Raw genomic sequence first — 72,089 nt, 5'->3', positions numbered from 1 at the left:
AACGGTGTTAGACCAGAGGACACCAAAAGGCGTACAGCATGATGTAGCTGGTCGGGGTGAGCAGCTATATCATGGGACCTCCTTTGCCAGTAACAAAATATGAGAATAGGTTTTCCCCTTTTCTGGCAACAAAACAGGCTTGTGACTCTCTAAATGAAATAACGAAGCACCGTGTTCTGCCGTTTGTCCCTGCGGCGCATCTCACATTGCTCCAGCTCGTTTGCGCGGCACTCTTTCCATGCTCTACTGGCTTCCCGTGACTTATTTTGGAGTATTATTATGAATATTTTATCATTAACTTATTCATTTTCCATTAAATCTGTGCTTTAAAAGAGGGTTTCTGTATTCTCAGGTGTGATTTTATTACATCTTGGGGCCGATTTTTTGCGTCCGTAGGAATGCACCGCCAATTATATTATGGAAGTCAATTAGGAACATTGGATTCAATTGGCAGAATTTTGCTTTATGGATAAGTTTAGTAGGTCGTGGGTTCTATTCCGACCCTGACGCCTGTATATTTGGAGTTTGCATTGCCCTCTTTCCGTGGTTGGAAGAAGAAGTCACCACCCCCTGTGAGTGGCTGGCTGAGGTGCCATCTGTTGAGGAAGTACTAAAGGCGATCCAGAGTTTGAGACCAGGAAAAGCACCGAGCAGAGATGATCTCCCAAGCGAAATGCTGAGGGAGGGTGGCGTTTGTGCATAGACTGCCCTACATGACATCATAACAACAGTCTGGACCATTGGACGGATTTTGCAGGATGCCCTGGTAGTCCCCCTCTTTAAGAAGGGGGACCGCACAGACTGTAACTACTACTGGGGCATCTCACTTCTCAGTGTGCTGGGAAAGGTACTGGCAATGATTATTCAACATCGTCTTGCCAGGCACGCTGAGGAGAGGCTTGCGGTGCCCCAATGCGGTTTCAGGAAAGGGCGGTCCTGCACAGATGCCTTTTGGCGTCCTCTGGTCTAACACGGTTTGAGACGAGGCTCAAAAGAAAGCCGTCTCTGGTGTGGACCAATCAGTTTAAAGGACAATGCATATATTATCAGAGTATGTTTTTTGTTTGCTTTCTGACCACAAGTATTGTGGTTAATGCAGACATGATTCCTTGTAAAAGGTTTCAGTTTTGTTGCCAGAAAAAAGGAGAAAACCCAATTATTATATTTTGGTACTGGCAAAGGAGGTCCCATGATATAGTTAATTATGATCACAATTTGATGCGGGTATCGTGAACATAATAATTTATTTGAATTAACGGATTGATGCAACGAGTTTTTTTTATGTAAGCACAGTAACCATTCGGTGAGTGAAAAAGAATTACAAACAGGTATGTAAAAATATTGTTTTACAACGAGCTCTCTTTACTTCGACCTTGGCTTTGAAACAGCACGTATTTTCAAGTATACAAATGCAATCACACACACCGAGTCCCACCTGCGGCCCATTCATCAATCCATCAGCTGTAATTATTGTAATCATCTTCAATTTCAATGCCAGCAAGGCCATCATCAATCCATCATCTTGACCATTGTTATTCAAAATCTGCAGCATACCTTTAAAACGGTATGAGTGTATGGCTTGTGCGGGCTTACAGCATTACTCAAATGCCCGCTTTTCTTGTCCCATTACCCTTGCAGTCTATTCCAGAAATCCAATGATATGTTCCATTTAATTGAACGTCTCTCTGGGTGGTTGGGTGGCTCAGGGGTCAGAGCACAAAGCCGCCACCGCTGGGAATCCGAGCTCGAATCCGGGCAGTCGCCACGGATCAGATCAGAGCTGATGATCTCTGCTCAGTCGCCAATGACTGCAAAGACAAAGGTGTCCCGTATAGCCTCAACACTGTTGGGGGCAAGTGCTGTTAGCGAGCACATATGAAGGCCGGGACGGCACACGAGGGGGTGGGTGGCCAACACCACGCCCGGCCGCCTTTGTCTCCCGAGTGGCGATGTTTACACACTGCACCAGGTACTCATTTGTGGCTGAATCGACTCCAGACACTTCAAATGACCGGTTTAATTTATTTTGGAAAACAAATGCAGCTCTGAGAATAAAAAAAATCAGTTTGGCGACCATGTGGTGAACATTTATATAGCAGGGTGTGTGGGAAAGTGCAACACCCAAAGTGTGGATAAGGATCACTTGTATGTATGTATGTTAAACTTATTTTCGCATCGTACATAGCCAACCCTACTAATCGAAGGTGCGGGGAAAAGCATCTCAGAAGTAGTTCTACAATATTAACTTCCACGGGCCGTTCTCTCACGTGAGATGATGCACTGCTCCGCGAGAGTTCCAAATTAACACTCGCGTCCAATGGACACGGCTCCAACAAACAACAATGAGATGAAACACCCTCGCATTTAAATATCTTTATTTCACCTTCGTGCAACTAAAACAATCATCCCCCATATAACGAGGATCAATCCAATCTCACCGGCAAAATGGTACCTGGATAATGAAGCTTGTAACTCTACTGTTGATACAACCCACTCTAAGCATTGCGCCCAGCTGGTTACATTGTTAGTTGAGAAATTATTTTCCTTAAATCAAGTTGCAACAAACCAGTCACTATTAACCAGTCACAGCAATGATCCTGCTGCCACAAAGTGGTTATTATGAGGATTATGCTGTGACTGCTGCGACTCCTCATGAAGCTGATGATGAGTAGCACTGATGATTTGTAGTAGCAGCAGAAGCAACTAATGTTGAAAATCCAGATTGATGTGCCTACATCATCACACAAGAGTGTTCTCGGGCACACCATCTCTGACACACAATAAATGACGTCTCTAAGGTCCATTTGACAGCAGATAGTGATCTTTGGTAAACTGTGCATTCATTCGTCCTTCTTAAGGATCCTTGCAGTCAGGTGTATTTGCGTGTGGAATGATTGACAAACCACCATAGATTTGGAGGCACAATTATCCCAAAGCCGAATAGAATTGCCTCATGAGGACTAAGACAGTAACTGCTTAGGTGAGCTTCACCTCTCTCATCCAATCTCACTGCAAAAAAAAAACACCCACTCAGGCGCGCACACACTGCACTGGCACAAGTGCACATTAAATCATCATTCACTGCACGCTGATTACGCTCGCCTGTCCGTTCTGGTGTGATGATAAATTAGGGGCGTTCTGGAAGCTAATTCCCATATTCTCCAGGTCATTTCGGAAGAGAATTAAGCAACCTGCGTCAGAGTTTCTCTTTACCGCTCTCTATTCTCATTCTAGTCTGGCCCTCTCTTCGCTTTATCTCTTTGGATCCATTATAATTACACGGCCGTAGCAGCTTTGTCTTCCTTGTTTGACAAAATGTGCCTACGCTCTTTATGTCCGAGATAAGACCGTAAGGGGGGGGGGGGGGAAGCTAAAGAACTGCTTGCTCAGCAGACAAGTTGCTCACGATTGATTGTCTGCGATGTAAAATTTGCCGACGGTAATGGCCAGTTTGTGGCCTGGCTTGTTTGGATGGTCCTTTGCCAAAACTAAGCGTCGCAGAATAAAAGTAATTGTTTTGATTTAAAGCTTTCGTGACTGCAGTAATTCATATTCTTAGCTCTTTCGGTAAAGTCACGTTGAAGGGAAACAATAAAATAATAAAATATATATAACAATAAAAATTCTCACGACGTTTCGACCATAACACAAACGGTCGTCATCAGGTGTGAAAAGCAACGGCAAGAAACATTTTAAAGAAGTGGCGGTTTGCATTAATTTATTTATTTTTAAACGGTCTATTTATTTATTAAAAAACGTCAGCGCCACGCGCAGCGATTTGTCAGTTTATTTAGAAGGACTAGTCCATCTATGTTCTGAAAAGAGGAGGGGAGAGACGAAAAATTAATGTATGCTGTCGGACCAACACCTCGGCCATGGCAGATCATTGTTATAATTCAGTAGGCTCACATGACATTGACTTTTCCAAGACAGAGGTTCTTTGTAAGCCATCTGGCTACCATGAGAGATTCGTTCATGAGGCTATCCACATATACAAGCACAGAGACAATTTCAACCGAGAAGATGGATTCTGGCTTAGCAATCATTAGAAGGATTTGATAAACCATTTCAGGTCTTAATTGATTGTTCACGCTTACGGTGGCTTTCAGACAGCATACATTAATTTTTCGTCTCCCCCCTCCTCTTTTCAGAACATAGATGGACTCGTCCGTCTAAAAAAAACTGCCAAATCGCTGCGCGTGGCGCTGACGTTTTTTTATAAATAAATACACCGCTTAAAAATAAATAAATTAATGCAAACCAACACACCTGATGACGACCGTTTGTGTTATGGTCGAAACGTCGTGAGAATTTTTATTGTTTTATATATTTTTTTTATTATTTTATTGTTTCCCTTCAACGTGACTTTACCGAAAGAGCTAAGAATAAAAGTAATTGTTATTTGCGCCAATGCTTACACAGGCAGGTGCCGGGCCCACACGTCCCGTATGAGGACTCGTGGACAGTGCTTGGACGGGCTACCACCATCCATCGTGCAGCTGTGGGGGCTACGCAGTGGGCAGCAGACGAGAGGTGAGCAGCGAAATCCATTGTTGTGCTGCACTCCTACGCTTCCGCGTCTATGCTCCCCGCATCGTCACCATCATCCCACACTCACAAGCGATAAGCTTGGCCGAATAAACCCCATTTACCCCCCTCACCAGACCGTGACCGGGAAACATTCACTGTGGTTCAAAAGGAAGGGCAATTGCACGAAACGTCGCCTCTTTCCCTTTTGAGGCCATGGAGTTATTGACGAGTTTGTTGTATATGGTTGTGCACCGCTGCCAATATAGCAGCATCGCCAGGTGATTTGATCCCGACCCTGACGCCTGTATATTTGGAGTTTGCATGTCTCTCCCCAGGGTCGCGTGCCTTCTTCTCCGGATCCTCTGGTTTTTGCCCTGCACATTTACAAACATCCGTCTAGAGACAGTGGCTGATATACATGTCTACATGATAAGCCACTTCGCTGAAATATCAACTGTGGCCAGGTCGCTTCTGAAAAAGAACTAAATAGCGATGCGCGCCTTAACCTGGTAAAACATTTTTACTTCAATTGCTTGTTGAGTTTTTGAACCACATCGATACCAAGCCAATACGTGGCTCTGTACCTAAACAGGCACTGCCTATCCCTGTGCAGATGGATGTATGGAAGAATGATTACGTTCTAGCCATCTTATTGGAATGCAATTCCAGGAAAACGCGCGCTTGTGTTCAAATAACAACATCAAATTGTAACGTCCTACACAGTACTCGCTCACCACTTGAAGAGCGAAAGAATGACCCGTGGTGCAAGGAGGAACCACGGACAAGCGGGGAAGGCAGCAGCCAGGTGGTAATCCGGTGCTACCAGCAATTTCCCAAGCTCACGCAGTCGTCTACAAATTAAGGTGTTTTCAGTCAACTGGTTAAGTGTTTACATGGAGGAAACCGCAGCATCCAAAGTAAAGCCATGCATGCGACGGGACCACACTGTCTCATACTGAAGGGACAGATGATATTCGTCCACATTTGTCCGTACTCCCTTCTCCTGGCACCTCCGATTAGCGGACGGTTGGTTTTGTACAGTGCGAAAGAAGTTCAACATACATACTGGAAAGCCAGGGTTATGGCACCGCGACACCCACTGGAAGCAGGTTTCACAACATTCATGCGATCCACCAACCATCACCTCCACAGTACTGGAATACAGGTGTGCGTAGCCACCGACGCCCGGCGATTTATGGCCTTCCATTTCGGTGGTAATTGGCATATAAACCCATCAAAGGCCCTTGCCTGAAGTCTCAATACTCCATGTCAGGATGGTGGCCACCCTTAACGTTAGGCCCATTCCCAGATTAGTTTTGCATATGGGGAGGAACAAATTAAAATTCCATGTTTTTAAAAGCCACTGAATGCTAAAGTGAATCCAAAAGGTTTTCGCTGGGTGTTTGCGTTTGGACATAAATATAAAGAATCATATGCCCTTTGTATTTTATTGAGCTGCGTGTCACCGTTTAACAGCTATGCCATGGATCACAGCCAATGTGGCGGGCATTTCCTTGGCATTGCGCAGTCGGGAAATATTATCGTAAATGTGGCATTAAATATGCATTAACTATCACTCGGAAATTCTGTGATGAATATAATTTTATTATGCCAAAAATGGTACTCAGTGTAGCAGAGTCAGGAACACATTTCAGCATTTTGATCCAGTTGAGTATCATATAGTCACCAGTGCCGGAATAAGCTAGTGTGGGGCGGGACCTGTAGCATATGTTATAAAGGGGGCCCTAAATAAAATAAACAAATATTAAAACATTAAATTTGAACTTGCATCGTAAAGTATTTTTTTCATTTGCTATACAGCCAGATAATACGACATATCGCTTACCTTAAACACCCACTCGTTCATAAAAGTTGACGGCAGTACAGTACTATAGTAATAGAGCAAGTGCAGAATCACTGAACCGGAATTGATAGCTTGAAAGCATTTAGCGTGGGGCAATTGAAAGAGCGGGGCCCATAGCATATGATACTTTTTCTACTAGGTTAATCTGGCACTGATAGCTAGTCATCCTTTTATATATGAAAGTTATAGCATAAATGCGTGAATAAATTATGATAACTTACAGCCCCTTCTTTATTCACTCCCGGATGAAGGCCTTCCCACGCCACTGTCAGGCGTGAGGGTTGTTTGACCATACTTCACCATACCAGTGAGTACGGAGCGGGGAAGTGTAGTTTGCAGGAAGGGCCGTTCATCGTTTAAGATTTCACTCGCCACTGTTGCTGGAAATCGAACTGTCTCCTGGTTTACAGCACAGTGAATAAATTGTTTGTTGTAACTTACTGACCCGCTCCTACTTGACATCTTTGAAAAAGAGCTTCAGTCCTCCAGTCTAAATGCATAGTCTGTCTCTGATGTGTGTGTGAAAATACATGAATGCAAAGAATTTTAATAGGCCATTCCTGTAAATGCCGAAGATAAATGCTCAGAAAATGTAATCTTTGTTGGTATTCCTCAAGTGATGTTGATTAGCAAAAAAATACATAATTGTATCAATATTTCATGTAAATATTTCACAGGGGAAATGTAGCTTTGAATGGCATGGGAGCATGGTGCATGGGTTATCAAGTGAATTAATAGCATAAAAAAACACTTTTCCAGTATATTTTTCTTCTCTCTCCATTACTTTGTTGTTTTAGCTTCAGATTTTGTTACATTGTGCAAGATTTAATTATCTCTACAATAATGTGAATCACTTTCTAAATATATGAGAGCTTTGTGCGGTTTATGGGGATTAAAATGGCTGGTTCATTATATTGTTGCAATCAAGACATTCGCTCAGTTCAAATTGTGTTTATGTCGAATGAGCTGGCACATTTAAGAGCCCGAGTATTAATCTGGGTTTTAGCCACTCCAAGATTAAAATAAAAATACATTCTTGATATTTTTGTCTCTTCATACACAACCCATTAACCGCATGCAAAGACTGGATCAGCTTCAACGTCCTCTCTCTGCGAACTCAACGTGTGTGTGTGTGTGCGCGTGCAGTAAGTTGGCAGAGGAGGGGGCACAGCTGGTGCATCTGCCAGTAATCTCAGTCAGCCAACCCATGGCACCTGGGTCTGTCCCGTGACCTCCTGTCAGGGAGCCTTCGACACTTCACGTGGCCTCAGTACACCTGGCCTGGCAGTGGACTGTCAACAGGGCTGCAACAATATATTTTGGTTGCAGGCATTATATTGGATGATTTACATACATCTAACATTCGTTGTGACTGAAAGAAGACAATTTGGGTATAAGCAATAAATGAAAAAGACAGGGAAAACGTTCGCAGTTGCATATAAACCAGAGACTGCACATATCCTTACACAGTTGTCATTTCATGCAAACATTGCCTTAAAACCGAATTATATTCGTCAAATGATTCCCTCGCTCAAATGAGCAGATGCGGTACTGCTCATCTCGTGTCCACAGTCCTGAGCCACTGGTGGAAATTCCACATCCCCGTGGCAGGGAGTAGGGGGATCTTTCCAGAGGACACTGCAAGTTCACTTCCACACAAAGGGGTACCGATTTTATTGACCCGCAAGAGAGATGTTGGACCGAGTCAACAACCCCCAACTAGGATTTGACTTCACAGCCTACCACTGAGCCAACCTGACATACAGAGTGCTTCAAATAAATGTTAACACTTACATAAGACTATCGTTTTTTTTTAAAGAGAACGGATAATGCACTGTAACATGATAACAAATGTATGTTAATAATTTCAAAAACTTAGTCTCCACTTGTTCGCCATCATTGTCAACACATGCCTAGAATCTTCTCCACGTGGTCTCCAGAGCCTGGAGGCACATTTATTGTGGTATTGTTGCAAATTCTCAGAAGTGTAATTTTTTTTAAGCATCCTGTACATAAATTGCACGGTATTTAATCCGTATATAGTATCTATATAACATGCGTGATCATGTATGTGTTACTCGAAATGAATGTCGTAGGCAGGTGCTCAAAATCGAAGGCAAACACATTTATTGTAGTTATAATCGTGATCATGTATGTGTTATCTTCATCTAAGTCGCCATTGACCACGTGACTGGAGTACAGGTCAAGTTACTCAATAACCCTGCCAGCCCCCTACAGGCCCGACTCAGTATCCCATTCTGGTGTACACACGTGCATTGATGTACTGCACAGCACATAAGAACCTTCACAAAACCACACTTTACTCCCTTGCTGCACGAGGAAATAATTAAAAGAGTGGTCCATTCCTAATGTGCCCCATATGGAAATAGCCATTCTTCATAGCAGAGGAGGAACACTGAAGATTGTAGCTTACGGTTTGGGAAATCGCAAATGTTTATACGCGATGAACCAAGCGGCCGGTTAATGTGACGCTACCGGCGACGTTGTGACCACCTGCGCATAAAGTCGAAAACAAAAACAACGGACTCGCCACGGGGCGCACGCACCGATATTAATCTAAAAAAAAACGTCCCCGGTTTTTAAATGAGAATCCTCCCCACCCTTCTTCCGGTTACGATGTTTTTTGTTGCTTGCCCCATCCGTTGTAAGGACGTGGAAACAACCACCGCACACGCTGGGATGCTCACCGGTCATGCGATTCGCTCTGTGCGCGTGTCAAAAAAAAGGATGAAAATCCCAATGTCATTGCGGCGGAGAGGTTCCGTGCAGACTTCATTAACGTTAACCTTTACAACTCATGCGCGCGGCGTTTAAAGTTAATGAATTTCGCCACGCAAGTGAAGTTAGTCGATAACTCATGTTTAGGTATAAATTTGCTCATTGTTTGTCTGTTCCGCTCTCTCTCACTCTCGCCATTGACGCACACATCGGTGATCCGTAGATGTACAAATGGCTTGACGGTGAAGGTGCAAGCCCTTTAATTGCTTGCAAGACTGCCAATTAAAGGGGCCTCCACTAGAGTACCCACACTATACCCCACCACTCGCGCATTGCCGGTCGAAGCTTGCCCCCCTCTCCCCCCCAGATCAAATTAAACCGGCTGAATCTGGATGTAAGGTGCAGAGCGTAATATATCCCCCACGATCGACCACAGCCATGGAGAGGGCCCACATCCAGCAGTGGATTAATTAATTAATCTTTCAAGCCACCCAGGTGGCTCCGCGTAGAGGGACGCGGCCATTGATCAGAAAGTTGCGAGCTCAAATCGCGATTGAGGGTTGACTCGACCCATCAACCCTGCGGGGCCTATACAATTAGTACCACTTTGTGGGGAAGTTAATAGTTGTTGTTCTGTGCATAGACTCACCCTCATCATAGGAACGTTTTCCACTTGCTCAGGGCTGTAAGCGCGAGATGAGTAGCAGGTCACATACTTATTTGAGCCGGAAATTACTTACACGTTTTCTTGTTCCGCAAACTCCTTGTTTATAAGTTATACAAGTTGCGAACGATTATTTTGCTGTCGTCCGGGCTTCATCGTAGCTCTGTACCGACAGTGCACCATAACTGCCTCAAGTGTCTCGCGCACTTAACCTTACAGCAAAAGCCACAATAGCCCGCTGGGCTTTTCATTTTCGTCAACGCACGCAAAGGATGCGTCACGAAGACACGGGAGTGAGCTTGCACCACACTAAAGTCGCCAACCTCTTTTTGTTTCAAACGGCTGCTTTTAACAAAAACAAATAAGCCTTGTGCTTATGCACACTTTCCGATTATGCTTTTCTAAACAGATTCTAAAAAAAAACACAAAGTTTAGCCAGACGGCTTAAAAGCACGAGACAGTGTGAAGCCGATTAAAAATGTATGACTGGAGGTGGCCAGGTGGGGTTCAGAGGTCACAGCACTGGAGCCATTACCACCGAGACACTGGGTTCAAAACCAGGTTGTATGTTGAAAAAAAAAATTCGCACCGTACATAGCCAACCGTGCTAATCGGAGGCACGGGGGAGGGGGAGACAACAACCTAAACACAAAAGCAGCTCTGAAGAAAATCGTTTTCAATCTAGATTGAAACGTGCATAGCTCCAGTGGCTTCCTAATATCAAAAGAGCGTTCCAGATGGCCGCAGAAGCGCACCTGAAAGCACGCGATGCAGTGGGCCATCTTTGTTTTACCAGAGTTTGCGTGATGGTTTATGCTCCTTAGCGAGATCAGCAAGGCATTGTGGTTCATTTGTGGCAAGCGCTTTGTGTGTAATGAGCACGACCTTATATATTTGTTCAGCAAAAATGGTCTTTGAATTAAAAATATTGGCTTGCCCGTCATGCATCAGTCTCATAGCAGAACGCACAGGACAGCAGAAACCTCAATACATTGAGATTGTGCCTAGAAAATCTCCGAATGGGTGTCTTGCCTCGTGAAATTATGTTGATAGCACCACTGGAATACATTTTGGGGATTTTTTTTTCACGAAGTGGCAAAAATAATATTAATATCTCATTTGACCATGAAAAAAAACCCATTGAGTCTCAAACTTTTCTAGACCTAATTCAACATTGGGATGTTTGGCATATTTTTGTCAACCTTTGTTTGATGTGGGCACAGTACCCACAGCTACTCGCACTGCAAGAGGAGATAAAGCTCACCAAGCCACACCAGCAGATCAGGAACCCACTTGCTGTACTGCCATCTCCTGGCTACCTTATAACTAAACAGGTAAAACACTTTAATAGTATATGGGCACGGCCACTCATCAGGTGGTGTGCGGTGAAGCAAAGTGTGGGTACTCTTTCAAGACATCTGGCCAGTGTGGAAGAGGAGGCCAAATATATTCTAGAGGGGGCTCTCTCCAAAGCTGTGTGGAAGAGGAGGCCAAATATATTCTAGAGGGGGCTCTCTCCAAAGCTGTGTGGAAGAGGAGGCCAAATATATTCTAGAGGGGGCTCTCTCCAAAGCTGCCTCGAGTGGAGACCCTTCTGCGATCAAAATTTTTCAGGGCTCTACATTAACCTTGTTTGAAAGGCATACACTACCATAATTGGCATGGCGTAACAGTTAATACATGTGTATTATTACATCAGGGGCCAAATCGCTCTCTCTCGGTCTGGGAAAGCACGGGGCTTTTAATGAGCCGGTGTTTGTGCACGGAGGGTAAAACGAAAATCTGTTTTCCTGCCGCGGCAGATGTGTTTGTAAATGCGGTGGCCTCGAAGGTAGCTCGAACTGTGGCTCTTCCCTAAGACGAGCTACCAAATTGCCGTTGGTGCGCAGAAGTGATGCTCGCTAATTACTCATGGCAAGCCACGATTCATAACCAAATACCCGTGGTGAGTTGGGGCCCTCCCGCGCCACAAGTAGTACGAATTTTTTTCCTCCCTGTCCATTTCAGGATTCCTATCGCAGTCTGTGTGTGTGTGTAGCTGTGGAATGTCAGTTAGAGCGCTGTGCTACGAACCCAGCGACCCGGGTTAGATTTCCGCTAACGGGTGATACCAGTGACGATTATCTGAACCGGTCCTGGGCCACTAGGGAGACAAATGTGACCGGGCGTGGTGCTGGGCACCCACCTCCTCGTGTGCCGTGCCGGCCTTCATTAGGTGCTCGTTAACAGCACTTGCCCCTACAGCCTGTTAATGCTATACGGGGGATCTTTGCTTTTTTCCTGCCCGAGCGTGCTGCTGGGGAGCATTGTTTCTTCTTCACGCTCACGAGTGGTGGGGGGGGGGGGAGGTACTAGGAGAGTTCGTTCATAAGCACACGAGATGGCCTCAAAACCTGTTATGTGGCCGATTAAAACTAAACCAATATTTTTCTTTGTTTTATCAGGTAAGGCCATTGGCGCTTATGCTCTTGCCTGTTTCCACAAGCTCGCCTATTTTCGGGTCAGCCAGGTCACTCCCGTGTATATTTGTGGGTCGAGTCTAGCTAAAGCAATCGAGACCATGCTCCAGAGGCGATCCCATAGGGTCGGTCCGTCTCAATTTTTAGACAAGCGACCCTGCCAGTTTTCACGCAGTAGCTCATCTCTAGAACACGGTGCACTCACAATGTTGCAGGAGGACCCCTTTATCGGGACACCGACACCTAAGCCTGCGTGTTCCCGAACACTCACATACCCCCTTTATATAAAAAGGCACTCTTAGCCTTAGGACATGACGTTTATCACCCGCTTTGGGCCACATTCACAAACATCCCCGACTCCAGGTGAAGCGCAACCCCATGCATCGTGGACCACCACTGCCCGACACCATCGCCAGAGTAGGGGAAGTGATCCGTGCGCTTGCCGACTCCTTCCCATCATAGGGTAGCGTCAGAGGCAGCCTCCTTATGCTCTCCTCCACCCCGTCTCCTGAAGATCCTTTACCCCGCCCTGCTTCCCACCGGGCTTCCACTGAAGTTAACACGGGGACTGTTAAGACAGACCCTGGTGCATTATATATATAAAAAAATCATCTATTTTACTGGTAGGAAACGTCGTGGACTGGAAGCCCAACCGGGATAAATTCACAGGAGGCAGGGGATTGTGTATGTCTGTGGATGTCTGTGGATGTCTGTCCACGTGGGAGGGGTGGGGCTGGGTGGAGAGGGGAGGGTAGGGAGGGTGGGGCGTGGGAGGGGTTGGGCGGGGCTGGTCACCCCGTGGTGCCCTTATAAAACTCAACGTTTAACCTACTCACGCTGGCTTGTGCCCGCCCTCACAGTCGGGCATATTTGCGGAATACACCACACCGCCGTTGACCCTGGGCATTCACCGAGCAACCCAACGTTCCTACCAGCTCCCTCCGCAGGAATGTGTTAATTTCAGCTCTAACTGCACAGTCCTGCCGAGCTGCTACTGGCTGTTTCTTTGGACCGCTCCTGGCGCTCGAGCGCAGAGATGGTGTGTGGCTGAGGGCTTCCTCCACTCAACCTTCCCCTCTATTGTGTGGTGGTCCCTCCCCCCAACCCCCTTTCCCTATGCAGGTGGACCACACCCTCCACATTGTATTTTGCCTGGGGAGTTACGTGTACCATGTGACAAGGCCCACTGAGTGAGATAGCTATTTTCAGAAGCGACGTTGTCACAAATTATCGCTCAATTAAGTGACTTATCAAGTGGAACTTTACCAGGTAAGGCCTGTGGAGGGAAAACCCGGAGGAGGCGGAGACAAATCCATGCGACCACGGCGATAACATGCAAACTCCATTTATTCAGCAGGCGTCAGGGTCGGAATCGAACCCACGATCTCCTGTATGCCAGGCGAGGTAGTTAACATCTCGCCACCGTAGCCCTGCTTGGTCCACTGGGCAGATCCAGATGTCTTGCAAAGCCAGATTTGTGGCTCAGATCGGCGAACTGCAAGTGGAAAAATCACCTGTACTGACGGTGCAGTGAAGTTTAGTTTATCACTTGAAGTTCTTTCGGATGACACCTGCTGTTGTGGAAGTTGTATACTTGATCTGGTCTGTAAAGAGGAGGGGTATGTGTCCCTGATCAAAACGTTGCGTTGAATTGCTCCTATTATGGTAACAAATGCTGCAATGCATTCAGTAGCCACACATTTGGGATGTAATCTTTATCTATTTGTCAAGAAATACCTTCACTCTAGGAGGGATTTTGAATTCTGCACCCCAGCCTGGCAGTTTAATGAGGGGGCAAAACAACGAATTGAGATATTTTGGAGAGAGAAAAAAAACTGTCAAGGGTTTTGGGATGATGGAGAGACAACTTTTACAATGATGAAAGGAATAATCATCAAAGCGTTTATCCGTGGGACTCCGAGAGTAGGGTGATCAAAGCCCCTCCGCGGTGTTGAATGGAAGCAGTTTTCGCTTTGCATGTTCAAGTTTGGAGCTGGGATCTTTGTGATATTAAAATCAATGGACACCCCTTACTATGCCACGGGGTATACAGGACATTGCATTTTTTATTTTGTAACGTCTCCTTTTGCAAGGTATTTCATGAAAATAAAGCAACCCGTTGCGGCTTTATAGTCCGTGTGTGCGGTTTTTTTAAGCCCAATATGCGAAGAAAGATTTTTTCAAAATTATTTCGGATCCAGCAAGATTTCGACGCTGTTTACTGGATTTAAAGTTATTTTTGTATTTTCTCGCAAAAGCGCCATTTGATTCAGTTTATTTGAGTGAAAATGGTTTTGAAAGTCGATAGGATGGATAAATACAAATCATACTTCCACTCAAAACCACAACAGATATTTACACATGCTTCAATATATAATGGATATTTAGTGATCGGATAACACTGAAAATCTGCCCAGATCGGTCATAAATATACTTGCTGTACTTCCTTCTACTCCTGCAGATAGGTTTCTCATGTACCTGAATACATTTGCCTGATCACCAAACCCCTTATCTAAAGTGCTAATTGCACTTTAAGACTCTACAAAACAATCGGAGATGCATATCAATGGGAACAAGGAGGCATCTATATATATTACATATATTTATATAGAAATTAATGGAAATGTCTCAAGTTTGAACTTTCCAGCCAGAGGGAATTTCGAACCCTGGGGACAGCAGAGGAGAATGAGGCAGCTCGACTGGGAGTATCAACAAGCCTTAATTGTTGAAGCAGAATCAGATGATTACCTGTAGGTGAGGTACAAAGAGACAAAATATCAGAGGATCTTTAAGGTGGTCGTTGTGATCTTGAAGTTAATTGAGGGTTGAATTGAGAGCCAGTGGAGGGATTGGTGTATTGGGATCATGTGGAGTTTAGAGGCGATGGGTTTGATGAGGGAATTGCAGTCGTTGAGTCGGGGTGTTCATGAAGGCACAGTTGAGAATCTCAGCAGCAGCAGCAGAAATGAGGAAGTGACGGATGTGGCAAGAGATCGAATTTTCACGATGAATGGCAACACCAGGATGACACGCACAATCACTGCCAGAGTTTAGGGGATGCATCCTCAACACTGGAGTCTTTACCAAGTGGGTGTTATTTGTCTTTGCCAGTGGAGGACGACTGCTGTTTTGGCATTGTTTCGCTGGACTTGTGTCGTGGTCCACACACGATCCCTTTTTCGGCGGAGTTGTTTTGTTGCTTTTTTCACTTTTGCGAGAAAGAACTGCACAGCAGGGCAAGGTGGACTGACAAGATGCCCGATATCTGCAAGATAAGCCATCATGTGTTACCTGCAGATTGACACATACACAGTCATAGTTTTACCGCATCCGCCTAGGCTGCAAATTGTAAGTAACGGCCTACACATGCTATTTCATAACAAGAAAACACGGCTGGACCTCAGAGTGAGCTTTGACAATACACACTCGGGGACAGAAGATATAAAACGCTTGCGCTGCTGTATGCGATAATAGTTCTTGCGGGACTGCATATTAAGAACCATTGTGCTCATATATATAGTTGTGTGTATGTGGTTGTGGCCATAGATGTGCTTGCACGAATGCTTTACGCATTCTGTTCTAAACTACGTATCTGCCCACTTACGCCCCGATCACAAACGTTCAATGTCATGGATGAAGACCTCCCCTGTGACGTTACCATCCCACGTGACCTCGTAACCGTTCGGGCACGTTCCCTCCTTTGGCTTCCATGTATATCAGGAAGTGTGGTGTAGATGTAAATGCCTGCCATGTGCATACCTGACATGTGCATGCCTGCCATGTACACGCCTGCCATGTATGAAACATCCATCATTTTTCATGAAATTATAAAATTCATATCGTTATTAATCAGTGCTAGAATATGCCGAATAGAGTGATGTACCACGTTTAAAAAGTATATATATAACTGTGCAGTCATTGATGACCATGCTTGTAACGAGCAGCTTCATTAATTTCGGAACCCGATTTAATCACGGGCGACTGGAGCGAGGATGCGAACCTGCGGTTCAGCGCTCATGACCACGGCATGATCAGCACCACCTCTACCCCCGGTGCCACGCGGTGGTTCTCGCGCTTAAACTTTGCTCCCAGACGTTACCACCGGATGCTGCCTTTTCTATAGAACTCGTCCAGCATTGCCCGACTTAAAAAGGGGCACTTGGGGGAGGCACAACAACGTGCAATGCATTTGCCGTTGGGCGATCTCTCAAGAATATGGAGGCTGAAGAGAATTGCACCTTCTCATCGAAGCGTGAACTTTCATTTAAAGTGGGGGAGGGAGGGAGGGGGGAGATTTCCAGCTCCGTTCTTCACTTCTCGTCACGGCCCATGTCCCCCCCCCCGTCCCTCCTCCCATGTTGACCAGTATTCTACATTTAAATGCAAATCCGGAAAAGAAAAAAAATAGGCAGCAATCCGGGCGATTGTTGATTGTTAAACGCAGCGTAGCGAGCCCCCTGGGAAACGAGCAAAGGGACTGGCATTTTAAAACTTCAGCCAGGCGTTCTCTCAAGTTTGAGTTAGACTAAAGGACATGTTGCTGCACGTATATACATGCGTGAAGGATTTGCTCCTGACTTTTAAAGAGAGAGAGAGAGAGAGAAAAAAGCTTCATAAACAATTCCACTGGTATTGGCCAAACCTTCAAATCCTGAAATGTTGCCCTCCAAATGACTCAAATAGGATTACGTAGAGCGACATCACTCCTGCAAAAAGAGTCTTGAGACTCTCCATTGGAGGTGTTCCTGGATAAGCAAGCACTATAATAATAATATTCTAATAAATTATAAAATCAGGCTTAGATTCAACACTGTGGACGATCTGTAAAAAAGCATGTCTTGGAATATTCCTAAGAAAGGAATTGCCATTTACGCGTATTTTCTCCAAAAAAATGCTGTCACGTGGCATCAAGCATTGTCACGTGTGAGTTCAGAGACACATAAATCATCCAACAGTTTCCTTCAAAATCCGACAATATGGAAATTAAGATGTTTTTGTTGACATCCGACTCATCTCTATTACACGCTATTTTGTATTTTTTTTAATATGTATTCCTGTCTGTTTATCATTGGTAATAATCGACAGCCCTGTGTAAATTCAGTGCTGAATGAAAGCATCATTGTTGCCGTGTCGGCTGGAGAAGTGGTCGTTTGACCATACTTTACCATGGTGTTCAGTGCATATTGGTGAGCGGAGACCCTGGAGATATCATTGATGTTTAGCCGTGGCCGGGAATCAAAGACAGTTTCATTTGGTTTTATGGTGCATTCCGCGAACCACTGTATCACCACTCTACCCACTTTCTTGAAAATGGTGCTTAAACAATTCGCCGTCAAATGTGTGATTTAAAAAAAAATGTCCTTTTCGAGTAAAATTGTATCTTTTATATGGATGGGCATTTTTTTGGTTTTATGCACTGCATCGAATTTACTCGACTTTTGATAGAATAAATCACGGTTCTAATACACCTCCAAAAACGTTGTGAAATTTTGTTCAGCATTTTGCCAAAAAATAAACTGCAAAGGTGACTTTGTTTTGTCGAAATGAAATAAATAAATGACCATGTTAACATTTAATGAGTAAAAAAAAAGTTTCCAGTGACCGTTTGATCACTGTACGCTGTTTTTATCGTGACCTTTAAACCTTACAGCATGTTACGTATTCATCAGCTGGGGGAACATTTGGAAACTGGAGGGCCAAAATAATGAAGCTAAATGTTTTATTAAGCGTTATCTTCCACAGCCCCCATGCTTCTCCTCAAATATTGATGCACTCCTCTTTGTTGGAGACGGTTAGAAGTGAGAACACCGTGACATTATTTCGCTGCTTCAAATCTGGCAACATGTCCTGTTGCCATAAGGTACAAACATCTCAGCCTAAGATGGTTTTGCGATACAAGCTCCTGCTCTATAATTCCTGAAACATGCGTGCATGGACGTTTGTCCGGAGAGCTCTTTCATAGACCGCTCCAACTATCGAAAATTAAACGATGCACCATCTAACAGCTTATAATATGTAATTCACAATTTTATTTTGGATTGGATCACCGTGAAGGTATAATGTCAGCTTTTTTAAACAATAACCCTCTGCCACCCAACAGAGCCAATAGAATCAAGTAAACCGGAATGCATGCAATATTTAAAAAAAAAAATGGTTGCATTAACCCCAAGGAAACTAATAATTGATTATTATATTGGTCACGTACTTTGTGGAAGATTTTGAATTGATGGGAAGAAAAATAAAACTCGTGACATAATAATTCGACGATTGGCTTACCAAGCCCTGCCAGTGCTTATCTGGCGCATACAACATATAAGATATAACCTGGTGCTGTGGATGTCCACCTCCCTGTGCCATGTTTGGTCATTGGCGTGACCGTACTTTGTAACGCTGCTCAGTGTGAGTTGAGGAAATAGGTGGCCAAGGACCGGTTTCAGATATCACTCACCGCTGATGTCAGCCGTGCCAGGATTTCCACTCAGATTGCCTAGCTCCCCATGAAGCTCACGAGCCACTGCACCATTACTCCGATTGATTGTATGACTGCGTTTCTGCTTACAATTTTTAAATGAAAAAAAATGGTTTAAGTTCAAATTGTGTTTTTAACTGATGGAACGTTATGTTTAAAATAAAAAAAATTCGATGATGAACATTTAAAATTGTTCAAGTTATCAAACGTAGTGCATAAACTATGACAGTTAATTTGAACCAGCGGTGCGGTGAATTTGAACCAGCAATGCGGCGAATCAGAACCAGCGGTGCGGTGAATTTGAATCAGTTGTGCGGTGAATCTGAACCAGCGGTGCGGTGTTTGTATTCGCGAGACATCGCCGTGCTCTGCACCACCATGCCCGGGGGGGGGGGGGTGGGGGGGGTCTCTCCGCAGCGCGCAGAGGAGAACTTTTGCCGTCGCACCTCCGAAGCGCTCGCTCGCATCAGACCCGGCGAAGCTCGCTATCCGACTCGAGAGCGGGTGGCCTCCGGGCTCCGCTGCCATTCGGCGTGAAGGTGCAAATGTGCGGCAACTTCTTTCAATTAAACCAGCAGATTACAAAGATTTGCATTTTCTAGTTGGGACGTGAAATAACCATGGACGCGTAAAATAACGGGTACGGCCCCACAGGGCATTGCTCATTCACACAGCATGGATATTTTGTATTTGCTTCTGCTATCGTGCGGCAGCTCACCTGAGATTTAATTCGCTTTTGCAACGTTCATCATTTATTTTCTCTTAAATTCATGCAGATGGAATATTTATTTCCGTTCCCTTGCCTGTATTGCCCTGACGCTATGAGAATTGTTATCACACAAAAAAGTGCGTAAGATCGTCTTTTTTTTTATTTAGAAATAAATGAAATATATTACAAAGAAACCGTGCGGCTCTTTTTTTGTTTGTTGCGCCGTTGGATTCATGGGCTTCTCCCAACGCGTCGTCCATCGTGGCGTTGTTCTAACCATGCTAGTTTAAACATCACTGTGGTTGGGAATCGAACTCAGGTCACCAGATTAATGGGGCAGTGCACTCACCGCTGTGAACTGGTCTTGCAAACCATCGCATATAGAATCTGCAGACTCTAAACAATCGTTTTGAACATTAGAATATCATCTGCATTAGGAAAGCAGATTGTTTTAACAATGCTTTCACATCCACATTATAAATTATCCACATTGGGGGTCGGGTCCGGTTCACGTATTGAAGAATACTGTTTTATTTCTGGCTTTTAGTAAAAAGCATGCCGCAGGCCTTATCACAAAGCCAACAGGTAACTTTCGTTCCGTGGGTGGTCGCCCCTTCTCGGCGTCTGCTCCCACTGTCTGAACGTCGTCGTCCTCTTGGACTTCGCGCAGTTGAGACTCTACTGCCCTTGTTCAAGCCGAGCCTTAAAATACCCATTTGTTTTCATGTGTGTACGGCTAATTATTTTGTTTCCTGTCAACACGTCTGGAGCTGTGGTCGCATTTAGACGCTATATAAATGTAAATTGTATTGACGCCTTCTCGACCAACTCGGGGGTAAATCACTTCGTGATTTATTTCTTCAGCAGTTCCATCAAGGTTTGAATTAGGCCCGATACGTATGAATGTATGTATGTTGAACTTCTTTCGCAACGTGTGTAGTCAACCATGCTCATCGGAGGTGCGGGGGAAGGACAACAAACTAAAAACAAAAAGTAGTTAGTTCATGCCTTGACCATCATCATTATTAACCACGGCCAATCTACTGCTGAATTAAGACATCCCCTTGTAGCATCAGCCACTGCCATCTCCCGCGATCCAGCAATTTAACAGGCTCATTGATCGTCACTTGTACAGAACATTGCTTTGCACCAGTTTGCCAAAGGGGAAATTCGACTGAATGCTTGTTAATCTTAACAGGCCCTCAAGTAACGTATTGAAAGCTCGTCGCACCAACATATATATGGATACTCGAGACATTTTGGCTTTTGTGAAACCAACACACCTACACGAGCACACACCTGGATGAGGGTCTTCTCGTGCTGTGATGGTCGTGGGGGTTGCTTTGCCAAACTTCCCCACTCTGGTCAGTGCGAGTTGACGCATAGAAGTGCAGTACAACAATATATTTTTCTGCACAACCCTCTGCTCCCTGCCGTGTATAACCTCCAGCAGGCTATAGCACCTGTTATGCATGGCGGTTGCAAATCAAGTGCTATCTAGAGTCAAACCCTGCTTAGCTTTGGAGTTCTTGCAAGATCGGGCGTTTTCTTGTTGATTTAGTCATAGGCTGAAATGGGCCCACAAAGACCCATCACTGCAGGTATCGTTACATATTGGCCGCGTCAACTTTAAAGGCTGAAAGCGCGATTTGGGCTTCGGATGTTGCCTGTAGCATCTTGCCATGTGGGGGGAATTCACTCAAAACCTATAGCCCGGTTGGGATTTTGTTAACATTGCAGCAAAGACCATGAGCGGTAAATTCAATAATGGGGCTGTCGTGCAGAAATATTTTTTCTCCCTAATTGGATTTTTATGTGACTTGTTTAAAGTAATGGTGCAGAAAGGGACGATGGCAAGTTGTCTCGAGAGCACAGAGGAGTTAAGAAAGATGATCCCAAAGTTCGTATTTACCTTAAACTGCAAAATATCACGTTTAAACTTGCGCTCACTTAAACCCACTGTATGTCTACGGCAAAAAAGTAAAAAGCGGCGTTTTGGTTACAGGCGAGGTTAACAAACGTCAAATAAATCTTGACTTAAAGCTTTCGTGACTGCAGGAACTTGTGTCTGTGTTAATTCTTCAGGTCTTGCGGTAGAGCCGCGTAGATATCGGTCGATAATCGGTCGATAATCGGTCGATAATCGCTAGATAATCTACGTGGCTTTACTGAAAGACCCAAAGAATAAACGTCAAATAGTCCATCCACATAATTTCTGGGGCCCAAATAATTTTTGTGGGTGACTTCTCATCGTAGCACCAAGGCATTCGTTTATGAGGCGGAACTTTGCTGATATCGCTAATTCAATCTAACCCACACAAAAAAAAACACTACTATGGATAATATTGGTCGCCAAAGCCGACGTGTTAAACAAAATTATATCCCGCCCACAAGTAGATTTTCAACAAAAATTGCTTCCGTTAAATATTTTCACTTCAAAAATGCATTAAGCACTTCTCTTTGACGAGTGAAATGCATGCAGATCGTTGTCATTTCTCGTTATAATAACTATAATTTGACGCGTCGCCAGAAAACATTTTCAGCGTACGCTGGTCCAACGCATTATCAACAAGAGTTCTGCAAATTTATCACTTGCTTAGGGCCGTATAAGAACGTGCTATTCTTGTCGGAGCTCAGACAGTGGCTATAAACACATGTTTGGGTGTTTCTTCTCTTATTAACACCACGATTCGTATAGCTCCGCTAATAGCCACCCATCAGCCCAATTAGTGCAGCCAATTTAGGCAGTAAAAACGCCACATTTGCGCGTTATTTTGACGCCTTTGTTCCATTTCGCACGTCGCTCGCTTGCGCACAAAGCACAACAAGAGGGCCACCACGAGAACTTTTTTAACGGCTTCAAAGCGCAATGCTGCCAGAGGAAATAACCGAGGTTTTTTAATGTAGGGTGGTGCATTATATGTGTTTAAATTTACCGATAAACTACTAGTTTACCGATAAACTACTACTTCCAATAAAAGGAACGCCCCTCTTCCGACACCGCATTAGCTCATAGCGTCTCCTCACTAGGCAATAACGTTTGTAATCGCGTACAAAGGCAAAGGCGCCACGTGTAGCCTGGTTGACTGTTGTACGAAGTGCTGTGAGCAAGCATAAACTAAGACCAGCTCAATTGCGTAACAGGTTGTGTTGCCAGCACAGTAAAAGTAATGTCCTGCTCATATTTAGCATTGAGCGAGTGCTTATCTCCTGTTTGCAAACCTGAGCCAGTGGAGGAAATTACACGTTTATATGGCGGGGGGATGGGGGGGGGGTGAGTCTACCCATTGGAACTTACGTACCACGCAAAACAAAAACTGTGAAAAAGGTGAAAGATCTGGCACACTTCTACCATGCACCTGAGACCCGTTTATAATCAATGAATCGATCGTTACCCCGCTATGATAGAGCCTGCAATGTAATTTCAGAGAACGGGTCACCACCGTGTCACCCTCTCCAAATGGGAAAAAAAAAATGTACCGACAATCAAATTACTGTAGAATACACGCATTACATTAGAATTTCGATTTAAAGCTTTTGTGACTGCAGGGATTCATCTTCTTGGTTCTTTCGGTAAAGTCACCACGTAGAAGGGCAATAATTAAATAATAAAAAGAAAACATAATAAAATAAAATTTTCACGACGTTTCGGCCACACTAACATCATGCTAATCTCCCAGTTACATGCTAATTTCTGACTTTAACATCCTGCTAATCTATCACATTAACACAGCTACTTCAATGCTAAATTCTCCTGTTGATATGTAAACTCCTTTGTCAAGGCACTCTGCTCCTCCCACCCAGCTTAAATACGCTGCCAAGCTTAGCAGTGTTCATTAAGACGCTGTCTTCCCGACAGTTCTGTTTCTTCACCTGAGGAAGGCTACTTGTGTTGTGGCCGAAACGTCGTGAGAATTTTATTTTATTATGTTTTATTTTTATTATATTATTATTTCCCTTCTACGTGACTTCACTGAAAGAACCAAGAGGATACATTAGAATTACTTGTTATTCATACATCCCCAGTGCTGAACCGCGAGGATGCCTCCTTTGGCTACAGTCTTGTAATCCAAATGACAAAATGACAATAGATTGGGACCTCTTTTGCCATTATCAGAGTATGAAAAAATAAAAATAGATTTTACCCTTTATGCCAATAAAACAGGTGCAGACTTGATTCTTTGCAAATGGTTTCTCTCTGGTGTTTGAACATCTTAACACCTGTTTTAATGACAGAAAGAGTAAAAAAAACTATTTTTTTAAATCATTTTTGATACTGACAAAAAGGTCTCGTAGATAGAACTGCTTGACCCGAGCTATAAGTGCTCCGATGCTTGCATTGCCTTTGTACTGTTCACCCTTTGGCGTTCTCTGGTCTAACACTGGTGAGACAAGGCCATACAAAATGTTTACATTAATCCACACGTCCACTGTCAAAACTTCCCGCTTTTGCCTTCCTGCCTCTGACAACACCGGCGGTGTGGAGTGTGTGTCTGGGTGTGTGTGTCTGGGTGTGTGTGTGTCTCCTCGCGGTGCTGGACAGGCAACTCTGTCGTGGACAGTGCTGTGGGGAGAAGGCCAATTCCGATTGGCCTCTCCCCTCATGGCGTCTGTGACCACCACAGTGGCTAAATGGGGGCTCTGGACGGGTGCGAGGGGCTGGTAACCCCTCCACCTTCAATAAATTACCACGAAACCACGACTTAAAAATATAACTCATAGTTCATAGTTCCATTTTTTTGGTATAGCCCTGTGAGCCATTCGGCTCTTGAATCGGGTGCAACCGCAACAAACAAAAAACATGAACAAGAAAACATCTTAAAGTGATTATGTGACTGTGCAAACAGAAAATACAGGAAAAAAATATCAAAATATTCCTGAAGTAGCACCGTACACCAACGCTATGTGCAAAAATCCCAGTGGGATGCAAGTCAAATAACAACAACAACAACAACCACAAGACAACAAAGATTAAGGCCATCAGTCTAACTCCGTACTACAATAAACAAAAACATGGCCAAAACAAAAAAAACTTTTCGAAATCACCAAAATAAAAGCCATAAATCCAATGTAACAGTGATCATAGGGACTGTGACCGAATTTTTAACAATAAACTACATAAATAAATTATAACACCAAAATCTAGAGCCATATTTTAGGCCACTGAATAGCAGTGGCAGCTAGGGTTGTACAACTCCTCTAGAGCAGTTTTGAGTGAAGATCTCATAGGTAGTGATTCAAGTTGCAGTTTATTGGCAATAGCATTCCAGACCCTGGGGGCATCAATAGCAAAGGCCCTTCCTCCAGTTTTTGTACGGCAATAGGGAATGTGAAGCTGGTAAATGAGCGAAGACCTGAGGTCAAATTTGTTCTTTGAAACAGAGAGGAGATCCAGTAGGTAGTCTGCGGATTTTTTTGTAAGTACATCGTGAATAAATAAGATTTGGTGCACAAGCCGTCGAACATTAAGAGATGTTAAGTTTGACCCAATGTAGAGATCACAGTGGTGAGTCCTATATGGGCAGTTCAATGCAAATCTTAAGGCCGAGTGATAGATGGAATCAAGCTTCTTCAGTACAGTACTTGGGGCTGATTTATACACGATGTCACAGTAGCCAAGTAGAGGCAGTATGGTAGCTTTTATCAATTCCAAACGGAACATTGGGGGGAAGCAGTGCTTGTGTCGATACAGAAAACCAATTTTTATTTTTGTCTTTTTACCAATATAATCAATGTGATCTTCAAAACTAAGTTTTGAATCCAGGATGACCCCAAGATACTTATAGATCTTGACTTGCTCTATTTGATAATTATTCAAGGAATGTAATTGGGGAAAAATAACTTCCTGCTTTAGTCCCGGAGAGAAGCATAGCACCTTGGTTTTGGAGGAATTCAGGACTAGTTTAAGAGAAACTAGCTGATGTTGTAGTTTGTTGAAATCACCCTGGAGCTTAGCAATCACGTCATCTGGAGAGCGGCCAGCAGTAATCAGTATCGTGTCATCTGCAAAAAGATTTACCCTGGAATGATCCAGTTCAGTGCCCAAGTCATTGACATAAAGAGAGAACAAGAGGGGGCCGAGGATGGAACCCTGTGGAACCCCTTTTGTTATCTTAACACTGTTTGACCTCCAACCATCTGTGAATACAGTTTGGGTGCAAGAAAAGAGGTAATTTTTTAACCATTGTACTGTGTTCTCGGAAAAACCGAGGCAACTTAGTTTACAAAGCAGGGTGTTGTGGTCAACTGTATCAAAAGCTTTGGACAGGTCAAGAAAAAGACAGGCACAGTACTGCTTATTATCAAGGCTATTGTAAATTTGATTCAAAGAGTCTAATGCAGCAGATGTGGTGCTGTATTTTTTCCGGAACCCAGATTGTTTTAGATGTAGTAGATTGTTGGTGGACAGGAAACTGCTAATTTGGTAGTTCAATAATTTTTCAAACATTTTCATCAATGGGGACAAAATTGAGATAGGTTGGTAGTTATTGGGATCATCTTTAGGGCCCCCTTTGTGAAGTGGACGGACATAGGAATGTTTCCATTCTAGAGGAACTGATGCTTCTTTGATGGACAGGTTGAAAATATGGGCTATAGGTTTGTATATTAGGTGACCAACAGTTAGTAGAGCAAAGACGGGAAAACTATCTGCTTCGGTAGAGGAGGACCCTTTGAGGTAGGACAGTTGTTTCAGAACATTACTTTCGTGGATTGGTTCGAAACTAAATTCGTTTAATGTTTGGACAGGGGTGTAGGAATTTGCAGGAGCAGGGGTGACTCCCAATACATTATCAAAAAGATTACCAGCTTCAGAAAAATGAAGGTTAAAATTGTCAACAATTTTTTTGGGATCTGAAAAATATTCCCCATTTCGGTGAAGCTCAACGGGCAGATTTTCTGTTTTGGATGCCTTTTCGATAGATTTGATTGTTCTCCAAAAAATCCTGGCATTTCCATGTGATTCCAGGAGAGTGGAGGAAAAATAGGCATTTTTTGCATGCCGTATTTTTTTTTACACATCTATTCCTTAAAATCCTATATTCTAGTCAGTCATTTACCAAATTACTTTTCTGAGCACATGCCCAAGCCTTGTCCCTAGTTTTCACGAGCTTTGTAATCAAAGGATCATACCATGGTGGGCGGTTGCCTTTAGTTTTAAATCTAACCAACGGAGCATGTTTGTTAAGAATTTGGAGAAACGTGTACCTGAAAGTCTCCCAAGCCGTAGTCAGGTTGGGGATATCACAGACCTTATCAATATCCGAGTGAAGCACATCATTTCTAAATTCCCGAGTGCTGAAGTGCCTCAAAGAGTGCTTCTCAACAATTTTAGGGGGGGCTTTGGGTCTGGCTGATGATCTCACACCAAAAATGAAGGAGTGATCACTAAGGTTATTACCCAGAACATCAGTCAGTGCGAAATTGTGAGGGGCATTTGTCAATAGGACGTCAAGCAGAGTTGACTGTCCCGGATTTTTTAGGTTAGGTCTTGTGGGGACATTTATTAATTGAAACAGGTTAAATTCATCTGTAAAATTTGTGGCCACGGCCGGCGGGTTTAGCCAATTCCAATTTAGATCACCCACTAAAATTATTTCACCTTTAGGGAGGCCCCCAAAAAGCTCTCTCAGTGCCGATGCAGCTTCAACATCCTTCCCACAAGGCGGTCTATAGCAGCACACTACCAATATCTGTTGATTATTTGGGAGAGTTATTCTGAGAGCCAGACCTTCAAAGCAACATTTTTTAAACAAGGAGTGAGCTGGTGAACATGCAATAGTGTTACGAACATAGATGGCAATTCCACCTCCTTTAGATCCTCGGTCAAGCCGAAAAAGGTTGTAGTTTTCAATCGTAATCTGCAAGTCATTGACGGCAGGAGTGAGAAAGGTTTCTGTTAGGCAAAAAATGTCCGGGTCAAGATTTGCCACTTCTAGTTTTAGTTGACTTAATTTAATCACAAGCCCTCTGATGTAGACATGTAGAACACCAACACCTTTCCTGCCAGAAAAATCTACAGAATTATACGAGCTCTTTTCATTTGGGCCAGGATGAAGCTCAATACCACCCAGAAATAAGAAAAGTAGAATTAACAGTTTGCATAAGTATTTTCTGTGAAGGGATGAAGAGCGGCGAACCTTGGACGAATAGCAGCAGCTCGCAGATGGTGTTATTTTTAAGAGCAGAATGAAGTTTGGAAGGAGTGCTGGTGAAGTAATGGGACAAAGATAGGGTTTAAAAGGATACAATGATGGAGTGTAGAAGTGTCTATGAGCTGTTTCATTTGCAGGCGTAGTGGCAAATCGAGCAACAAGTATTGACGCAAAAAAACGAGGGTAGCCGTTTGTAGAGTTGAGTGTGGCACTAGATATGGCCGGGAGGGACAGCAGTAGGATACACAGCAGGAGAATTGCCATCTCTAAAATATCCGGGGTATACACAGATTTACACACAAGTGGAATAGAAAAATATATATATACTTGTAGGCCGAACGTGAGAAAAACGTCCTGCCGCACTCGTCACACATGCACGGCTTCTCGCCCATGTGCTAGGGTTTAACAGCGCCCAACCCCCTCTCCCAGACAGCAGATTCTTGGCTGTTGTGGGCTCGGCTGAACTGCTTGCACCGCCTCCTTTCCCCGCCGCAGGATGGTGCTCGAGTTAGCCCTCCTTGAGCTCAGCCCATGACTGGAATGTCGTTTCTTGGCCTCTCGTGTCTCTGTTGCCCGTCCAGACGGCCCCACTGAAGCCCACACAGGGGGACTCTTCATTCACAACCCTTGGCCGTCTCGAATGATCTCCGTGAAGTTGTCCAGGATGGAGCGCACGTCGTCCTTGAGCCGCTTGTTGAACGACTGCAGCAGCACCTCCTTGCTCTGGGGCAGCGCCCGCGACATCTCGGGGCAGCAGCAGTGGAGAGAGCGCGACTCTCTCTCAGGGCAGCAGTGACCATCATCATCATTATCATGACCATGAACCCCTCCCTCTCCCCCTTCTCTTACCGCAGCCACCAATCTGACACAGCAGCAGAGCACCAGCAACACCGCGAACATCTTCCCCCGTTCGGAGACCACCACCGCCACCAACCACCAACTTCCTATTCTTATTATCAAGATGATGATGATGATCCGATGGGCATCGTCAGTTCGCTTGTCCACAAATGAGAGCACAAACGCTACGAGCGAAGTTCCTCTTCCTCGGCTGGAGTTTAAGCTCCAGGTGTTTCCATCCCGCTCTCTCTCACCACTCACCTGCCTCTGTCTCTGGTTCCATGGTGTGCGTCTGGTGTAGTAAACGTCGCCACTTTGGGAAGACAAAGGCGGCCGGGCGGGCGTGGTGCTGGCCACCCACCCTCTCTGTGTGTGCCAGAGTGCCGGTGGACTTCATAGAGAGGGCTTTACCATTCTGGCGAATTGCCCGATTGATGCTGGATGTAATTACCAGCGAAACGTCACAGTACTCAAATTTTAAATGATGTTGATTCGCTCTTCAACAACACACCGGTTGGCTAAAGTAGTGAACTATTTTGTCCTTTGTAAACGTGACGCATTTTTTTACTGTTTGGCCGTGTCGGGTGGTGGAGGGCTACGACACATTTGTAAATAACGCGATCTAACCCAAAAACCTTTATTATGAATTCATAGGCGGTGCTCGCTAACAGCCACTTGCCCCTGCAGTCTGTTACAGGCTACACGGGAGATCTTTGTCTTTTTTGGAGTCTCGTGAATGACGCTGCTGCTACTGGGCAGTGCCAGGCTAGGCGCACAGTGAGGCTACTGGGCAGTTGGAGGCAGTCGCCACTCCAGCAACAACAACTAATAAGCTTGTGCCGGAGGCCCCGGGGGGACAGGCGTCTATGATGTCTCCTGGCCAAACCCCAATTGGCGGAACCAGGAGATTGAATCTCTCCCCTCGGGGCTCCTCCAGAAACAACGAAAAGCCACTTCGTGTGGCCACGTGAAATGTTCGAACGCTCACTGCGGAGGAGAGGCTGCCACTCCTCTGTCGGGAGCTGGACCATTACCACCTGGATCTCTGTGGCATTCAGGAGGTCCGGTGGACTGGTTCTGGCTCCTGCCACCATGAGGGGTGGACAGTCCTCTACTCGGAGCAGCAGACTGCCAAACAACAGGGTGTGGCTCTTCTTTTGAACAAAAGAATGAAGGGGGTGTGGGAGCGTGGCGGTGAGGTGTGGGAAGCTGTAAGCCCCAGGCTACTTTGGGCTCGCCTTCCCATCAACCAGAGGCGAGGAGTGGTGGTCGTGGTTACTTATGCCCCCACCGAAGACGAACATCCGTGGAGGGATGCAGGCAAAGCCGATGAGTCAGATGCCTTTTATGACCTCCTGTCACAGGTGCTGGCTAAAGTGGCCCCTCGGGATAGAGTCATCTTGTTAGGTGACTTCAATGCCCGAGTTGGTAATGATGCTGGCACCTGGCCTGGAGTGATTGGAGGGCATGGGCCAGATCACCTCAATAACAACGGTAGGAGGCTGCTAGATTTGCGTGCAGCCCATGGGCTTGTAATTACCAACACACTGTTCCGGCATCGGTGCATCCACACAACATCATGGATGCATGCTGGGTCCAAGCAAGAACATCTGCTGGACTACATAGTGACGGACCAGCGGATGCGAGCCCATGTTCTTGACACCAGGACCTACCGTGGAGCTGATCTGCCCTCTGACCATCGACTAGTCATCTGTAAGATGTGCCTGCCATTCTTCCACTCCGGTGGTGGGTGTACACCCAGGACCCCATTCCAACCTAAAGTGGCCTGGTCTCAGTTATCTGATGAAAGTTGCAAGCGAGAATTTCATCATCGCTTGCGGCTGGGGTTGGCATCGTCCCCCACTCCTCCTGATGTCGAGGGTAAATGGGCAAAGTTTAGCACTGTGACTCATGCAGCTGCAATGGCTGCTTTGGGTACGCGGTCCAGACCTCCCCAGAGACCCTGGCTGACAGAGGAGGTGTTCAGGATGGTTGAGAAAAAGCGACAGGCCCACTGTCATCGGCTACAGAATCCCACGTCAGAGAATGAGGAGGCTTACCGCAGCCTTCGCTCTGAGGTTCGGAGAGCCGTGAGGCGCTGCAAGGATGGGTGGTGGTCGCGGGTTGCTGAGGAGATGGAGTCTGCCTCAGTGGCCCGCAATCACAAATCTCTATTTAACTCCATCAAAAAAGTAACCTGCAGCACCACACCTATTACCATCATTAGGGGAAAAATGGTGTTCCAATCTATGACCCCCAGGAACAGGTTTGGAGATTTGCTGAGCATTTCTGTGAGGTCCTGGGGGAGGGGAAACCCCTCAGCCAGGAAAACATTGTGGCACAAAGTGGGTATGACCCTGCTGAGGCTGTGGTGCCTAAAATATTGGAAGAAGTCACCCCCTGTGAGTGGCTGGCTGAGGTGCCATTTGTTGAGGAAGTTCTGAAGGCGATCCGGAGTCTGAGACCAGGAAAGGGACCGGGCAGAGATGATCTCCCAAGCGAAATGCTGAGGGAGGGTGGCGTTTGTGCACAGATTGCCCTATATGACATCATAACAACAGCTTGGACCACTGGACGGGTTCTGCACGATTGGAAGGATGCCCTGGTGGTCCCCCTCTTTAAGAAGGGGGACCGCACAGACTGTAACAACTACAGGGGCATCTCACTCCTCAGTGTGCCGGGAAAGGTCCTGGCAAGGATTATTCAACATCGCCTTGCCAGGCACGCTGAGGAGAGGCTTGCGGAGCCCCAATGCGGTTTCAGGAAAGGGCGGTCCTGCACAGATGCCATATTTTCTGCTACAGCAGAGGTGTAGGGAATTCCAACAAGACCTACATCTCTGCTTTATTGACCTGGGCAAGGCCTATGATACCATCAGTGGGCCTGGACTCTGGGTTGTTCTTCGTGCTTTTGGAGTCTCTAACCCCATGCTCACGATCATTAAGGACCTTCATGATGGTGAGCGGGCCCGGGTAAAACTACGTGGCCGGGAGTCAGAGCCATTCCCTGTACACCTTGGGGTGCGACAGAGATGGCCTCTGGCTCCCACATTATTTAACATTTATTTTGACCACGTAGTTCGTGAAGCCTTCAATAGTTGTACCGGGGGAATCTCCATTTGGTACAGATATAATGGGAGGTTGATCGATACCCGGGTGCGGTCAAGGGATGGCTCCCTATTGCTCAACCATGTTATGTATGGTCTGTAGCTCTGCACTAAGCTTCAGGTATTCTCGGCCACGGTCATTCCCTCCCTGCTTTATGCTTGCGAAACATTTAGGCTAGCCTGCCTACGATCCATCCTGGGTTTAACCAGGCTGGATTGTGTGAGGAGCTCACAAATCCTTGAAAGATCTGGGCAATGTCCCATCGGTGAGCTCCTCCGGCAGGCAAGGCTGCGTTGGCTGGGTCATGTAGCCCGCATGCCCAGCCACCGCATGCCGAAACAGCTTTTGTTCGGCCGGATCGAGGGGGCTAAACGGGTGCGGCACGGGCTAGAGAAGAGATGGAGTGATGTGGTACAGGAGGACGTGGAGCTGAGTGGACTTGCCGATGACTGGTACCAGCGGTGTCAAGATCGGCCTCTGTGGAGGAGGCTCGTGAAGGATGCTACTGGGCAGTTGGAGGCAGTCGCCCTCCAACAACAATGGAGGGCGGAGGAGCGACGCTCACAACAACAAGCGGAGCGCCTGATGTCTAAAGCACAGCAGGTTGGCACAGTAGGGGGCACAGGTGGTGCATCACCCAGTCATCTCAGTCAGTCGACCCGTGGCACCTGGGTCTGCCCCGTGGCCTCCTGCCAGCGGGCATTTGACACTTCACGTGGCCTCAAGGTGCACATGGCCTGACACAAGCGTCGTGGTGACGTCACCGCCACTTAGTGGCGAATGGCGGTTGTTGTTGTGTGTCTGGGTGTGTGTGCCCGGAGGTGTAGCGGTTAGCGCTACGCTGCGCTACGAAACTGGCGACCCGGGTTTGTTTCCTGCTCACAGCCCACACCAGTGACGATTATCTGAATCGGTCCTGGGCATCCCCTAGGTCGACTCAGCCTCAAATGAGTACCTGTTGCGATGTTTAAACTTTGCCACTAGGGAAACAAAGGCAGCTAACAGCACTTGCCCCAACGGTCTGTTAAGGCTATACGGGGGATTTTTGTCTTTGCACACACACATACCATTTAGACATGCCTTGGACTCGCAGTAAATCTCTTAAAAACATCAAATTCTGGCCAACTCAATGAGGCATAAAGTTAGCAGCTGAGGGGGTAGCCATCACATTCTTTACAACCTCACCCCACTCCAAAAAAAAAGCTTACCGTGTGTCCCACAAGAAAGTGTTAAAAATTATGAAACATTTAACCCTGCTCGACTTTAATATTATTAAATGTACAAGTCCCCTAAGCTTATTTTTTACGTCCGCAATACATCCCTCCAGGCGAAATGTAATGTGCCATAATAATGATTAAACAAAGAACCTGCCACATGCCCTACCATCCATCTGTAGTAGGCACCCACTGCAGAATGGTACATGTATCACTGTATACAAGTGTAATGACGACTTGACGTACTTTTTTTGAGATGGCACTTGATTGATGACATGTTCACTTGACATCAGGCGGAGACCCCCACCGCAACAGCCCCGAGTCTCTCGTGCATCTCTCTTTTATATCTCAACACGAGGACACATGCCCCCCTTCTTGACCATTCTCGCTGACTCTGGACGCTCACTCTACTGGCAGACTCCTCCGTCCTCTTCCGTCACGTGACCATGCTCCCTTCTCGAACATTCCCGTAGCCACCAGTCCCTTCGCACTCACAACTGATACCCCTGGCATTACCTCCCGTAGCCACCAGTCCCTTCGCACTCACAACTGATACCCCTGTCATTACCTCCCGTGGCCACTAGTCCCTTCGCACTCACAACTGATACCCCTGTCATTACCTTCCGTAACCACCAGTCCCTTCGCACTCACAACTGACTCCCCTTCATTACCTCCCGTGGCCACTAGTCCCTTCGCACTCACAACTGATACCCCTGTCATTACCTTCCGTAGCCACCAGTCCCTTCGCACTCACAACTGATACCCCTATTATTACCTCCCGTAGCCACCAGTCCCTTCACACTCACAACTGATACCCCTGTCATTACCTCCCATAGCCACCAGTCCCTTCGCACTCACAGCTGACTCCCCTTCATTACCTCCCGTGGCCACTAGTTCCTTCGCACTCACAACTGATTCCCCTGTCATTACCTCCCGTGGCCACCAGTCCCTTCGCACTCACAACTGATTCCCCTGTCATTACCTCCCGTAGCCACCAGTCCCTTCGCACTCACAACTGATTCCCCTGTCATTACCTCCCGTAGCCACCAGTCCCTTCGCATCACAACTGATACCCCTGTCATTACCTCCCGTGGCCACCAGTCCCTTCACACTCACAACTGATTCCCCTGTCATTACCTACCGTGGCCACTAGTCCCCTCACACCGCATGCAGGCTCTATTGTCAATACAAATTGATTTCTTGTTTTAAACAACGTAAATACAGGTATTTCATCCACAGACTCTATGCAACATCTGTGCATAAACCCGATAGGTAATTTCCTGCTCAAATTCGCATTGAGTTGTTGGTGGTGGTGGTGGTGAACTGAGCCATGTCCTTTGGACTCGAGTATTTAACAAAAAGTTGCCTCTACTTTCCTCCCCGTCATCTAGGGCAGTGTTTCTCAAACCCTCGTTGACCACTCAGCCTATGCGAACGTTTTTTCGTGGGCCACCCAACCCCTCCACCCCTGATGACAAAGACAAAGTTCACTTATCTATCTAAATAGCATTAGTAGAAAATCATTCATATTACTGGAACATTGAAACAAAAATTAAACGCAGCTATAACGATTTTTTTAGGGGGGTGTTGCATTTAAATCTCAGGGTTAAGATAGTTTAATGAGGGTAATTTACCTCGCTTATTTTTTTTATTAAATCTATAGTAATTTCTATAAAGGAATGTCCAGAATAAAAATATATAAACATTGTCATTATTTCCGGAGGAACCTGCATTTACATCACAGCTCGCGGACCACACTCTGAGAACCACCGCACTCGATTGAGAGGGTGTTGAATCGAAATGAGAATTCCGTTCGGTTTTGATTTTGGTGGTCGAAATGTTTCGGCGCGCTGGGCTCGCGATCCAGAGCTCGCCGCTCCCTACTCAGCCTCGCGGCGTGTTGGCCGTTGACACAACGAAGCAAGTTGCTAAAACGTCCCCTGCACAGTTCCACCCCCTGCCTCTCACCCCCTTGCCTCTATCCACCCAGCAGTAGAGCTGGGTGCACGTCACAGCGGATTGGCAGGTTGCGTGTGGTGGGGTAAAGTGTGGGTACTCGTACACCTTCCAACAAGTCTGGCCAGCGTGAAAAAAAGAGGCAAAATGCCCTCTCCAGATCCTCCTCCATTGGAGCCCCTTCTGCCAGCAGTGACGCTTGCAAGACATTTCTGGGATGACACCTTTACCGGAGCATAGTGTGTTGATTAAAAAAAAAAGATGTGTATTATTATTAAGCAACACATGTGATTACACATTTGTCAGCAATTACAAAACAGTTTTTTTTTATTAAAATATTTAGCACACGACATTATTAACCCAGTTACCCGAGTGAAATTTCTAGCCATGGCTAACATCGGTGGCGAATGATATCCGAGCTAGTCCTGTTTCCCATCTCAATCAATCTGCACTGACCAGCATGGCTAATTGTGGTCAAACAACTCGCAAGATCGATATGACTCGAGAAGGCCTTAAGCAAGCATTGCACTGACAAAGAGCTGTAAGTTATGATTATTTCCACTCATACACACAATTTATATTTTCTACATTAACTTGCATGTCAAGTTCATGCATCTCCCTGCTTTAACGAACAATTGTGGTAATTTTGATTTAAAGCTTTCGTGACTGCAGAGATTCATATTCTTGGTTCTTTCGGTAAAGTCACGTAGAAGGGAAACAATAAAATAGTAAAAAATAGTAAACAATAAAATTATCACGACGTTTCGACTGCAACATAAGCAATCATCATCAGGTGTGAAAACCACAGCAAGAACCTTTTCTTGCTGTGGTTTTTAATTGTTTTATATTTTTATTATTTTATTGTTTCCCTTCTACGTGACTTTACCGAAAGAACCAAGAATATAATGGTGGTAATGTTAATCAACGTTGGCAGCTGTATTTGTCTAGCAAGTCACGTGGGACGTGTTTAACAATCATCGGGCGCTTGCAGCGTGGAACGAGTTAATTATATATTTGGATGGGAGGAGCAAATTGGTGAAACGCGGAAAGCCGGAGCGTGGTGGATCGCGAGCACCGGAGTTTGAGAAACCCTGCGCTCACAGATCCGTAATCTCATGACGTGATTCTCATAGTGCAGTTGGGATAACATTCAGGGAGGGGGCGGGGAATAAAACAATTAAAGCTTATAAAACAGAGTTAAAGGCAAAATCAAATTAAAACAAATAGGCTTAAAAAATATATAACTTAAATATGACTCGAGATGAACGAGGACAACCCTCAGAAGCATTTGCATTAAAACGTTCCAATCAATTAAGCGTTTCATCGACGGTCGGTCGAGAGAGGAAGATCAGTTCATCGTAAACAGATCGAGTTGCGATCAGGTTGTCTAATTTTCTTTGAGTCTTTCGGTAAAGCTACGTAGAAAAAAAAACTAACAAATTCACGACGTTTTTTCGATCGCAACACACGCAATCGTCATCAGGTGAAAAATATAGCGGGAGAGCTGCTGAGGCAGTTGCCTCATTTGGCATCGTTTCTCAGTTCTGTTATTGCACCGATTGTGCATCCTTGTTTCCTGACCCACAACACCGTCCAGATGGATGGTTCGACACAGAAATAATAATAAAAATCCTGACACAGGTCTGAACGTTTCACTAAAATACTCCGGGGGGGTGTGCTAATGGGTACTTTACTCCGTAATGGCTCCTGCCACAGCAGGCACACTGCGCCAAGCACATTTGAAGCCTGTGCCGAATGGCCACTGACGATCCCGAACAAAGAGCCGTGTGTAGACAGTTGGATCTTTACACACGGGGGGGGGGGGGGTTGTTTTGAATAAGGCAAACAGGTACTTCGCAGAACGATTCTGCGGCTGCTATGGCTGGGTGCTCGCTTTGTCTTGGCCGCTGTTTATGCTTGCGTGTCTGTACACGTGCACGTGCGTGTCTGTGCACGTGCGCGCAGGCCACTTTTGAGGGCAGTGGTGGTGTGGGCAGCGTCGTACTGGTCGGGGCGACGCGAGTTTTAGTCTCACCCATGGCCAACATCTGTGGGAGAATATACCAACTGGCCCTGGGCTTCCAGGGCCAGTTGGCGTTTAAAAAAACACTTATCTTAAATAAATGTATATCGCGCCTGATCCAAGGCTATGTATACGGCACATAGGACTGTAATGGTGGAGAAGAGGTGACAGGAAGCAATGGGCAAATCTGTGATGCGTGAATTCGGTGCAAGCGAAATTGATGGCAGGTCATGACGATGAATGGATTAAATGAATGAGGAATGTGTGAAATGAATGGGGAATGAGTGAAAGCCAGATGATGAGATTCTGAAGAGGGAAAAATATCGGTGGCGGTTATGAGAGTGGGAAGGGGTGAGATTAAGGTGTCGTGGGGTGAGCTAGGGACCAATACGTGAGTTTTGAGTGCCGAGCGGAAACTAGTGAGGGAAGGTGACTTTTTCATGTGGAGGGGAAATTTGTCCCAGTGAAGGGGGCGGGAAGAGAACAAGAGGAGGAGAAGGAGGAATAGAGAGAGAAAGAGAACGGAGAATGAAAGACAAAGGTGAGCAGAGTGGTGCCAGGCCACTCCACCCCCTGGTGCACAGTGCCCACCTTAATTTCGGCAGTTCGCTAAACGCAGAGCGGATGCTTTGCGAATGCTCGCGGAGCAATGCGAGTGTGCCCCTGTCAAGTCTGGAACAGCACGCGCGAGGCCGGAGTAGCCAAAAAAAAAAACGTTGAACCAAAAGTTTCCGGGATCATTGTGCGGTACGCTAGGTGTTTTTTGTTGGTGCGGGAATCAAAATTTGATTTTGATTGTCGTGCTGCAAGTCCACTGCAGATAGTGAGTAAACGATGGTCACATCAATTCAGATTGGGAAATTGAATAAACATGATGTGCTTCGGAGCGCCATTTGTGCACACTTAACACTTACATTGAAACAGACTGACAATGCTGTGCGCGATATTTCACAAACTCAAATGCATTGCATACATGTAGGGAGGCGTGCATTCTCTGCGTGTACAATCTCGAAATTGGAAATATAAAACAAGCATTTACGCTGTGTGTGACTTGCACGCAGGCTTTTGACAACCACGCACACACACAAGACAAAGATCCCCCCCATATAGCCTTAACAGACTGTAGGGGCAAGTGCTGTTAGCAAGCACCTATATAGGCCGAAACGGTACACAAGGAGGTGGGTGGCCAGCACCACGGCCGACCGCCTTTGTCTCCCTAGTGGCAATGTTTACACACCGCACCAGGTACTCATTTGAGGCTGAGTCGACCTAGGGGAGCCCCGGGACCGGTTCATATAATCGTCACTGGTGTTGGCCGTGAGCGGGAATCGAACCCGGGTCGCCAGGTTCATAGCGCAGCACGCTAACCGCTACACTATCGCTCCCCACACGCATAGAGTGCGAGGTCCTTGCCTGCTTGATTATATACAAAGTAGTTGCCATAGACATACACACACACCGACACCTACAATGCCAATGCCACATTTGTGCACGAGAATAAATATGAGACGACCAATTTTTTTGCAATGGTACTGTATTATAGTTAAGTGTGTGTCTGTGTCCATACTCTGTTCTGTTCCTGTTGTCACTGCGTAGTGAAGGAGAGGGAAATTGTCCTATTCACGTTAAATGCTACGGAGTGTTTTTCCTTTCTTTTTTCAGCGTGCCGCATAAACGGGGCCACGACATACCCCGTCTCGTTTCCATCTCTGTCATTCGCGCATCGATAAAGGCACGAGAAACACTAAACACGGTGGTGCACGCTTTAATGAACGCATTCCAGAATTCACCCTCCGAAATTTTTGGCGGTGCCTACTGCATTGCAAGAAGGGAGAGAGAAATGTGAAAACGGTTGATGGGAAAAAAAATCCCGGGGTGTGCAGATCTCAAAAATCTATAAGCATTGATTTTAAACAGCGGGCTAATTTAAATCACATTGTAATTTATTGATATTTTCCTTTGAACTCCAACCTTGGTAAACTGACTTGTCCTTTAATGGATGTTTTTTTTGTTCCATGTTCGTCATTCGCAAAGCCTTTCAGCGTGCTTGTTCTGTGGTTATAAGTGGTCTGACCCATGTTTTCACTGTGCTTACATCTCCTGTAAAATAACACCAATCGTGACCAAAATATTCCCATAGAGGAATGCGGTTAGCGCTACGCTGCGCTCACGGCCAACACCAGGGACGATTATCTGAACCGGTCCTGGGCCTCCCCTAGGTCGACTTAGCCTCAAATGAGTACCTGGTGTGGTGTGTAAACATCGCCACTGGGAAGACAACGGCGGCTGACCACTTACCATAACAGCCTTCATTAGGTTCTGGCTCACGTGACTTGCCACAAAAGTCTGTAACACTATAAAGGGGCGAAGGCGGGGGGGTGGGAGGGTCTTTGTCAGACAGAAGCTACCTTTATTTTCTACTCCAAGCAATGGTCAATGCCCACGACTTTAATATAACCATGATATAGTTGTGTTGGATTAGATCGCTTCAATATAAATGTGTCGTTAAACCCACCACCCAACACAGCCAATTATGAAGGTTTATCACGTAAACAGAACATGCCATTTAGTTACTAGTACAGCACACCGGTGTATTGGAGAACAAATCCACAACATTTCCAATCTGAGTTATATTATGGATGATATTGGTCGCGAAAACCTACGAATGAAATTAATTCCATCGTTACATTCATCATTACCACAGTGTTTGCAAATAATGGCAATAGTTTGACGTCTGGGTATTCACACAGTCAAATTTGTCGTTGTGTTATGACAAAATGTAGCCGATACATTTTTCAAATTGTCCCTTCATATTGATACAAATTGATGTGATTGTTTGTTGTCGTGAAGACTCTGGTTGAGATTCTTGCAATGTCATTTGTTGTCAACAATGCAATCATTGTGCTCGGAGCAATGCGCGTGAAATCCCCACCGGTTTTTTTTTATTTATAAAACTCTCTCGTGTTAGCCTGGTTCAGGTACCGAAATGAAGAAGTTAAAGAAAATAACAACTGTCGACGTTGCAACAGATGCCATGCAATTAGCAAGTAACAAAAAAACAGATTGAAAAGCTCCCTAACGTTATCGTGTAAAACCGCGTGATTTATAAACCATTGTTGCCCATGTTTAATTTATAAAGCAAACATCTCGAAAATGTAAATGTTTCACCAAATCAAAACGGGCGCGGAGTTCACCCAAGTCAATTGTAGAAAATCCACTTTCGTATATTTAGCAGCTAAAATATCCACGGCACAACCACTGTTGTTCAATTCTAGCCATAGTAATTAATACAAAAATATATAATAATTTACAGGCCTTTCAGGACATGTGAAGTGTTAATGAAGAATTGTTAATTACAAATGCACTGCGTTTCCTTGCATGTGCTGGTCTCGTCACGCCAATGCAGTTCCTTTAACTTTCTTGGGGGGCGGGTTTCGTCGAGAACCATCAGCAAATCCCACACCTAACACTCGAGCAAAGCAGGTATCATTTGGCGCTGGCATAACACAAATGGCCTGTTGCCCTGTGTGAAAAATGTGCATATAATTGCGTCCAATAGGGTCATTCGAAATCTGTTTCATGTCTTCAGTGCAAAACTAAATAAATAATTGCCCCTTCATTGCTCAAACTGTGCGAAACTTAATGCATGTCAGGAATTGATATGCACACATTGATCCGAACTGCAGATTCATTTATCGGAAAAATTAAAGCGACATATTTTAGGCCTACGCGTGTGAGGATTATTCATGATGTGAGGCTCGTCACATCTTTTCTCCCAGATCTTTAGAGGCGGGGGGCGGGGGGGGGTGCAATAGAAGCAACAGCTTCAAAGTTTCCCTGCTGCTCGTAGGAATTATCGTGATTCCAGGGCTAGCAGTGAGACTTGACCGCTGGCCCTGGGTCAATGCATGAAGTTCAGAAGAGGGTGTGGGGGTGCTGGCAAGCAAACCTGGAGAGATGGGAATCACAACCACAGTTATCACTTGGTGATGGATAGTTCTCATTGATAGGGAGCCACAGGTGCGCGCCATGTGATGCAATTCCCTCTTCACTAGAACGTTAAATCAAGAAGGCGTTCTTCTTCTGGAAGACGGCCTTGCAATGCAGCCCATGAGTCCACGTCTAGGGCTGATGGCCAAAACGGATACCCCGGGGAAGCTGAATTGGACATCTTCAATCCCGCCGCTGAATATCTAAGGTTCACAATGTGTTCTATGGCGTGGTCAGGATAAACAGCGATGATATAATGTTATTGCACGGACTCGACTCACGCGGTGTGCATAAAAGGTGTATTTATTGATGATCCACAGGTTAAACGCAACCGGTGATACAGCACGTAACACATGCTTCAGCAAACTCTGCACTCAAAGCTCTCCTCCTCTTTCCTCTTGAATCCTCTAGTCTCCTCTCCTTGCCTGCTGGTCATTGCCCAGGGGTTTTGCCCGAGATGATAATGAACAGGAAAGGAATCTCCTCCGTGTCTCCTACATTATCATGAAAATTATAAAAAAAAATGTATCCAAAAAAGCTTAATTGCATCTCATAAACGTAGTTCATGATTGATTGCCCTGCATTGAGATGTATGACCGGTACCATTAAAACTATTATTTTTTTATATATATTTTACAATGTAAGGTCCACTGAGCTGTATAGCTCTTTGTCAGAAGCGACCGAGCAACACATGATAGCTCAACAAAGACAGATTTGGTGTGCTATACTCGTAACGAATTGGCACGTTCTGTTTACGTGACAACCCTTACCAGTTGGCTGTGTCGGGTGGTGTGGCGGGTTTAACGACACATTTATATATTTACGCGATCTAACCTCCACCACTATCTTTGTCCGGTCGTGCAGCCATTCGGGAAACCCATTGCACGGATAACGCGCGGAGCCCTCGACGAAGGTTTAACACGAAGGCCCTCGACGATGGTTTAACAAGAAGGCCCTCTACGATGGTTTAACAAGAAGGCCCTCTACGATGGTTTAACAAGAAGGCCCTCTACGGTGGTTTAACAAGAAGGCCCTCTATGGTGGTTTAACAAGAAGGCCCTCTACGGTGGTTTAACACGAAGGCCCTCGACGGTGGTTTAACAAGAAGGCCCTCGACGATGGCTTAACACGAAGGCCCTCTACGATGGTTTAACAAGAAGGCCCTTGACGATGGCTTAACACGAAGGCCCTCTACGATATCGCTCCTCTCAATCCCCCTCCCCCTCGGTGAACCAAACCGCGGACACGCTTTTCAAACGCCTAGTTAACCACAGCAATAAAAATGCGCGCAATTTTTTTTGTGTTACCCGCGCATGCACTAAACAGTTTTTTTGGTGGTGGTGTTAAAATTCACACAATGGGCTGCATTTAAAAAACACACGTAAATTGTCGCATTGAGAACAGCTGCTGCCCAATTTGTTTACGATGAAGCCAAGACGGCATTACGAAGTTTTTTTGTTCGGAAATAGAATGCCGTTCTGCCTTTCGTCTCCTGTGACTGTTAAAGAGCTTACTTTGATTTGCTCGCGCATACAATTCCTGCCAAACTGCTGCTGAGAAACCATTCGAGTTAAGAACGCTGATAATTAAAACGCAAACATTTAGGAGTTGTTAAGTTATTTTATCCATTGCATTTGATTTGCCTCGTATTCACACGTATGTTATTCAAACACCGATGTGCCCACAATCACGTGGACGCTTTGCTAACGCTCAAAGAGCACTGCTAGTGAGCACCTCTTAAGTCCAAAACTTGAAGCAATTAATTGACACCTCAGTCTACCACGACGGGAAACTTTGTCTCAAGGTATTTTCGTTTGGCCAAGCTGATCTAGAAGATGTCCAAGGCAAGTGGAGACACTCATTTGTATTGGTAATACAAATTGGATTTACACCTGGCTGTCTGACATTGTGGTGTAGCGTGCACGCCACTATACCCCCACTTTGCAAGGATACACATCCCTCATATCTTACACACACTTTTGGAGCAAGTGCTGTTATCGAACACCTTTCAAGGCCGGAACGGTTATGCGAGAGGGTGGTGTTGCCATCACCACTCCCTGCCGCCTTTGTTTTCCCAGTTATGATGTTTACACACTGCACCAGGCACTCGTTTAAGGACGAGTCGACCTCCGTGAAACCCCGGACCGGTTCAGATAATGCATCTCTGACGCGAGCCGCGTGCGGTTAGAATTCAGACTCGGGTCGCCAGGTACACAGTGCAGTGCAATAACCACTACAATACCGCTCCCCCATGCCTACACAAAGACCAGGGGACCCCCCCCCCTACCCCCTGCTCAGCCTCTGAAGGCCGCTGAGAGAAAGCGCTGTTGGCCAGCAACCACGAAGGCGTACATATAAAACGCAGGCATTGATGCAAAACCACACGCCACTAACTCGGTTACTTGAAACAGCCTGCCTGCCTGCCTCCATGCGCGCGCATTAACGGCGACGTTTACCGACCCACGACGGGACGTTCCCTTTGCGTTAGGATCACCGGCTCGGCCGCCTCCCCCCCGCCCCAGCCCGCTGCCCCTTCCTTCTTCCCCATCCACGCGCTTGCTGTAAGCAGCAGTCAGCTGGGCAGGGAGTGCGAGCTCGATCCGCGATTTTGAGGATGCGCGTAGCTCTGTCGTTGTTAGTCGGGGCGTGTCGTTTGGCTCGCTCGGACGCCCATTCCTCTTACCCCCCCACCCCATCGCCCGTTCTGTCGCTGTTCCCGTTGATGTTAACGCGCAGCGAAGGTCCTTCACGTCTCTGGCCGGTTCTTTTGGTTTGGTTAAAACAAATGATTTTTTTTGGGGGGGGGGGGAGGGGGTAAGTGAACATCGGCGTTCGCGGTTTTGACACGTGTCTCGCAATGGGCGTGATTTAATGGCGTTTTGTTGTGCGATAGCCATTTTCAAAGCATCCTCTTTTTTTAGGGATGTTATATTCATTCGTACACACGTACAACTAATAATAGTCGAAGTAAAATAATCAGATGATTTGCTGTCGGAAGGCCGGTCAGCCGAAATGTTGAGATATTTGGCTTCTTTCAGGCGATAATATAACAACAAAAATTCCGTTATTATTGTCAAATAACGTTGTTTTGCCAAATACATTAAAACAGCATCCTTATACCGCATATACTGATGCTGTCATTGAAAGGGGCAATTTCTATCGGCGAGTTACTGCGCATTTTTGTTTTGCATTGTGGGGGGGGGAAAAAAACAAGGCCAAAAATGAACGGTGACCCGGATGGCTAAGACGTGTCTCGCCAAGTGATGAAAAGCACATTTCAAGAAAGGTAATGGGTATATAGAAGCACCAGGGTGTAGCCGGAGAAAGAGGTGGGTTTTAAAGTGATGAAGCAGGACACGAAGGACCGTGAATCTAAGGGCTCAGGATAAATTACAGAGAGCGCCGTGCATGCACCGAGGAGACACGGACAAGCTGGAAGACTGGCAGGCGGAGAGCCGGCGCCAACAATTGCTCTGCGGTTCTCGATATATTGAGATGTTTTCAGACAATTCGTGAGTGTTTATGCACGTGGTAGGAAACTGGAGCACCCCGAGAAATCCCACGCATGCTAGGGGCAACACTTTATCCCGTACAGAATGGGCAGGGAGGGGGGCAAAATATATCAGTTCACACGTCCGCTGTTCTGCATTCTGCTGGAAAGTCAAGGTATGGCATCTCGATGCTCCGGGAGTTGGGGGGGGGGGCGTATTTTCGCAAACATTTCAGTTTCAGTTTTTCTTTATTTTGGTATAGCCCTGTGAGCCATTCGGCTCTTGAATCGGGTGCAACCACAACAAACAAAAAAACAAAAACACGAACAAGAAAAACATCTTAAAGTGACTATGTGACTGTGCAAACAGAAAATCCATGGAAAAAACAGCAAAATATTCCTGAAAAAAGCACCGTACACCAACGCTATGTGCAAAAAATCCCAGTGGGATGCAAGTAAAACAACAACAAACCATAATTGCAACGTAACAGTGATCACAGGGACTGTGACCGAATTTTTACAATAAACTACATAAATAACATGTAACACCAAATCCTAGAGCAATAGCTGGCTGCATGAGTTACTCCACAACAACAGAAGCATCAGTCGGAGTATCAAATTTTTCAATGCACCATTAAGATCAGCACGCTAAATCAAAATACACATAATACTTTGCAGCGTCATCCGGAGCTAAACATTTTATTTTACGCTGATGAATAGCAGTGGCGGCTAGGGGTGTACAACTCCTCAAGAGCAGTTTTGAGAGAAGATCTCATTGGTAGCGATTCAAGTTGCAGTTTATTGGCAATAGCATTCCGGACCCTGGGGGCATCAATAGCAAAGGCCCTTCCTCCAGTTTTTGTTCGGCAATAAGGAATGTGAAGTTGGTAATTTAGCGAAGACCTAAGGTCAAATTTGGTCTTTGAAACAGAGAGGAGATCCAGCAAGTAGTCAGCGGATTTATTTGTAAGTACATCGTGAATAAATAAGATCTGGTGCACAAGCCGTCGAACATTAAGAGATGTTAAGTTTGACCCAATGTAGAGATCACAGTGGCGAGTCCTATATGGGCAGTTCAATGTAAATCTTAAGGCCGAGTGATAGATGGAATCAAGCTTCTTCAGTACACCAACCCTCCTCGCCTTCACAGGGCTGGATTACAGGCCACGTTCATGGCCACCACCGCCCGGGCTGGTGAAGTGGACGTGGAGATTGCGAGCCAAGAGGGACAGAAATGGAGTGAAGAAAGAGGAATAGGAATTAAGTATAGAACGCAGAATAGGGATGGAGTGGACCCGCTCGCCTCACGTGTGAGGGTAATGCTATGGGAAGGAAAATCACGAGTTATGTCTCCCTTTTTTAGTTTTGCTGTCCTCTAAGGGATGTTTTATTCATACATGTATATGGAGGTGAGCAAGTAGCCCTCTTAATTGGCTGCTAAAATGACAACGTTTTAATATTTAATTCACACTATTGTGGGAAATATACAGACTGGGCTGAGGAACGTTACTTTGTTAACTTTTTTTAGCAGTTCCTCGAGTGGATTAAAAAGGAAAAAAGTTTAGCTGGGTTCAGAAACAGTAACGTCAAATAAATGTCTCATTATAAATGTCTCATTATAATGGGCATTTCAAGACAAATTGGCATAGTTTGCACAGCTGCGTGAAAAAATATATTGAAATAATGTGTTTACATGGGGTTAATTGAGGCAATGTAGGTAACTAATAAAACAAAGTGGGGGGGGGGGGGTGGTATGTGCTTGCTAGCCTTTGCAATGCCATCTGTCCTGTCTGTTGTCAGCGTGTGAAGACATGAGTCGGTCGTCCCGCAATCAGCGCACAGCGGACGCAGAGGGGCGATGCCTCCGTGATTAAGCTATGAACCCACGGCACGTTTCTTTCGGGACGGGGTAACGCCACGAACATTGTGGGCGTGTGTCTATTTTAACGGTCGTTTTTGGATGCTTTTTAGAGCATTAAAAACTCAGAAGTGACCGACTGTAACAAAAAAAATCGCTTCTTACTGCGGTTAAGTGCGATGCGATGAGGCAGCACGTGCAATGAAATAACCTGTGGGTTTTTTTACTACATCTAAGTAGCTTGTTGGCTCAGTGGATGGCAAATGGAGCGTGTAATGCACTATTTTCAAATATATAATTTGTTCTACTTTCCACGACGTCTCGCTCTATTTTTTTTATTAATTGCACATACACATCTAAAAATCTTAATAATTGTTATTTGTTTACCCAAGATAGCAGCGAGGTGTCAAGTTGTCAGAACTGGATTGCGTGGGATGTTTGGCCCATTGTCTTGCAACGGAAGAATCGCAGAATGCCTGGAAAATCAAGAGGCAGAGGATGACATTAAGCACTGCGTCGATATATCCTGTATATGAGAACATCAAGGAAACGCAAGTGCACAGCCCTCTGAATTCTACACACGTTTGTAAGTTCATGTAGATTTGTAAGCATGCTTACACGGGCTAGAAACCGAATTTTTCATTAAAAAGGCGAGAAATGTGGGACTTAGTGAAATTTTTATAAAGTATTATTATTGCTACAGCATGTTAGAAAAAAATCCCCTAGTGCTATAATTTGATAGGCGAAGTGTTAAGTGTATAGCGCAGTATTAAATACGATTTTTGTTACTAAAATTGACAAAAAGTATGTTTTTGAACGCTTAAGTGGCTTGACCTTTTGGAGAGGAAAAAAAAATCACTGAATAACTTTGCACAGGAGAAGCACCGCTGTTCAAATGTGTCCAGAGTCATCTTGGAAGATGGGTCGTAAATGACGTTTCTCCATCGTAAATCGATAAATGTTGGCCTTATAGACACATCCGTCGTAAACGTGTCCAAAATCGAAATATTCCACGCTCAAGCGCGCTTTTTTTTTAAATCAAGACAGGGTAAGAGCCAGTTTAACACATAGGCTTTCACGACCTGATGATGCTGGTTCTAATTACGACGATTCGAAAGCAATCCCGTCGTACTCGAATTGTAAGTGTCGTGGGTTTACTCCCCAACACACTGGTGTGCTGAACTAGTAACGAATTGGCACGTTTTGTTTACGTGGCAAACCTTACTAATTGGCTGTGATGGGTGGTGGCGGGTTTAACGGCACATTTATATTCATTCGATCTAACCCAAAACATTTGTATACGCATATAATGGCCCAGATCTGTCATTCTGTGACTGTGATTAACGCGGCACGGATTGGTTGAAGTGCGTCACGTGACCGGGAGCTGCTCACTTCGTGTTGTGGTGCGCCCCGCACCTCGGAGACGCAGCCACGGAAAGCTGACGGTCGATCCACTCACACACGGCTCACTCATACACACAGCTCACTTACACTCACTCACACACACAGCTCACTTACACTCACTCATACACACAGCTCACTCACACTCACTCATACACACAGCTCACTTACACTCACTCACACACACAGCTCACTTACACTCACTCATACACACAGCTCACTCACACTCACTCATACACACAGCTCACTTACACTCACTCATACACACTCATACACACAGCTCACTTACACTCACTCACACACACAGCTCCTTACACTCACTCATACACACAGCTCACTTACACTCACTCACTCACACAGCTCACTTACACTCACTCATACACACTCATACACACAGCTCACTTACACTCACTCATACACACTCATACACACAGCTCACTTACACTCACTCACACACACAGCTCACTTACACTCACTCATACACACTCATACACACAGCTCACTTACACTCACTCATACACACTCATACACACAGCTCACTTACACTCACTCACACACACAGCTCACTTACACTCACTCATACACACAGCTCACTCACACTCACTCATACACACAGCTCACTTACACTCACTCATACACACTCATACACACAGCTCACTTACACTCACTCACACACACAGCTCCTTACACTCACTCATACACACAGCTCACTTACACTCACTCATACACACAGCTCACTTACACTCACTCATACACACTCATACACACAGCTCACTTACACTCACTCACACACACAGCTCCTTACACTCACTCATACACACTCATACACACAGCTCACTTACACTCACTCATACACACAGCTCACTTACACTCACTCATACACACTCATACACACAGCTCACTTACACTCACTCACACACACAGCTCACTTACACTCACTCATACACACAGCTCACTTACACTCACTCATACACACAGCTCACTTACACTCACTCATACACACTCACACACACAGCTCACTTACACTCACTCATACACACTCATACACACAGCTCACTTACACTCACTCATACACACTCATACACACAGCTCACTTACACTCACTCATACACACTCATACACACAGCTCACTTACACTCACTCATACACACTCATACACACAGCTCACTTACACTCACTCATACACACAGCTCACTTACACTCACTCATACACACTCATACACACAGCTCACTTACACTCACTCATACACACACACACAGCTCACTTACACTCACTCATACACACTCACACACACAGCTCACTTACACTCACTCATACACACTCATACACACAGCTCACTTACACTCACTCACACACACAGCTCCTTACACTCACTCATACACACTCATACACACAGCTCACTTACACTCACTCATACACACAGCTCACTTACACTCACTCATACACACGCATACACACAGCTCACTTACACTCACTCACACACACAGCTCACTTACACTCACTCACACACACAGCTCACTTACACTCACTCATACACACAGCTCACTTACACTCACTCATACACACTCATACACACAGCTCACTTACACTCACTCATACACACTCATACACACAGCTCACTTACACTCACTCACACACACTCATACACACAGCTCACTTACACTCACTCATACACACTCATACACACAGCTCACTTACACTCACTCATACACACAGCTCACTTACACTCACTCATACACACTCATACACACAGCTCACTTACACTCACTCACACACACAGCTCACTTACACTCACTCATACACACAGCTCACTTACACTCACTTACACTCACTCATACGCACGGCTCACTCATACACACAGCTCACTCACACACAATCGCATGCAGCTCAGAGGAGACGGGTGAGTGAGAGTGAGGCAGAGCCGTGCTCCGTCCACTGCTGCCCTGAGGGACCCCCGTGTTCTCCACTGCTGGCTTGAGGCAGAGCCGTGCTCTGTCCATTACATTAGTAGTTATGGAGAGTAACAGACAAACTGATACTTTGTTTTGATTTAAAGCTTTCGTGACTGCAGGGATTCATATACTTGGTTCTTTCGGTAAAGTCACGTAGAAGGGAAACAATAAAATAATAAAAATATAAAACAATACAATTATAACGACGTTTCGACTGCAACACAAGCAATCATCAGGTGTGAAAACCACAGCAAGAAAATTTGAAAAAAGTGGCGTTTTTTTTAAATATAACGTTAGCACCACGGAGAGCGATTGGCAGTTATTCAGATGGACGAGTCCATCTATGTTCGGAAAAGAGGAGGGGGGAGACGAAATTAATGGAAGTGGTCTGAAAGCCACCGTAAGCGTGAACAATCAATTAAGACCCGAAATGGTTTATAAAATCTTTACAATGATTGTTAAGCCAAAATGATTGCTAAGCCAGACTCATTGGAAGGATTTGATAAACCATTTCGGGTCTTAATTGATTGTTCACGCTTACGGTGGCTTTCAGACCACATCCAATATTTTCGTCTCCCCCCTCCTCTTTTCCGAACATAGATGGACCCGTCCATCTGAATAACTGCCAAATCTCTCTCCGTGGTGCTAACGTTAAAAAACCGTCACTTTTTTCAAATTTTCTTGCTGTGGTTTTCACACCTGATGATGATTGCTCGTGTTGCAGTCGAAACGTCGTGAGAATATTAATGTTTCATTTTTTTATTATTTTATTGTTTCCCTTCTACGTGACTTTACCGAAATAACCAAGAATATGATACTTTGTTGTGTTAATATTCCCAGGTAAGTCCCACTTTCAATCGACCGTCCAATTGTTTTTGCAAACAACCACCAAGATTCCCACAGCTGTCGACGACTTCCGTGAGTTTCCGTCGCCCTCACCGCTTGCCTCGCGTGCTCCATGCTCGTTACCAAAGGCAAACTCGATGTGGCGGGAGAGATTCTGTATGCAGACGCCGTGCGCCTAATTGAGCTTTAATTATAAAATCCCCTCGGCTCCCCGCATTGACTTTTGCCTGTCGCCGACTTGATGAGCATGGATGGTCTTTTTTTTTTCGCGGGGCTGCTTGAAGGAACACTTCATTGTGCCTCTACTTAATTGATTAATTAGCTTCAGCTTTTAACACGCAGGGTAAATTTAAAGTTGCATTCCAAGCCACCTAGCTGAAGTAGGTCCAGCTTGTTGGTCGTTCAATAACAGGAGCAATATTTACTTTGAGCCATTGAAGGCCGACAAAAAATGTCCGCATCGATTTGGTAAGAGGATGGGGGAAGATGATATTTTACTGGGCGTTTATTTAGTGCAGGGGTCGGCAACCTGCGACTCCCCAGCCGCATGCGGCTCTTAAGGACTGCTTCGTGACATTATTCAACATGCATTGGCGGCTCTTGAAATAGAGGTTTTGTTTTAGTAATTAAAATGAAATGGATCTTCTTGCTAGTTTGATGCCGACTACCGATTGTGTGCAACCTGGCTGGCTGGCACTACGGGCAAAGAGTCCGCCTTGTAGTCAGGGCCGTATTATCCAATAAGCACTACAGTAGGCACTGTGCCTAGGGCCTACGAAAATGTGTTTTTGGTTGTTTGTATGATAAAAAAACATAACCAAAGATATCTTATTGAATAAATATATTTTATAGCAAGTATAGGCACAGTGTGTAAATGCAGAGGCAGTCATGTAAATCGTTTTTTTTTCATAAGGTGAGGGAAATTAACACGGCAGATTAACTTTTAGAGAAAAAAATTTAATTGCAAAATTAGCAATACCATCTTCAAATGGTGTTTTTCGCACAATCAAGCGGAATAACACGGGCAGTAGCAGTGACGTGGGGCATCAGTACCAACTGCAGAAAGTTATCACGAAACAAGTGCTTAGGACCTCCAAGAACCTTAATCCGGCCCTGCTTGTAGTTGGCAACTTTGTGATGACGTAGTTACTACTACACCAAGCCTGTTTTGGTTGTGGACTTGTGACATCCCCTCTCATTGGGAAAAAAAAAATCAGCGTGGGGTGTGAGCGACACAACGCGAGAAGAGGGATGGAGATTGGGGTCTTACGTTGAAGTGAAGTTGAAAAATAAAGACGGTACAATAAGCGCCATTCGCCACTCAATGGCGGTGACGTCACCATGGCGCTTGTGCCAGGCTAAGTGCACTTAAAGGCCACGTGAAGCGTCGAACGCCCGCTGGCAGGTCACGGGACAGACCCAGGTGCCATGGGTCGAATGACTGAGATGACTGGCCGATGCACCACCTGTGCCCCCTACTGTGCCAACTTGCTGTGTTTTAGCCACCCGGCGCTCCGCTCGTTGTTGTGAGCGTCGCTGCTCTATCCTCCATTGTTAGAGGGCGACTACCTCCAACTGTCCAGTAGCGTCCTTCACGAGCCTCCTCCACAGAGGCCGATCTTGACACCGCTGATACCAGTCATCGGCAATTCTACTCAGCTCCACATCTTCTTGTACCGCATTAGGGGCCGTTCATAAATGACGTCACGCGATTTTGGACGATTTTTTACCCCCCCCCCCCTCGTCACACGACGTCACAAAAAGTCAGACCCCCTCCTCAAATATGACGTCACAAAGCTCTGCCCCCCCCCCAAAAAAAAACATGCTTCAAATCGCTTTAAACTATTGTCACTGTAGTGCGTATTTAATTTGACGCTGCACTCTGATGTTGTAGGAGAAAACATTTATTAAAAAGTATATTTAATGTTGCGCATTTTGATGTGACGTCACATTTCTCAAACCTCCCCCCTCCCCTCGTCACACATCGTCACAAATGTCTGACCCCCCCTCCTCTAGGTGTGTGACGTCATTTATGGACGGCCCCTTCATCTATTCCCTAGCCCGTGCCGCGCCCGTTTAGCCCCCTCTATCCGGCCGAACAGACAGTACACACACACAAACAATGAATGAAGAGCGACTCAGAATCACTTTAGTACACAAGCATAACCTTATGAACTTTCTCCTCCATCCACAAATTGCCTATCTTGCTACACTACAGTGAGCGTAAGGTTTAACTTTTACAGCGTCGAAGCCTGGCTCTTGTTAACGCACCTGGATGTGACCCAGACACCGTTGGCGTGAGGGTGCGCTCCGACGCACTTCCGTGATCCACGATTTCTTTGTTAGCACTCAGCCGGTCCGCTACTCCCTGCTGCCATGCAATTGACTTATCGGCCTTATCATTAGGGGTGGGTCACCTGTTTCTATTTGGGGCTTCAATAACCCTCCCCCCCCAACCACCTGCCCGGCCACCTGGTTTAATCAGTCTTGATCGACGGCTCTCTGACGATAGGTGGCTGATAATTGTATCAGTGGCAGATCTGTCCCGACCACTTCGACCACGCTTGCTCAATCATGTAAGATACGCTATCGGCGCGTATTGAGGAGGGGGGGGCGTGGTTCATTGCCTAAAAATACATGAATACGGTCTTTGTCGGCGGATTGAGCTCGCTGATAATTTTCACAAATGAACGCTGCCCCTGCTCCGGCCGTTATAAATGAGTGCATTTAACTTAATTTCACGCCAGCTTGACCGTACACGTGCAAGTGCAACATTCGTGACTTTATGGGGGGAACAAAATCGACACGGGGAATGTGACATTTCCACTCTCCGTGACAACCGGAAGCCAATGCAGCTCGGTGAGCACTGGACGTAGGGCAGTTTTTTTGACGTGGGATCAACTTGGGCTTGGCTCGCAGACTGTTCCCAGTCTTTAGGGCATGATTTTTTGCACAAAGTGGGTAGCCAGGGAAAGGGGGATGGAAGTGAGGTCCTCGGAGTATATCCCCGGGTTTGTCGTTGCCAAGTGGAGGAAACCAAGGGACTTGCTCTGGGCACCGAGCCCTTTTTAAATGGCTCACTGCCAGCGTGGCCCGGAGACCACGCCACTAGGCTGCGCTCTGTTATTTTTTTTGGTTTGTTATCAAAGTTGCCTTTTTGCTGTGTCTTGTTGTTGCTGCTGCTGCTGCCCCACTCTCTTTGTGTTATGATGGAGCTGCGACATCAAACGTCTATCCTTTCACTCTTTAGTAAATAACTTTCGCCAAAACCGTATGCCGTAGCTGCATTAAATGTTACGCACATCTGTGAGAGTGTGTGTATTCATTTCATCACCATCAATCATCGGCCATAGTCTATCCACTGCTGGGCAAAGGTCTCCCTCCCCAAGCTGGCATCAACCCGCATGACCCTGCGATGCAATAACCCACCGAGTGGCGGTACGTGACGTGATTTAAATGTCCCATATCCTCGGTGGACATCCTCTTGGAATAATTTCACAATGTGATGGAGAAATCCACATACAGTTAAAAAGTCCTCAAGTTCAAACCCAAGCCAGTGTTCATCCTTTAGTGTCAAAAAGTGTGGAAATGGTTGTCCCTCGGCAAAGATTCACCCTTGCCACCAATGGGGATAACACTGCTCAGCGCTCATCTGAACAGGGAGACACATTTAGATCTCATAACAAAAACTGTCCCTAATTTGATTAAAAAAAAAATTTACCCTTTTATCTGGCAACAAAACTGACACCTTTTTTACAAGGAGTAATGTTTGCATTGACCACAATACCTGCGGTCGGAATGCAAACAAAAAACATAGCTCTGATAATGTATGCACTGTCCTTGAAATTGATTGGTCCACACTCGAGACAGATTTATCATATTTTGCTACTGGCAAATGAGGTTCCAATGGTGTAAATTCTTACTCCCGAGCTCTCATACTCTGATAGCGCATTGTCTTTGAGTTGTGCGCCTTTTGGCGTCATCTGGTCCAACACCAAGTGAGACTAGGCTCTAAGGAAAGCTGTCTCGGGTGCGGACCAATCAATTTCAAGGACAGTGCATACATTATCAGAGTTATGTTTTTTCTTTGCATTCCGACTGCAGGTATTTTGATCAATGCAAACATGACTCCTTGTAAAATAAAGGTGCCAGTTTTGTTGACAGATAAATGGGTAAAAAAAACAATTATCATATTTTGCTACTGGCAAAGCAGGTTTCAATGGTGTCCGTAATTTATTTTACTAAATAAAGGTGTAGCCCTGCAACTGCTTACTAACGCCACTGCTGGTGGAATGTCAACTACTCGACGAGTGCCTCAGAGAAAATGTATTTGGCCTACTCTTCCTCGCTGGCCAGATGTCTTTAAGGAGGTGGGCGTACCCACACATTACTCCATCACACATTAACTGCCGATCGAATAACCATGCTGAATCCCTATATAATGCTGGGTGGACATGGACGGGGAGAATTTAGAAACTTGCTGATAGTACTGTAGTTAAAATAATTTGGCAATAAAAAATTCCACTGCCTTTATTATTCCGTCACTATTCATTATGTTTGGCATAGATTCCCTTCTATGGTGAGGTTTTACGGCTGGCTAATTATGGAAAATGTCTTGCAGATTTTAAATTTCAATTTCGCTCAATGTTTTTCGACCAAATTGTCATGAAAGGGACGCGAAGAGACCTGCAAACGATATCCGGAACACGAACGTCAATGTGAACAGTCTGAGTGATGTGGCCACAAGTGTCAGGTTGAATCTCCACGGAATGTCACACTCAACAAGGACATGTGGACCTTGCAATTGTCAGCTGTTGTGTCAAGAATCGTGCATGCATCTTTCATGGAGAAAAGCTGAAAGTTCCAGGCACCGATGAAATAATCCAAATGGCTCAGTGGTCGAGTGAGTGACTTGCAGTCAGGAGGTTTGTGAATTTGAATCCTGGTTGGGGCTTGTCTTAGCCCATCATCCCTCTGGGGCCACAAAAAAAAATGGTACCACTTTGTGGGTAGGTCAACAGTGGCTGTCCTATGGAGAGACTCGCCCCATCATAAAAATATGGAATTACCACCACCTGTTCAGGGCTGCCAACAGGAGATGATGACTTCCTCAATGCTCATTTAAGCAAAACAACTTTTTTTATCGAGACTATAAGTTGAAGTAATCTGCTCATGGCTCATGAAGCACTTCAAGTAACTGGGTATTATACCTGTTTGGGTTCAGTTAATACACTCAACAAATGAAAACAAAAAACTTCCGTCAGCAATTTGTTGAACTGGCATGCTACCTTCGGCAGTTCATATTCTCAAGAGGAGGCCTTGCAATGTGACAATTTAATAGCCGATCAGGAATACACTCAAGATTGTCTGCTGCAGGAACAAAAAAACATATAGTGGTGAAAATAAACGCCACCACGGTAGACAGACTGACCCCACTTTATTTGCAAATGAGAAAGGGAGTGTGTATATTTCATTTCACATGACGTTATTTTTCACGTGTTGGAAACGAATCGTGCTTTTCTACTCCAGCACTTGCTAAATTCAACTTTTAAGTATTGGAGAGATCGGCTAAGCTTCATATTGTATGCTGCTTTTATGACGTATTTTTATTTTGACTACATTTTATCACGTGGATTAAAGGTCACTTGAAGGGATGTCAGAGGTAGCTCTGTGATATATGCTTCCCTGGGCCTTTCACTAATATGAAGGGCTGCACAGCTCCGTGAGAAATCCGAATGGACAGTATGTCTCCTTACATGATGCCGATGTACAATTCGGATAAAAATCGGGGGAAACATTATAAAAGTACTGTACAGTATGTTGTTGTTTTTTTAACCGCTACTTTTATCAGTCCCACTCCTTAAACTTTTTCCATTCCTCTATTAAAGCTCACCTCTTATCCATTTGCCCATTCCCTTCCTCTTCTCTCCCATCGCCCCTAAACTCTATCCGATCCCTCCACTGCCCTTTCGTGAGCCCCTCATGCGCCCTCTGTCACGCTCACTAATTCCTAGGCCCTTGCACTGTCCCTGCCATCTAATCAGCTCTAGTTGTGTTACCGCTTCTAAACTACGTAAAGTGCCTTCTGCTAAGGCGCTCTATAAATGTAAAATAACGTCCAATATTGAGTTGTGGGTTGCTACAGATGCCTTATATACGGGATTTGGCTTTGAGAATATGGCAGTTAGTAGACTGGGCGTATTTCTCCAGCATTTAGTTTTACTATTCATGGTTTATGTGATGTGGCGATCATAACTGGCCAAGTGCATTTGGTGTGCTCAGAAATTGCCCTGGGCCCGTCTAGCACACGGTCAGATCTGTATCCCCATGGTTGGAACCACGCTGGCTCCCCAGGGTCACCTTCTCCCACTCCATTCCCCTTGCCTTTTCCACCTCCTTTCCTTAAGCGGATGCTTTTACAAATATTTTTAGTGTAGACTTTTGTTAGGTTACGCTTCTCCCAACAAAATTTGTTTTAGTTGTGATTTTCCAGTGTGTTCTGCCCCATGGCAGGTATGGGGGGTGTTGATTACACAGCAACTTCCTGATATGGTGTTGAGTTTGGTCACGTGACCAGGAAGTTACGATTTAAGATTCTCTAAGCCATGAGGCAGGGTGTCAGGCATTACACAGAGTACAAAATGGAGGCACAAATAGCGTCTCAGTGAAGACAGGTGCATCTGTTAATTGTAAGTTCGTTTATGTTCTTATAATACTGGGAATCCTGTTATAATGTTAGGATTTACGTTATAATGCTGTAAATGCCTTTATAATGCTGTTAAATTGTTATGATAAATATGAGGCCTAGTTAACAACGAAGCCTGCCACTTGCATTATTGTGAATGTTACTTGTAGTTGGATAAGTCGAGCCAGACTTGTACCCATGTAACTTTAATGTGATCTTGAGACTCAAGGATGAATAAGTATCTCATTCACAGTTCAGTGTTATGTGCAGCGCTGTACATTTAGGCTGCAGTATGGTGATTACACGAAGTGACCTTATTTAACACAGCTTATTCTCTTGTTGTGTAGCTATTCAGTGCTAATGTAGATGCCTGGTCCATCTAGGACCTATTGTTGAGTTTCATGTTATCCAAGACAATGTTACCATGCTGCAGTGTTCATTGTAATGATATTGCAAGTATTAACAGATGCTGTATTTTGTGCTGTGTTTTTCCATCAGTTTTACGTCATTCTATTCATTAAATACGTTGGAGTCGGATGATCACCTTGGCTCTGAAAGTCTATTGAATGCGAGGTTAGCTACTCGGATAGTGTTGCAACGCAGCGCATAGTGAGGCCAAGACACAGTGTGTTTTATTTTCTACTGTCACTGCTAAATAAAGTACTATACTTTGGCTGCCACTTTCTCAAGTGTCGTTCATCGGCCATCAGCCATTACAGCAATTATGTTGCCAAAGTTGACTCAAGTGGCAGACAGAGTGCCGGGCTTATTTTAAACTGGCTTCCCTTGAAAAGGAGCCTTCTGGTATCAATGGGCGATTGCATTGTTAGGAAGGTAATCCATAGAGGAAAGTAACACTTTGTGCATGCACACGTTGACCTTGTTCTTTCGAATTACATCGTGTGTTTTGCAATACGTGATGTAAGAAGCCCGACCGTTCTCACCGTGTTCCAGTTATCGAAAGTTTTTTCGATTGCTCGTTGTTGCACGTCCAATTTACACTGTGGTGCACACCTCACCGTGGGAGCGAGAGTGGGGGAGGGGGTCGAGTGCCTGGAAATTATTGTTATTTCGGGGAATTTGTCCAGGCCAGAGCTGTTATTGAACTGCTGTGGAATGTTATAGCGTGTTAATGCCTGTCTCGTGCCTTCTATCTGAAATTGCCACGGGAGGTTTAAATGCTCAGTGAGTGTGTAACACTTGAGTCTTGGCATCTCTCATTGTTATGAACAGTCCATTCTTAATGCAGTGTCCTGGGTAGAACATTGAATGTAAAAAAACTATATAAAGTAAGTGTCCATAAGGAAAACATTGTTGGGCACGAGCCTCCTGCGCTGGATGTTCTTCCCATCATTCTTTAATCACCATGGTCACAGTGACTCCCAACCTTCTGAACCCCCACCCACTTGTATCTTTTCAAGGAAATATGCAAAAACAATCCATTTGCTCGGCCCCATATTGGTAATTATTTATCTGCCATTGCCAGTGGGAATTGGAGCAGGCAACGTTATGCTCACAAAGGCGATGATTGAGCGGATAAAAGGGAGCAGTGGGCGAGTTGGAATTGAACAAACTGTGCAGCCGAACACAATGTTTGAGGCTGGCCAAGATGCGGTTTGGCAGGCCGCTGGGAAAAAAAATAAGTGTCGCCGTGTTGGGAGTTTGCCAGTAACCGAGTGTTCTCATCGGACTTTTTATGTTTCACTGCTCAATGAATGGGTCCCGGTCTTGGTACATTTGTCCTGCGGTGCTGGTTTGGCTGCAATCTACGCTCCACTTTTAGCATTGTTTGCATCCCGCTGAGTCCTCTGGTTCTTTACTGCTGTCCTGCCACCCAATGTTGCCATCAATCGTTAAATCTGCACTGCCCGGAATCAAATGCCTTTGTTCAGGCAGAGTGTGTGTTTGTGTGGCGGCGAGCGGGTGTGAGCGTGGAAGTGCAATAATGAGCTTGACTATCCGATTCTGTGAAGCTGAAGTTAGAGTGCCCACCTTTGAGTTCAAGTCCTGGGCATAGGTTGACTCAGCCCATTATTTTCCTCGGGTCTACGAAACGAGTACCAGTGTGTGTGATGCGCCGGACGTGGTTATTTTCTGGTGATGTTGGTCCCTGTCATCGCAGCGTGGAAGGTATACCGCTGGTTGAAGAACACTACTTGAAATGGAACATCACACCACTTGAAATGGAACATCACACCACTTGAAATGGAGCACCACTTGAAATGGAACATCACTTGAAATGGAACATCACTTGAAATGGAACACAACTTGAAATGGCACGAAACCCTTTGATGAGGGACGGGGGGGGGGGTGTTACATTTTTGCTTGACTTTATTAAACGAAGCGATGGGAAATGTTTAAGACGTGAAATAAGGTAATGCTTATTTTTTTTTGTTCTGACGTTGGAAGTGCACGCGCAAATAGGGCACGTCGAAGATCACCCCTGCAAAAGCCAGGAAGCAGTCGGCATCTGCAGCCTATTATGATAATGTATGGCGGCTACACACATGAGCGGCAAGCAGAAAATGTAGAAAGGACTACGGCTAATGAGCTTTTAATGGGGTTTTTATGTTTAATTAAATGAAATTCAAATATGAAGAGCCCGATAATTTTATGACAAAAAATGCAATTACTGTAATAAATAGCATCTTCCCTCCGTAGCGAGAAGGCACCGATGTGATGTCAACTGAAGAACATAGATTAACGTCATTGGGTGCGTTTAGAGTGCATTTCGGTGTAAAATATGTTGGCCACTCGGTAAATGTGGCCTTGCAAAGATGAGTCTTTTAAAAAAAAAATAAGCTAAAATTTGATACGGCAAGGAGAGAGGAAAAAATGCGATTAGCCCGAATATAAAATGCAATACAAACGTATTTTCAAATATACCTAATTTTAAATATATACTTATTTCAATAATAATAATCATATATCTGCGAATGAACAGAAAATCGACACTCTAATGCGTTTTTTTTCTACGTTCGTGTCAATTCGGAGGTGTACGGAGTCTGTTGTGTTGTGTATGTTTGCTATACACCTACACGTTACATTGCATGTGACCCATGGGTTTGTTTTTTTTGCTCAGTATTACTTGAGAAATATGACAGCGATAGAAAAAGTTAAGGCACGGTAACAAAGTTATTATCACATCCCCGTTATGAAACCAAACAACACACAAGTAAACACGTGCCGAATATGCAAAGAGTCTAAGGAAATAAAGTCCACGGGAGAGAAAATAACAGCGTGCCGATAAGATATTGGCATTCAAAATGTATTGCTACAGGATACTGCATCTAAGCTGGTCCCAAAGAGTGACCAACGTAGAAGTGAGAACTAGGTTGCACGTAGAGGAAGACCTGATAATGCAGGCAGTGACGACAAGGAAAATGGCACTCTTTGGACACACGCAGGATGGACGACAAGAGAAAAACCAAAAGTGTGATGTTTGGGGATGATGGAAGGAACCTGAAAAAGAAAAAAGACCTACCAGAGAATGGCTTGACGATGACACGAGATTGGTGCCAGAGAGATGTGCACCACTTGAGCATATTGGCACAAGACAGAGGAAAGTGTTCCTACATTGGCGCTGGCTGCCCCGCCCAAGCTGTTGACGCCGCACAGCTTTGCTCGCTCTGAAAGCGCCTTAGAAGCAGTTGCATTTTGAGGCTTGCCCCCTCCTTTCTCTCTGCCTGATGAAGACCGCTTGTGTTGCGATCGAAACGTCGTGATTTTTTTTATAATTTATTTTATTGTTTTATTTTTTTATTTTCTATCGACGTGACTTTACCAAAAGAACCAAGAATGTGGAAACATGATGAAATGCGCAGGGGACACCTACGGGCTATCTGCCCATGGATCGTGATGATGAGGCATCAATTTTACAACTACGGTGGAAATGGCATGTGCCATTGCATTTGAAAGTGTACATGTTCAAGCACAAGATATGCCTAAAACTCCTTGCCCAGGGAACAAACTCAACATCCGAAAGAGTGGGTAAAAAAAAAAAACACAACCTGTATTTTGATAATCTGGGGAAAAGTAATTGGTTTCTCTGAAGGGTCCCCATGTGCTCATTTCCCCTGGGATTAATGTGCCCAAGTATGATTGAATTTTTTTTTTTACATCAAAGTGTTTCGCAGCTCAAGCAACCATGCGTTGGGACAGCTCGAATGTGTTTAATTGGCCTCGAGCCAAAGGTTGGAAATTGCACATTCTCATGGCGGGGCCAAGGAGGCATGCACAAAGTAGGGCAGCTAAACAGCTGATTTTTTTTTGTTCCGATGAAATACTATTTTGTAATGATCCCCAATGGGATGATGGGCTGAGAAAAGCACCAACACCAACCAGGATGTGAACTCGCACACGTATAGTTGCGAGCCGCTCAGACTGCAGCTGTGCCACCTATCGGTTCGCACTCTAAACGTAGATTATCATTACAACGCATTGGTCACACGGAACAGATTTTCACAATGCACAAAATACCAAATGTATTATGAGCGTAGGACCTACATTTAACGAATGAATTGTTAGGTGCATAATATCTGTTTTTTTATATATATGCTGTATATATGTATACAAATTGTAAATATTTACATTTCAGATGGATTCAGTTTTACCAAGCAAAACGAACGCCAAAAAAAACACATTTCCTTTTGCCATGGGATGCGAATTTTCTGTAGCCAGTGGCAATTTAGTAAGGAGTCTCAAGAGCTCGAGGTTGTTGGCCTCCTATTCCAAGGTTCAGTGGTTTGAGTTCCACGCAATGCATCGCAGCCACTCTGTGAAATCTTGCCATCTGCTTTTCCGCCTCTTGTTTCAGATCCCACGACGCAGTTCGTAGGCGATTGTGTCGTGGCCACATTAGCCACGCACGATCAAGTGCACGGCATCTCTCCGAGACAAAACGGGGCCCTCTAACAAGCCGCATGCAGCGACTCTCTGTACGTACCTGATCTGTCAAATGTGTGCTTTTAAGCAATTCAAAGGTGCGACCCTGCGAATTAACTGGCTCACACCACTGGCCTATTTTACGCTGGAACTGACATCTCTGAAGAGGTCGAAGTACTCACGCTTTACACCACCACGCGAGACCTGCCGACAGACTAGCTGTGGTGTGCCAAATGATACTGCTGGTTGGACAGAGGTGGTGAAACTTGCCCATTATGTCAGTCGCCGTGCGAGGAGATCGAAGCCGCGACCTCTGGGATGCAAATCCAATGTGCTAAGCATTAAACCATGACGGCATGGTGATCCATTAACGCCACGACAGCATCGTGAACAATTCCATCATGCAAAGATGTGTTGGGAAAGGTTAATATTGGATGTTTTGGAACATCCAGCAGACAGGCCAGGCATAGCCTCTTTGAAATCGGACCTCTGAGAGCGGATTCACGCGGAGAGATGAGGTTGGACAGTGATGAGGACGCGAAGGCAACGAGACAATCCTGAATCGTACGCCCCAACCAAACGATTTAGACGCTGCTGGGCTTGAGGAAGCATAAACATGCCATAGGTACGCGAGTATTTTAAGTAGAGAGCTGGTGACTACGTGAAGAACTAACACATGCTGATGCTAACAAATGTCCACTGAACAATTACTTCTCTTTATTTATCGCAATACCCTCTGGTGTATATAAATATACACACACCGAGCGTTGAAATAAGGCAGCTCCTTGTAAGCAAGCCACACGCTCATTAAATGAGTTGGCCTTTGCAGTGGCATTTTTCAAACAGGACTATCATGTGCACAGTAAACACGGGCTTTTCATAGAGCATATTCTGTGGGTATATGATTAAGAATATAGTTATAGGCAAAGTCATAGATTACACACACACACACACTGCAGCGGCCACATAGCCAGCTGTATGCATTTTAAGGGACATGCGCTGTGTGTGAAATGTAAATTTTCAGCAAAACAAATGACAGCCACCTTGAGAGCAATTCTTCATGCAAACCAAAGGACACCAACCTGTATGTATTTTAGGACTGTGTAGATACGCGGGATGGAGCAATAGTGCAGCAGCAATCACATTGCACTGCAAACCTGAATGATGGGCTTCACAGTGATAACGTGAACTACCTCGGCTGGTATACAGGAGATTGTGGGTTCGATACCGACCCTGACGCCTGCTGCTGTATATTTGAAGTTTGCAAGTTCTCCCCGTGGTCGTGTACAATTTTTTTCCGGGGCTTCCGGTTTGTCCCTCCGCATTTAAAGTATTTGGCGGCTATACATTTCCACGTGATAAGCCACTTCGCTGAGCTATCATTTGTGTAACCAGGTCGCTTTTGATAAAGAACTACATACATTGAGGGAAAAAAAAAGTATTTGATCCCCTGCTGATTTTGTACGTTTGCCCACTGACAAAGAAATGGTCAGTCTATAATTTTAATGTTAGGTTTATTTGAACAGTGAGAGACAGAATAACAACAACAACAAAATCCAGAAAAAAGCATGTCAAAAATGTTATAAATTGATTTGCATTTTAATGAGGGAAATAAGTATTTGACCCCCTCTCAATCAGAAAGATTTCTGGCTCCCAGGTGTTTTTTTATACAGGTAACGAGCTGATATTAGGAGCACACTCTTAAAAGGAGCGCTCCTAATCTCAGCTTGTTACCTGCATAAAAGACACCTGTCCACAGAAGCAATCAATCAGATTGCAAACTCTCCACCATGGCCAAGACCAAAGAGCTCTCCAAGGATGTCAGGGACAAGATTGTGGACCTACACAAGGCTGGAATGGGCTACAAGACCATTGCCAAGCAGCTTGGTGAGAATGTGACAACAGTTGGTGCGATTATTCGCAAATGGAAGAAACACAAAAGAACTGTCAATCTCCCTCGGCCTGGGGCTCCATGCAAGATATCACCTCCTAGAGTTGCAATGATGATGAGAACGGTGAGGAATCAGCCCAGAACTACACGGGAGGATCTTGTCAATTATCTCAAGGCAGCTGGGACCATAGTCATCAAGTAAACAATTGGTAACACACTACGCCGTGAAGGACTGAAATCCTGCAGCGCCCGCAAGGTCCCCCTGCTCAAGAAAGCACATATACATGCCCGTCTGAAGTTTGCCAATGAACATCTGAATGATTCAGAGGACAACTGGGTGAAAGTTGTGGTCAGATGAGACCAAAATGGAGCTCTTTGGCATCAACTCAACTCGCCGTGTTTGGAGGAGGAGGAATGCTGCCGATGACCCCAAGAACACCATCCCCACCGTCAAACATGGAGGTGGAAACATTATGCTTTGGGGGTGTTTTTCTGCTAAGGGGACAGGACAACTTCATCGCATCAAAGGGACGGTGGACGGGGCCATGTACCGTCAAATCTTGGGTGAGAACCTCCTTCCCTCAGCCAGGGCATTGAAAATGGGTCGTGGATGGGTATTCCAGCATGACAATGACCCAAAACACACGGCCAAGGCAACAAAGGAGTTGCTCAGGAAGAAGCACATCAAGGTCCTGGAGTGGCCTAGCCAGTCTCCAGACCTTAATCCCATAGAAAATCTGTTGAGGGAGCTGAAGGTTCGCGTTGCCAAATGTCAGCCTCGAAACCTTAATGACTTGGAGAAGATCTGCAGAGAGGAGTGGGACAAAATCCCTCCTGAGATATGTGCAAACCTGGTGGCCAACTACAAGAAACGTCTGACCTCTGTGATTGCCAACAAGGGTTTTGCCACCAAGTACTAAGTCATGTTTTGCAGAGGGGTCAAATACTTATTTCCCTCATTAAAATGCAAATCAATTTATAACATTTTTGACATGCGTTTTTCTAGATTTCTTTTGTTATTCTGTCTCTCACTGTTCAAATAAATCTACCATTAAAATTATAGACTGATCATTTCTTTGTCAGTGGGCAAACGTACAAAATCAGCAGGGGATCAAATACTTTTTTCCCTCACTGTAACTCAAGTGGACCTTACTTGATGAAATTAAAAATATACATATGTTTTAGTACTAAACTTGATTACCAGCCATGGCCAACGGCATCAGGTAGCGATATCTTAACCAGTTGTGTGTGCCTGCCCTTCACCAATCTCAACTAACCAGTGTGGTGAAGTATGGTAAAATAATTCCCCAGGCGTGGTGAGGCCTTCATCCAGCGGTGGAGTGGCAGAGGGCTGCACATTGTTATTTTAGTGAATCCATCCATGTGTCTTTGTATCTACACACACTTAAATGTTTTTCTTCAATTGAGTTATTAACAGTAGTGTGACTGCAGTTTAGTTTATTATTTAAACCTTTACTCAAAATTAATTAGTCGCAATGTCAACGTGTGTTATCGTCTAAGTTGTCAAAATGCATGTGTGCTCATGTGAGCATTCGTGGCCCTGAGCCAGCAGTTTAAATTACACTTATGGCTGTGAGAAATGAAGAAGTGAGAAGAAGATTCAACGTGGTAGAAAAGAGAGATGGCGCTGGACAGGGCCGCGTGGAGAACTTTGACAAGGACAGCGGAACACCCCACGTTAGTGGGACAAACGCGTGGACGAAGAAGATTATTATGGAAGTGGCCAATCGTTTTTTTTGTTTGCGTAGCACCCAAGCTATGGAACGCCTTGCCACTTGAAAGCAGGAAATCAGAGACGGGAGATATATTAAGTCTGCTTGAAAACCCATCTCTTTAAAGTGGCCTTCCCTCCCTGAGTTTGGTCGGTTGCCCCTGGTTCTGTTTTTGTTTCCTGCTTTTCATTAATTGCGCATTGGGATCCTGGGATGGAATGCGCATTATAAATTTGAATTATTATCATAGAACAACCATATTCCTTCTTAAATGAGCATCACCTCTTTACAGCCCTGAGCCAGTGGTGGAATGGCCACATTTCTTTGTCGAGTCAGAGTCAATCTGTAGGACAACCCATTTTGACTTCTCCACAAAGTGGAACTGAACTTTTTGGTTTTACCCCAAAGGAATGATGGACCGAGTCTGCTTTGAAAACCCATCTCTTTAAAGTGGCCTTCACTCTTTTCGTTTTGCGGGTTGCCCTTTTTCTGTTTTTGTTTCCTGTTTTTCATGCATTGCGCATTAGCGATCCTATGATTGAATGCGCCTTGTAAATTTGAATTATTATTAAATCCCAACCAAGATTTGAAGCTGCAACCTTATAATTGTGAGCCGTTCGGCCTTCCGGTGAGCCAATTCACCCGTTGGAGTACAGTGCATTTGTGTGCGTGTTGTGTACATTGCTTTGGAAACTTCCCCTGCTCGTGCCCACACGGTTGACAAGGTCACCTGGGCATGAATTGCCTGTCATCGGCCCTTACGGAGGTGATCACTTTGGCGCTAATCTTTAAAATCGGAGAAGATGAAATCGTAATGAAAGTTTGTCACGAGGAAAGGTTGAGGCAGCTTGCATCAGCCTCAACGTGGGCTGGTGGCGGCTGCGCGCACAGGACAAAGGCAAGCGGATTTATCTCATTTTGCGGCGCGGGCAAAGTGTTGTGTGTACCACCGTGCCCTTTCCCTTGCCATCGCGATGATAGATGGGATTAAAAACAATTTTTTTTCTCTGTTGCTTGTTCTTGACGTCAGCCAAGGCCCCATTCCAAAGATCACGGCAGCGAGATTTATCTGCGTCGCCGTGCCGTTTGTCGAACGGCGTTGAAGATATTCAAAGGCCATTATGCATCCGCCACCCCTTAGCGCTTTTACCATGTCAGGTAGAGTTAAAGGAAGGTACATTGCAATCGATATTATGGGCCATGAATGCAACAGCTATGATCAGAAGCAACACAGATTATTATTTTATCTTCCTGTTATCGCCCGTTACTAAAACCCTTATGAACCCCCCCTCCCCGCTCGCCGCTCACTCGTACGCCGTTTTATAAAATGAAAAATTGAAACCACAATCATCGATGGCCCACCACAGGATTGGAGACGACCCCAGGAGGCAGGCTCCGGCTACAGACATGGCCTTGGCCTGCGCTCAGCGTTCCGGCGAGCGCAGGGTGGGATCGCCTGCAGCAGTGTTCATTGCGAGGCTCGGGGGCCACTGGCAGGACCCTGGTGGCACTTAATGTGCGGGCCCTAACGTGCCCCCCCCCCCCCGCACGACAATACACAAAGAGTGACAACAGCCCCCATCATCATCGTCATCATCGTGCTGCTATAGGAATAGGTTTTACCCTTTTAACTGGCACAAAAACTGACACCTTTATTCAAGGCATCATGTTTGCAATAACCACAACACAAGCAGTCAAAATGCAAACAAAAGAGACAACTCTGATAATGATATGCACTGTCCTTAAATTTGATTGGTCCACACCCGAGACGGCTTTTCTCAGAGCCCAGTCTCCACTGGTGTTGGACCAGAAGACGCCAAAAGGCGTACAACTCAAAAACAGCGCACTATCAGAGTATTGAGGGCTCGGGGTGAGCATTTACATTATGAGACCTCCTTTTCCAGTAACAAGATATAGGAATAGTTTTTACCCTTTTAACTGTCAACCCCCCAAAATGGTCTCAGATGTTTGGCGGCCCTCACACGGATGAGATCTTATCGGCGAAAGTACCCCACCCACCCCCTCTGGAAAATCGTGAAGGACACAGTCCTGGAGGGTTATCGTGGGAACTGCTGCACCCCGATGGGTTTGCTCCCCGTGATGACGATTGTGATAATGACGATGACCATGAAAGATTCCAGTCAGAGACTACTAAAACGAAACGAAACTGTTTTTATTTTACCAGGTAAGGCCCACTGAGCTATATAACGTGTATAGCTCCTTTTTCGGAAGTGACCAGGCCACAAATGATAGCTCAACAAAAGTGTCTTATCACGTGGAAATGTGTAGCGGCCAAATAGTCTAAATGCATTTTGATTCTAAATGTTGGAGGGGAAAAAAAGGAGCATCTAGTGAAACATCTACGCGACCATAGGGAGAACATGCAAACTCTAAATATACAGCAGGCGTCAGGGTCGAGCTCATGATTATTAACGAGGGGAGGGGTGCCCCATGTGGAGTGACGTCACCCGCTAATAGTTATTGGGGAGGGTGCGGCATGTGGAGTGACGTCACCCCTCATGGTTATTGTGGAGGGGTGCGGCATGTGGAGTGACGTCACCCCTCATGATTATTAATGAGGGAAGGGGTGCGGCATGTGGAGTGCACGACGTTCTTGTGCGTTAGTGTCCATTTCCACTTGTGTATGAATATTAATGAAGGGGGGGCTCTTTTGCAGTGACGTCACGCACGGATGTAGCACTGCTGCGTAAATTTATTTTTTACCGTCACTTTTTATAAAGAAACGCCATATTTAAAGCGACTTTGTGTAATAAATTATTTAATTCAGCACGACCTTCCTCTGCGTTAGTGTAAAAATCCACCCACTCATGAATATTAATGAGGGGGTGGGCCTGATGTGGAGTGACGTCACGCGGGGGTGGGCCTCATGTGGAGTGACGTCACATGCGGGACAGACAGACATTTCTGGGTGATTATAGGAGGTAATGGGATGAAAAATGTGAATGATACAAATTCACAAAACAACTCTGAGTAAAAAAAAACGTTTTGGAATATTGAATGAGCTTTGCTCAGACGTACTGCCCCAAGCAGTAGCAAAGAAAACGCAGTTCATGTTTGGGGTTAACTTGAAGTCGCTTCGTTTACGCAATACACCCACACGTTAATTTACACAATGGTCTTAAAATGTGTAAAAAAAAACAATTCTAAATAACAAAGAGACTCAAAATAACAAGACACGTTTGCTGTTTCAGGAACACAAGATTGTTATTAATCCCAATGGCACAAGGGTTAAGGCCAAAACATACTGACGCAGCAAAGCACCGCATTGCCTGGCAAATTGTAAGTGGTTTACGCGCATGCTTTAAAATGATTTATTCTGATCCAGAAATTTAAGAATAACAAATTGTGGAGTTATTTTTGTTATTGCTGAACAATGAAGAGTCTCATCGCAAGAATGTTAATCATCGACGTGGCCTTGTATCCGAAGCAGTGCTGTTGTCAAGGATTGTTCTGCTATATGCCTCGTAAATTCCTAATAAAATAAAAAAAATTGGTAAAAAATAATAATTTTAAAATAACACCTACTTGCGTGTACGCATATGCGGCACAACACTGCTCATCCTTCAACCATCATTAACCGGTTACATGAATGAAAGTGAACGTAGGATTATTATTCTTATCAGTAGCACACCAAGAGTCGCAACAGCCCTCCTGAGTACGACGCTAAAATGCATTCGGTTACGGCATCACCAAAACAAAACACCGTTGAGGAAGACAAGGAGACGCAGCATCCTCAAACGTGGCTCAAGAACTCTCGTGCAGAGAGTGGGGTTGTGAAGTGACAATGCGCGGTGCTGGCGAGATGTTAACTACCTCGCCTGGTATACAGGAGTTTGTGGGTTTGATCCCGGCCCTGACGCCTGCTGTACATTTGGAGTTGGCATGCGTGGGTTTTTCTCCGTTGTCCTTCGGTTTTATTTCCTCTACACTTTTAGAATCCATATTATTTGGGTCTCTCGGTAAAGTCACGAAGATAGGTTCAAAGAAAATAACAAAAAAACTGCGACGTTTTGATCGCAACACAAGCGGTCATCATCAGGAAAAAGGGGGTTAGCTTCTAAAGGCAAACTCTTTTTAAGGTTCGAAATGGGCGTAGCCCAAATGTCAGCAGCATGGGCGGGGCAACTTATGTTAATGTGAGTGGTGGGTTGCGACCGCGACGGTGGTGGATTTTCCACCAATCATAGGCGCTGCCAGGTAATCAACATGCGTTTAGAGTAATTTACCTGCTCTAAATGTCCACATGGTACACCACTTCATTGGGCTATCATTTGTGGCCAGGTCGCTTCCAAAAAAATAACTAAATAGCTCAGTGGGCCTTACCTGGTAAAATAAAAAAAAAATAGCAAGAGTATATAAGGTCAGACGGGAGGAGCTTGAATTATGAACCTACCCTAGGCAGAGAACCCAAGATGGAATAGGCCAGACATGAGCTGGCTCTGATGCACGAGGTACCCAAATACTCAAACACCTTAGGTAGCTCTCTTTAATGGTCCGCTCTATCCATTCGAAGATGCGCTCCCTCTATAGGAAGGTGTTGCTCCCCTTGTGTTGAACTACGGTGAAGAGTTGTTTATTGCCTCGCCTGGTATACAGGAGGTCGTGGATTCCATCCCGACCCTGATACCTCCTGTATATTTGGAGTTTGCATGTCTCCCTCCCCTTGGTCGCGTGGATTTTTCTCCGGGCCCTCCGGTTCTTCCCTCCACGTGTATAAACTTTGCGTTTCGAGTATTTGGCTCCTATAAATGTCCACGCGAGAAGTCACTTCGTTGAGCGATCATTTTTGGCAAGGTCGCTTCTGAAAAGAAGCTACAAAGCTCAGCTAAAAAAAAAGAAGTTTAGTTTAAGGTAATAAACTATGTGCTGTGAATTATTATTATTATTAGTTATATACATTTCATATCACTCACTTCCAAGCCACTCAAAGAGCAAGCGAGAATAAGGGTGAGCAAAAACGCGAGCGGTCTCAAGAGTGGGTCGTGTTCTCCGTCGTTGCCGTTCCGCGCTTCCTTTGAGCCATCGCGGAGGCGATGACAGCACTCGGCGGTGCAATTGAACGCTGCCGTGCGGTCGACACGATGACCGCAGCCGCGAAGCGCTCGGGCGCACCGCAGGTGCCGGGCGTGGGACGCGGCGCATTTGGACACTGGAAGGGAACGAGGCCCCCGTGCGGCGTTTGCACCGCGCGGTATCATCCACGGTTTTGGCCACGTGCGGCACAAAAAAAGTTCAGCAACGTGCAACTACTGCACATGCGGGGAGAAGGGCGCGTTGAGCTCAGAATGCGACTGCAGGCTCGCCGGACGACAGTTTTGTAATTAACGGTGATGAACATTCATTTAAAAGCCTTGCGCCTAAATTTGCTTTTGAGGGATGCTGCCAAGGTGTAGCGGTGAGCAGACTGGACTCCAGAAGTCGGCCTTGTTCCATCTACTACCGTGGCTCAGTTTCTTTGTCCTTCCTCCCCCCGTCCGCGGCATCTCCGATTAGCACAGTTGGCTACGTACCCTGCGAAAGAAGTGCAGCATACACGCACGTGTGTGTATCACGCACGTGTGCGTGATACACACACGTGCGTGAAGGTCTCCCGCCCGGCATGGCTGTAGAATGGGGCCACTTCACCTTGAATATGCAAGGGTCATATAAGGACATCCGAGGGTAATTAATGAGTAGAGGATGGTTTTCATGCGTACGTACGGTAGACACATCTACACGCATGCAGGTATGTAAAACGCATCAGACGGTCGTCAGCCGAAGACAAAGCGACAAATTATGCCAGGGACACCCAGACACCATCAGTCAAGGGGCAGCCTCATGTTTTCTATCGATTTCCCAAAGGTTTTCACCTTCTTAATACAAAATGTGAGATTAAAGGAAAAGCACAAAGCCATCTAAAGAGCTTCTCCCATTCACATTGATAGATTGGTATAACCCTTTTCAAGTGTGATATTCGTATTAGAAAAAAAACAATTATGTTTCAATGTAGATACACTTTGAGTGATGGATTTCGACAGTTGTCAGGAGACGAGTGAGTGTTGGTGCAATCGTGTATGCGCCGTGCTATGAATGCTAATATTGAGTGTGTATATAGCAGCGTATTTAGCAGCCTCGCTTAAGCAACTGCATCACACGACGCTGCGCAATCCGCAAACACGGATGCCCGTATACATTGAGATGGATTCAACTGGGGCACCCAGAGAACAAACCAACGCACGCGAGGGGGCTACACTCTATCCCACACAAATGGGACAGATGGATATTAGTTCGTAACTTTCTGTAGCGCCATTGCCTGGCGAGCCAGAGTTGTGGGTTCATTGCATAGAAGCTACCTCTAGGGCCACGGGACGTGGGGTTTTGCAACAGTTATGTGTGGGGATCCACCAACCCATGCCTCCGCAATACTGGCTGTAGAGGCGTTGATAGCCACCACCTGGTTAACCTGAGTTGGATTCCCAACCATGGATGGCATCCAGTGTCAAATTATAGCTGAACTGGACCCTGGTGCCAGCGACTTCATAAAATCTGCACCTGCAAGCGTGGTGAAGTATGGTCAATACCCCCATGACCGACACGGTGTGGGGGAGACCTTCAGTCTGGCAAGGACAGTGAT

The 72,089-nt window shown here is 45.3% G+C and overlaps 1 long non-coding RNA gene across 2 annotated transcripts; it reads right to left on the bottom strand.

The window, feature by feature from the left end:
• Positions 1-13,049: 13,049 nt before the first annotated feature.
• Positions 13,050-52,715, bottom strand: LOC142930614 (uncharacterized). 2 transcript variants are annotated; one of them, XR_012946571.1, is made up of 4 exons: positions 52,534-52,715; positions 46,450-46,538; positions 15,005-15,521; positions 13,050-13,860 (listed from the first exon to the last, which is right to left on the bottom strand). It is a non-coding gene; the product is annotated as an uncharacterized LOC142930614 (long non-coding RNA). The 2 variants fall into 2 exon arrangements; XR_012946570.1 differs by having other exon boundaries at positions 13,050-15,521.
• Positions 52,716-72,089: the final 19,374 nt, after the last annotated feature.

This window comes from Petromyzon marinus, chromosome 42 (assembly GCF_048934315.1).
Source record: "Petromyzon marinus isolate PM22_M1 ecotype Great Lakes invasive population chromosome 42, UKy_Petmar_22M1.pri1.0, whole genome shotgun sequence".
NCBI classification, from domain to species: domain Eukaryota; kingdom Metazoa; phylum Chordata; class Hyperoartia; order Petromyzontiformes; family Petromyzontidae; genus Petromyzon; species Petromyzon marinus.
The sequence above is the reverse complement of the archived record's forward strand: the minus strand, read 5'-3'. Positions and strand labels throughout refer to the sequence as shown.